Below are 72,089 nucleotides of genomic sequence, written 5' to 3' on the forward strand. Positions count from 1 at the left end.
ATTAGTCTTGAAAATTAGAAAACATTAGAAAAATATTTTAAAAAGTTAAAAAAATAATAGTGTAGAAAATAAAATTTAGAAAAATATTTTCAATATCCATATAAATTTATTAATGTTAATGTACATGTTATTTATCTTTTAATACACCTTAATCTTTTATGTTTATGTATATGTTTTATTCATGTTTCTATATATGTTATTTATCTTAATGCCTTATTTATGTTTTCAATATTCATGTTTATGTATATGTTATTCATCTTTATGCCTTAATCAAAACTGTGTAATTAACTATATTTAAAATGGCATACATCTTAAGGGGAGATCCTAAATTATACATTTAAGAATGTAGATTAAAATATACATATTTTATTTCATAGATATATGTATATATGTTCATGTTAAATATAGATTTATGTATGTTTTCAATATTCATGTTTATGTATGTGTCAAATTCATCTCAATGTCTTAATCTAAGTGTAATTAAATGACATGTCTTAAGGGTCTAGATCCTAAATTATACATATAAGAATGTAGATTAAAATGTATATTTTATTTTGAACATAGATGTATGTATATTTGTTCATGGAACTAAAAGTAGACATGTACATGTTTTCAATAAATTCACATTTTTATGTGTACATATGTTAACTGTTGATCTTAATTTGTCTTAATTAACTATAACTAACTATATTTAATGTCTTAATTAACTATATTTAACGACATGCCTTAAAATTAACTATATTTAATCTAACTATATTTAATGTTTTAATTAACTATAATATTTAATGACATACATCTTAATTAGTTCTATATTTAATCTAACTATAATTAACTATATATTTAACCTACTAGATTGAATTAAGCTCTCACATTGAAATTGAAACCTTCTAAGGATAAAAAGATACAGCTTCAGACATGACCCTACATCTAAGAGGCCTAAGGATCTAGTATCCTCTTGAATCTCACATGCAAAATGCTTACATAAGCAAGTATGTGGACTAAACCAAATAGAGTAGCTTATTGAATTGGACTTACTACCCACAAGATTGGATTCCCATACCCTCATTTTCCTAAAATCAACCTCCACCCAATCATCTTCCACCACATGTACAACCCTCAGTGTCTATAAATGTAAATCATTCAATTTTAAGTGAGATAGGTACCTATAACATCTCCCTCAAGTCATTGTTCTAAATTGTAAACAACTATATGTAAGACCCCACAACTCACCATGAACAAATCAGCTTTCTTCTCTTTAATATAGATATGTTATTATTTTTAATGCCTTAATATAAGTATAATAATACGAAAAAGTTTACATGTATATTTTATTATTTTTAATGTTTTAATCTAGAAGTATATAATTAACTATGTATTCAATGACATGTCTTAAGGGGAGATCCTAAATTATATACATATATAAGAATGTAGATTAATATGCATAGGTAATCTAATATAACATACGAGCTTGGAGAAATTTCAACATGGACACAACTAGGTTGGGTATTGTTAGAGAACTGGTGAACATCTAGGTGTTGGAGGACCTTGACAGCAAAACCCACTATGACAAATTAATTGACCTTCCTATGTTGGTCATCGTCGACAACATGTGGGAAACTAGCTTCAATCTCTTGAATAATGCGAAGAACTGCTTGGTAGATAATTTCTATTCTATCAAATGGTTTTTTCAGGAAATTGAGGCCCTTAAGGAAAAGAACAACCAGGACACCAGTCAGAATAACTGGAGGGTTCAAGAGACCACAGGAAATAATACTGCCCAAGTTGGTAACCAGAACATCCATGGTGACCAGGACACCAAGGACAAACAAGAAGATAGACTCTCCTTGATTGAACAGAAAGTCGAGAAGTTCAAATCCATCCACCAAGTGTTGACTAAAAAAATTGTGGACACCCTGCACACTCTGAATGAGAATATTGTCAACTTGAGTGACTCTTTGATGAGAGTTGACTTAGGTAGGGACACTACACAGAGGATTGGGATGCATTTTTGGAAGGTGGAGTTTTCTTAGACTGAAGCCAGGGACCAAGTGAACAAGGTGGACCAGGTGGAGATCCAGAACAGGAACTAGGAAGGAGTGGATAGTCAGAAGGACAACAAAGCTATAGAAACTCTACAAGACCTAGAGAAGGATAGCCAATAGTTTGCTTCACTTTCGGTTTTGTTCTTTGTTTTGGTTTCTAGCCTTTGCCTCTTGGCCTTGGGCGTTTTGACAGTTTTTGACTTTTAGCAGCAGTCTCTTGTAAGCTGGACTTTTTAATTTTCTTTCTATTATGATGTAAACTTTTGGGTTTCAGGATCCCTGTAAAACCTATTTTACTTAATCAAAAACATACATGTACATAAATAAGTTCACATATAAAGAATGTATGACCTAAAATTCATACATGTTACAACATTTAATTAATAAAAGTTAATTATAAGAACATAACTTGATTATATACAAACATAAAGAATGTACGATTATATACTTGAACATCTAAAGATTTTATATATATATACATAACAACATTAACTTGATCATAAGATTTAACATTTAACAATGTCTACACATAACCCTAAAACTAACTATAACCACATGCTAAAAGATAACTCTAACCATGTAAGGTCTTTTAACCCTAGAACTCAAACTCTAACCCTAATTTCTAATGCTAACCCTAATTTCAAACTCCTACATATTTGTACACTTTCTTAAGACCAATTATATATACATGTCCACACTAGAACTTAGCTCGAAAACAAAGAAAGGTACCTTGATCTACTTCTATTAAATATGTTAACAACTTAGAGAACCTGAAGATATTATACACTTGAAGCTCATGAAAGGTTCACAACATTGTCTATCCAATTTAATTCTTTTTACAATCTACCTAGAACTTAGTCATAATCAGATAATACCCATTGCTCTGAATGATCTAATTGTTTATAATTACTAGCATGTTATGTTGCCTCGAGAAAAATAATAGTCAAAATGGAGTAATGTATGTGCATAAGTTGTATTTGATATACCTGGTCATTCATGCCAAAGACCATAATTCACAATTTCTTACTGTAAACTTTTCTTCAATCCTCAACTAGAGTCTCAATAAGTTCATGCTTTGATACCTTGAATGAGAGAGTTGATCTCTAGTTGCTTAGATTTGAAGCACAAGAAGCAATAATGAAGGTTAGGTTCTAATCTTATGGCTTATTATTCAATTTTCTAAGGTTCAACTATATCATCCTCTCCCACATAGTACAATCTAGATAAATTTCAAAGTCTCTTTATCTTGGGGTATTTACAAATTGGTCTACTGTCATTTATGTTCTCTTATTGCTCAAGGGTTAGAGTGAATCCATTTATCTCTCCAAATCAATGAAGAACAAGGGAAAATATGTGATATTAAATTTTTAGTTTTGAGGATAACATTCAATTTATTTCTATTCTTTGTCATTGGTCACGTTATTGAGTTTTTACTCTAGCCCAATTTAGCTAAGGTTGCAAATGAGAGATCCCATCCCAGGTGAAGATATCATATTAACATGAATATTCCTAATCCACTATCTCAATATCTTGTGAGGGGTACAATTCACATGGGTATACTAGCCCAACTGTAGCATTTGAGTACTAAATCGTAGTTATTAACTCTAACATTGTGTCAACTTGAAGTTTTAAATATGCAAGCACATTGAATTTCTTAGGGCATAAGGACCAAAATCATAAAAACCTAGAGGTTGTTTGAACCTTAGTATAAACATTAATAAAATATCATTTAGCCATCATATTAGACCTTGGACAACCTATCTTGTGATAAAAGATTGAGATTATTGTAGATGATTTAAAAAATAGTTTCCAGATAAAAGATTGAAAATAAGGGATTAAAAAAGGTACATCAAAAGTTGACCTTTTTTCCTCAAGATAACCTAAACTTGAACATCAACGAAAATTTGGAGATATGGTTAAAAAATTAGTATGATAAAAAATTGAGTGCACATGCATTTTTTATTTCACAAATCTAAATTATAATACAAATCTTTAATCAAATGATACTATTTTCACTTATTTGAAAACAACACACATTAAAATACATTAAATTATATATTATGACATTGTATTATTTCTATTTAAGAAAATATAAAATCCTAGCTAGTTTAATACATTTTTAATTAATAATAAGTAAATATATTATCCCTTTCTTATTATATGTTTGAAAGTTTATTTTGAATAAATTATTGTTAAATGAAATATAGAAAATATAAGTTTACATATTATTTAAGTTTATTATTAATTAAAAATGTGTTAAATTAGCTAGATTTTCTATATTTTCCTTATAGAAATAACACAATGTCATAATACATAACAATGTATTTTAAGTGTACTTGGTATACTTAGCTAATTTTTAATTGTTAATAAGTAAATATATATAGCTAATTTAACACATTTTCATGTTTGAACTTTTTTATTTTGAATAAATTAAATTGTTAAATGAAATATAGAAAATCTTTTCAAAACATGTCATAATATTGATAAACTTAGAGGATATTCTTGTGAGAAATGGATTCATGTTAATCACTAGTCTTGAAACATGGGTTAATGAGATTGACTCATAAGTTCTATATGATTAATTCCTTATAGAAATAACACAATGTCATAATATATAATTTCATGTATTTTAATAGAAAACTTTAATTGGTCTCATATATATATTAAAATTTAACTGTACTCCAAATATTTGATGTAGGGGATAAAATAAGATCTAATATCCTTAGATCATGTTCAAGATTATTTTAAATATATATTTTAATTGACGGTTTATGGACCAATGTGTTCAAATTTATAATTAATTACACATGTTTGGACTAAATTTAGAAGGATTCATGACCAACCTTTGTGACACCACATGTGATCTGTCTCCACAAAATGAATTTACTTAGATTATCACATGAAATTGAGCAATATTTTGAATTGTTTAAACTTTTAAATTTTGCATGTATTAGAAAGTTTTGATTACATAATCCCTAAATAACTCTAGAACTCTAACTCTAACTCTCATGTACATGTATATGCATTCAATCATATATTTAAATTTTATAAGATCATATGTGAATGTATGTTACAAATTATCTAGACATGTGTGATGTATGTTTGATTACATGTTAATTTTTAATAAAAAAATTAAAAATATGTGTACAATATACTTAGCTCTTGATACATTTAGATATAGATATGGCTTCACACAATCAACTTGAAGCAGCTCTTGGTGCGAGACCTAATGCAGTTTGTGTTACGGCTCCTACTGCGGCACCTGATGCAGTTCCCGTTGCAGCTCCTAATGCAGTTCCTATTCAGACTCCTCATGTAGCTCATTGTGTTGCTCATGGTGCAGCTTGTGCTACAGATCATGGTGGGGCTTGAGGTGTACCTCGAGGTAGGGCTCATCGTGCAGCTCATATTTCAGTTCCTGGTGCAACTCTAGGTGGTGTAGTTCCTGGCATGGCTCCTAGTGTGGCTCCTATTCTAGGTTAAGCTACACCTACAACTCCTACTAGAGGTCCTATTACACCACCTCCATACATCGATATTAATGCTTTATTTGCATTTTCAGAGTAGGAGGTTGCTAGACTACAACAACCTATATTGACCTTTGATGATGGTCTTTATAGAGACATATGTTCTACTATATGTAGGAGTTTACAGGACCTGACAGCTAGATTTAGAGCTCACCTTTCATTTACTCCTGACATACTAGCTTCCATATCTAGGGAGCTTAGGGTTGAGATTATAGGAGATGCATCTTTTGATGACATCAAGAGGGTGGCCCCCAAAGACATCATCAAAAGAGATCTCTTTCTAAAATATGAGGGAGCACGAGGTAGGGTGAGAGGCTATTGAGTCACACAATGCACAGATCCTATTATTTCTAGCATAATCTATGCTCACTTTTTAGCTACACATGGTTGTTATCCTAATAATGACTAGATACCTCTTTATTTTGCACAACAGTTGTACACTGAGCTTCGTGTGGGGCTCAACGTCAACTACTTGGACACTCTAGATTATTATGGACAAGGGCATGGTCGGATCACAAATCATGACCAATATTGTAGTGCACATCATCTACCACCTCTAGATGTCAAACAGTTTGTTGGACAAAGATTGCCTCCCGTGACTCACACACATGTGCCTATTGTAGATAGATTTGTCATTGCTTCCTAGAGGGGAGCAATTGACACTATTGGACACATTGCATTTGTAGCCACTAGTATCACATCTGATTCTATTGGTCATTATATTCATAGTCAACATCATCGTCCACTTGGTCGACCATCTTTAGAGGCATCTAGTAGCACTTCAAGCACCTTCTCTGATGATGCATATAGAGCTACTAGGCTACCACAACTAGGTGATGTTCATGCTCTTTCAGGACATCAGACACATATGGATTTGGAACTATATTTTTTGGAGGATATGTTGTAGATTATTAGTTACATTTGTGATACATAGGGGATGCCAATTCACTCAATGATGGATCATAGTTCCACAAACATAGGCCACCACACTAGTGACTGACAATACACCAGTGCGTACCATTCGGCACCAAACTCATGACACTCTATAGATGACTTGGGCATATGAGTTGGAGATGTCAAATTACAACTGAGGGTCTTGATGATTTTGGTGAGCAGTTGTGAGGCTTGTCTGAGATTGATACTAGTTCGAGCATGGGTATTTCATTGTACATGAAGATGTTATTCTGACCCGACAGCCATGATTTTACACTATTACCCAGCTGTTTACATAGTCCACTTCACTCATCATTGCTAGTAGTTGGACATGGTGTTGAGGTTGGTTTAGTAGGTGTTAGAGTTTCAGGAGGTGCACTAATAGACAATACGATGGAGTCTGCTGATCATCCTCCACCTCTGGAGACCCAAGTATGTGTATATATATATATATATATATATATATATATATATATATATATATATACATATATATATATATATACATATATATATATATATATACATATATATATATATACATATATATATATATACATATATATATATATATACATATATATATACATATATATAGATACATATATATATACATATATACATACATATATATACATATATATATATATATACATATATATACATATACATATATACATATATACATATACATATATATATACACATATACATACATATACATATATGTATATGAGTATATATATATATATAGACAAGTTGATCAGAGGATCATTCTATTCGTATGCATCTTGAGGGGTCTCTCTAGTAGTATAGTAGATCTTTATATATATATTTTGATGCATTTATATATTGGAGATAGTTTACATACACACACACACACACACACACATGTGTGCGTGTGTATTTTGGTATCTTGACATTTCACATGTATAAATATGTTTCACTATTTATTCGATTATTTAGTACTTCAATAGTTAGATGGTCACATGTATATATGACTTTTTATATTTTGTTGCGTACATGTATTTATTTGAGATTTATAGTTTGCATGTGTGTATGCATTTCAGTTGTAGAGATATATTAGATGTAGATGTTTATTATTGAGATGTGTAGATATATGTGTACATGTGTTTTTTTTTTTTTTTTTGTATTATATAGCTATAGAATGTTCATGTTCTTGAGATGTGTACATGTGTACATATACATGTGTTATTTTTTTTGTATTATAGTAGACTGGATGTATAATTTTTAGATTGTAGCTTTTAAACTTTAGATTTTATTGTCATCATTATATTTAAAATAATCAAATTAGCTTCTCTAAATACCTACTTCAATAGTTAAATAGTCAAAGAAGTTCAAAATTGATCTCTATCAAACCTAATTAAAAAAATTCAAAAATGATGATATTTTATAGGGTGATTGAATTGAGTTAATATAGGTGCTTAAAACTACTAAATTAATCCAAATGATTTAGATTAAATAAATTTAAAACATTATATTTATATGTAATCATTATATGAAATAAGCAAATAGTAGGACTAAAGATATGTTTAAATTTGCTAAATCAATTAATAGGAATAAAGATACATGTATTTCTTAAATTATCAATTACTAACCTACTAAAGATAAATATTAGTTTTATGTGGATAAAAATATGTTAATTAGGTAAGCCAATACATTATTTTAGAAAACTTTTACAAAATATAATTATAATTAAAAACATATTAATTCAAACTAATGATCTAACTAGATGAACTTATTAATCTTACAATTTTAAAAGCACATTTAATTCACTTATGAAATTAATTTATTATTAAATTATATAATTTTTTAATAAACTAATGATAATTAAGAACTTATGATCATACAATTAAAAACACATTTGATTCAAGATGAAATTCAATACTTTGAAAACAAGTTGATATTTAAGAATTCTAACATACTAAATTATCTTTGATACATGTATCTATAGATAATGATTGTGTAAGTGCAAACTAACTTAGCCTATTTATCTATCAAGTTGTTAAATTATTAAATTCATCCATGGTACAATTAATATTATTAATTTATATAGTTTTTTAATAAACAAATGATTACTAAGAGTATGATCGTACAATTAAAAACACATTTAATTCAAGATGAAATTCATTAGTTTGAAAATAAGTTGATATTCAAATTATTATATAAAATAAATCTCAAATGTCAGTTCAACCATGATGTACACTTATAACATGTAATATCTTCTCATGATCTTCACTATCTAGTCTCCACATCTGATGTGCATGCTTAACTTTGACTGGATGTAGACAAAACCTAGTAGCAACGACTAGGGGGCTATATTGTAAAACCTTGTTGTTAGGTTGATAATCAACAAAGTGTATTCCATGTTAGACTATTTTGTCTTGCTTCAAATATGTTCCCTCTATCACAATAGAACCTGCACCACAAATTTAAGTATTTTAAAATTTGATAAATATATAGGTAACCATATATATATATATATATATATATATATATATATATATATATATATATATATATATATATGGTTACCTATGGGGAATAACATTCCATCACTTTCTTCAGGGTCATATAACTTTGTGCTCTCTACGGTACATCACAATAAATAATAATTGACACCTTCATAATTTCTAGCCTCAACAATCACTGCAAAGATATCTCCTACATAACAAGTATATATGTGTATGTGTATAGTACATATATAAGACAGTTCAAATTGATAATTAAATAACAGTTGTTCAAATTAATTTTTATGATACTTACCCACTTTTACCAATCCAAAGATATGATTATAATCATTAGAAATCAATGGAATATCATCAAAATTTTCATCATCTTTATTGAATGTATCAGTAACATCAAGTGGTACTGAAATCCATGCACATGTATATCCACATGCTTGATTGATGCATTCTTCATAATCTTCATCAATGTAACTATCACAAAAACATGAATATTCTCCTGTCTTCAATGTCCAATTGCAATTATCTATACTCATGACTGAATGTGAGGAATGCGTGTTCTCTATCCTCTTGCAACCATGCATGTTTTTTTCTATTAACACCTAAAATTTCATTAAATTGAAAATATGGAAAAATTAAATTTAAACTTCATCTTTGAATTGTAAAATAAAACTTAACAATAAAATTTTATAACTTAATTGCATAAAAATTAAACAGATTTACACATCCATACCTATTATCTCCCAAAAGACTCTATATGTTACCTGTGGACTTGTTGTTGATGATGTCCCAACCTCATCTAATGCAAAATGTGTCTTACACTATTCAACAACATCATGTGCATCATTTATATGAACTCCCTAATAATTCATTTGATACTTTTGAAAAGCATGTTTGATGCAAGCTCTAACACCATCATGTTCACCTTTTCCATGACCACTCTCAAAGAAATTCCAGATGTGTTTTATATTCTGATTGCGATGATATCTACCTAATGCATAAAATGGTCTAGATGATTTGAACTGTGTGGCACATCCATCAAACCAAACATAATGTTTATCAACATTGATGTTTCTTTCTTTCAAATAAGAAAAGAAGATATTGAAGCAATGTTCAACATAGTGAATTTCATGTTCTTTATCATCACTTATATATAAATGATATTCCTTTTTAATTACTCATGCTTGTACTGTACTTTGAAAACCATCCAAATCTGATTGTGCATGTCTATAACAAACATGTACCATAATAGTGACCTGTTTAGAAAAGTAATAATTTGATTGAATTACTTTTTGATGAACAAAGGAATATTTCTCAGGAAAATCAACAACTGATAGAATTGTTCCAAGTGGGAAATTATCTCTCAAAGTTTGAAATTGTTGTGCTTTCCACTTTGCAAAAAATGTGTGACGAATATAAGGTTGATTCAAATTCTTAAATCTATCCATAAATGTTAGAATAGGTAACTCCTCTTCAACATATTTGAACCTTTTTGTCTCTTTTCCCAACTTTGTTTCATTACTTGTAACTTTTGCAATTCAATTTTTTTGTTGCATCATTATTTTCAATTTTCAAAGGAAATAAAGCTAATTCACCACATGTTTCACATAATCCTTTGATGCAATTTATTTTAGCAGTCGGATCATCTATTTTGTCACATAGAACGGATGATATAAACTCACTTCTTTTACTAGGAGGAGTAGCATGAAAACCATATGTGCCTTCTAAAAAATTTTGAAATACCTAATAGTAGAGATCAAACTCAATATGATGACGACAACAACATGTTTCAAACACTTTATTTGACCTCACAAAGTATGGCTTCAATTTTTCAAACAATATTTGCCCAACTTTTACATTAGGATGTTCAATGTAAAAGGACGCATATAACTCATGCTATGTTGTGTCCAACCAATGTTTTGTATGATGTTCATATTGACCAAATGCAATCCTATGCTTGATAACATCTCTACTATTTGATGAAGGACAAGTGTTATCAATCCAAAATGATATGACTAAATTTTTTAATGACTCTTCAATCCTATCAGAACGAGGTGCTCTACACATGATTGCCCAATTGCCCTCCATAGTACTGTCATCCACAATTAATCTTCTCTTAACATATTTTCTCATTATTTTCCTACTAAAACCCATTTCAGACAAAATTGAAGATATTTGTCTATTTTGGGTCATATTCTTATTTACAATTGACATCAACATCACTTTTCTTGCCACAGACTTATCTTTAGTTCAAGAGTAGTTTCCTATGTTTCTCAAACCTTGTTTAACATTTCATTCAAATCAATTTGCATGTTAGAAAATCTTCTCTTCTTTGATGTTGTGTCTACACCTAACAATTTCAATGCCTCTTGCAACTTCTTTTGTGTAAGCAAAAGTGAAAGTAACTAAGCTTGTTCAAGTGTTTCAGTGTTATCAAATTGAGTCATAATTTCTCTTATCTTCTTATTCATTTACCTTTTCTTAGACAAAATTAATTGTTGAATAGTAGCTGCAAGTCTTCTCAATTTATTCACATCCATTTTAAGTAAATGATGTAATTTTTTTGGAGAAATAGCATTCTTTACAGATTGGGAAATATTTAGGAGTTCATCCATACCAATTCCTACGCCTGATCCTGACCATTCTTTGACTTCTGTTACTAGAATTTATATAGGGAGCAATCTTGAGCCTTCTCTAACATTCATTGTTTGAGATTCCACAAGGAAAGATTCTAACCCTTCTCCAACTTCTATTATTTGAACCTCTATAGGGAGCAATCTTGAACCTTCTTCAATATTCATTGTTTGAGATTCTATAGGGAGTGTTCCTGACCTCTCTCCCATCTCCACTTCTTCTACTTCTGTTGAGCCTTCTTCAACATTTCCTTCACCTTTATGATTGGCTTCAAAAAATTTATAAATAAATCAAATTAGATAAAAAAAAAATATTGAAACATAGTTAAATTCAAAATCATAAAAAAGAATTAATATATATAATTACATGCCTTGATAAATTCGATGATAATGTGCCACAATCTTCTGAAGATTTCTTTGTTCTACTTCATCAGATCTCTTCCTTGCATATTTTTTTTTCCTTCCTTCCTTGTTTCCCATTATGAGATCATAAAAAAATTAAAATTTACTCCTTGTCTCAACATAAATTTTGCACAATAACCATATAAAAATGTTGTTGTACAAATTAGCAATACGACTTCACTATTTTTAAGCTGACTTATCGTAAGCTGACGTCGGCATTTTTTCTTTTTTTATGTTTGTGTGAATGCAATTAAATTTACATGTTTGGAAAAACATATCCACTTCAATTTCTGGTTGCCAGAAATTTTTGGGCTAGATGTTCACTGCGAACATATGTTCATAGCGAACATACAAAATTACATTTTTTGGGCCCTTTTTTCTTTTAATTTTTTTTTTTGCTCTTTCACCACCCATAATTGTAGATAAGTGATCTCCTACTATAAGATAAAAAAAATGCCAAAATGTGCTACCCAGAGCAATCTTTCTAATGACTATAATTGTAATACATATTTTAATCATTAAAATTTTTAAATATGAGTTTAACTCATCATAGGTTCATTACTGATTGAACATGAACTAACTTCAACACTTCAGGAAAATTAGTAAATTAGGTCCAAATTTATTTTGAAAAATATCTAAGAAATAGCTTATTGATTAAGCTTTCTATTCAAAAAAAGAAAGAAAAAAGATTTATGATAAATTGACTTCAAGTTATCTGTGTCAAAACGAACATATGTCTAAATTACAATTGGTGTCACTTCAAAACTCCATAAATTATACAATATTCAGCCAAATCAAATCAAACCAAATGCATCCTCTGGATATTGATGTTACAAATCCAACACTGAAAGAATTACCTAATTATCTTTTATAGAAAAAAAGTTGTGTGTGTCAAACAAACTATCACTCTTTAAAAATATTGAATTTTATTATGTACTGCTTTTTGGAGAAGAAAAAATTGACATAAATAAATTTTTTTAGATTAAAAAATATGGTTACAAAGTAGGAACAGAGTATTAAAAATCACTAGTTTATGTCATCTTGAAATTATTTATATTTTTAGAGATATAGTCACTTGAACATGAGGTTTGTTTCAAAAATATTGCTTTCAATGTCAAAATTGGTCAAAAAGTGGAACCCATTATTGTGGGATCACCCACAAGATCACATTTACCATTTATTTCATCAAGACACATTTAATTGTAGAAGGGATGTTTAAAATCACATGTATATATAGAATTTTTATATGTATTGTATTTCACAAATCTATGTTTTGAATATTCTTATATAGGTAGGAGTCCATATTATATTGAACTCTGCTCTCTAGTGGCATATCAAACCCCATGAACATGACTGAGACAAGTTTCAAAGTATAGTATGTTGACATAGACTATTTTTTATAAACTACACCACCTCTATTACTCTTCTTTACTTTCAATACTTTACTACATGGGATGTTCACACTCATCAATGTTTCTTATCTTCTATAGTACTACCTTGTATTTCACATTTTCCTTGTTATGTGCGTATGTAACACTACTGTATGACAAAAAAATATTCTTTAATATGATGTTTCAAATAAAGCATTATTTTAAATTTTAAAATTATAATTTTAATGTACATGGTCTAACTCATTTATCATTTTAGTATAGATACCTTAAATACATCTATAAAAAAAATGAGTAATAATATTAATATAATGTGACTATTTACTTTTAATTACAATCACAACATCTTCATAAATTTAAGAAAAAGGCAAGTGGTCAAGGGAGAAACCAAGAAATTTAATCCTTTGAGAAACCAATTGAGAAGTATTAGAGATATAAACTTTTGATTTATCTAGATTAATACATTGCCCCTAAAATTATGTAAATAAATCAATGCTTTCTTCACATTTTACACTTTTTTATATGAAGATGAACCAAAGCGTGAGATATCATCACCTTTCCACAATACCCTTTTGATTAAAAAAATTAATAAGTTTGTTGAAGGCTTCTGCCATAATGATAAACAAGAATGGAGAGAGAGGAACACCTTGACAAACTCCTTGGTAAGAGGCAAAAAATCCTATTGGTGGTCCGTTAATGAGGACAATAAACATTGCACCTAAAATGCATGGTTTAATCCATTTACATCACCTAGGGGAGAAACCAAATTGATAGGCTAAGAGGAGAAAAGACCAATTCATTTTATCGTATGTCTTCAACATATCTAATTTGGAAACAAAGGCCACAACATTATGTCCTTTGATGGTGTGGAGAGTTTCGTGGGTTATTATGGTTCCCTTAGCAATTTATTGACCAAGAATAAAACCCCTTTGTTTCACTGAAATAATATTTGGGATAATGGTCTTAAGTCACAAATAAATAGCCTTTGCAATAATTTTATAGATGGTATTGCACAACGAAATAGGTTGAAAGCTAGAAAAATAATAAGGGTCATTGACCTTAGGGATGATGGCAATGTTTGTGGTATTGAAGTTCTTCCAGAATGGAAATTTTTTTCTAGATTCCTCAAGCACCTCAAGCAATTCAAAATAAATGACATCCCAATATTTTTGAAAAAATAGAACTATGAACTTGTCAAAAGCTAGTGCCTTATATGGAGGCTTAAAAAAAGCCACAAGGTGTATCTCAAAAATACTGAAAGGGACCATTAGAATAAATTTGTCATGGTGTGTAATCATTGGAGGGATGGAATCCAACAACTCATGCACAAGGTGAGAGGGGGAATGATCCCAAGGTAGAGGGGAAAGGAGATTAGAGAAAAACCTTACAGTCTCATCTTGGATACCCTTACCATCATAAATTAAATTTCCTAGATAGTCGTGAATTGTAAAAATAGTGTTGTTAGCCATTTTCTGTTTGGTAGATGAGTGGAAAAACTTAGTATTCTTATCCCCTTGTTGTTAAACCATAACTCTCTAGACTTTTGTCTCCAATACTCTTCTTCTCACTTACATAATTTAGACCTCTCATCTTGTAATGTATGTTGACTTGTATGTGTATCCACATTTAATATGTAGATTAATCTCGGATAGCTTTCATTCCACTACCGTTTTTTCCTCAATTTGAAAAAAAAACATGTTTACTCTAGATTTTAGTAAGCCATTTCACATACTACATTTTCCTATGAAATTGAAACATTTTAGTTCTAGGTTCTAATGGGGCATCCTTCCACCATTTTTTAAGAAGGCTATCAAAATATAGATGATAGTAATCTTCTTATTGGAAATCTATTATTGGTCTATAAAAAATAGAATTAGTGCATGGAAGGTTTTTTGCTTATCTCTCTCAAGTAGAATTTTTCATATTAAATTTTTTTCTCTTAGTCATTCCAAATTAATATTTCTCCATTTTGTAAGCTCCTGAAGCCATGATCTCTAAAATTGAAACTTTGATCCACTCATTTCTTTGGTTAGAAAATTCTAGTGGATAGGAGGAAATACCCCTTATCTGTATTTTTTCCAATTAGAGGTGCAAGACTTCACAATGTTACTAATAGGAATAAGGCTTTTGGTGCTAAATTAGTTTGGTCTATGTGCAACAAACCTATTTCCAAAAGGTGACAACTTTCAAAAAAGAAATATTTGGATAACATAGAATCCTTCAAGATTTTTACTTCCCTCGATCCACCAAAGGGTTCTTCTATCTAGGATTTCATGATAGCCTTTATGAAAGTTATTAGTCCATTCATATCCTAGGAAATGCATAACAAAGAAAGTTTGAACTTTTGAAATATAGTGATACAAGCTTAGGGAACATCTTTCTCTAATTATGTCTCAGCTATACATAGATTTACAAAATTGGTTATTTGGAAAGATCCATCAACTCTCCCTATATCTCATAATTAGGCTACTTCTTTGGAAAAAAAAATTGTTAAAAGAAAATTATTTATGTCTAATTATCCAAATTGCCTTTTTTGAGCTCCAACCAAAGATGGTAAACACTCTGTTAAGAAAGGATACTTATTGCTTCAAGAAAATTAGTAGACCAAACAACATATCATGCTTTCAAAATTTTAGTTTTCCCAAAAGTAGGATATTTTGTACAGCTTGCAATAAATCATCAGATCTTAACAAGTGATCGTCTTCATAGACTGAACATCTTTTATCTCTTTATTTGTGTACTGTGTCACCAAGATGTAGAAATAATACATCAACTCCTCTTAAATTTCCCTTTTTCCCAAGATTGTTGGCCTTTTATTCTTTGTAAACCTAGCCTTTCTATGCCACTACCTAATTCCTTGTGGGATCTATTTCATGCATGACCAATTCTACACATTGAATCAATGTTTTCATGTCTTTGGAAGTGTATCCCTATATTTATTGTCTAGGCCATTTACTGGGAGAGAAATAAGAGAATATTTAGAAAAATTTCATCTTCACTTTTCCAAGTTCTGAAAGGATTAGAAAGACCAATTATTGAGCTTTTTAATGCTATAGTAAGTAAGTACAAGCATAATCATGGTTTTTCTTCCTAGGACAACTATGTTATTTGATATTGGAAAGGCATGGTCTTTCCTCATCTACCAGCTCCATTATGACCATCCAAGTTACCTTTGGCCTAGGCACAAACTAAGTGGATTTCCCCAAGTAAGGGTTATTATAAACCCAATTTTGATGGGGCTTCTAGGGGGAATCTAGGTAAACCTATCTATAGTATAGTCATTAGAGATTTTAAAGGTCAAGTTATTTTAGCTAAATCTTCTCCTCTCCATCCGAGTACCAATAACATAGCTAAAGCCTTAGCCTTACTCTTTGGTTTGGAACTTGTAAAAGTACTGTCTATATCTAGGTTGCATTTGGAAGGGGACTTGGCCATTATTATTAATGCATGTAGTAGACATATGTATAACTGGTCTATTCTGTATACAATGCATCAAGTTTGGTGCCTTTTTTATTCAATCTCTAAATTTTACATTATACATACTTATAGAGAAGGAAATATTTTAGTTGATTATCTATCCAATTTGGATACTAATGGGGTTATTATTAATTATTTATTTTATCCAATTAATCCTCTTTTCTTCCTTGATCTAGTTAATATTATCACAAAAGAACATAATTAGAACCTTTCTAGCTCAAGTCTTAACTTTGGCTCCTCATTAAGCTCACTTTGGCAATTGCTAGCATCAAATGACTTCACAACATAATTTTTTGGATTTCTCTTTTGTTATGGGCAGTAGTGAGAAGTTGGGTCTCAAAATATTGGAAGTCTACGGATTGAGATCTTACTCCTTTAGAAATGAGCACCCTTTTTTTAAAAATGGGCACTTGTATTCAGCTCAGAAAGCTGATGCAAATTTCAAAAAATGTGCACCCATTTTTTTAAAATGGGGAGTCCATTTTTTATTTTAAAAAAATACATGCCCATTTTTCAAAACAAATTAAAAGAATTTTTTTTTGAAAATGGTTGCCCTTTTTTTCTAAATAAAAAAAGGCACCCAAATTTTGGAAACATGGGTGCCCATGTTTAGAAAAATTCCATCCCATTAAATTTTAAAAATTAAAATGGATTTTTAAACCTTGATTTTATTTTCTAAAAATGGGCACCCAATTTTTGAGTTTCAATTAATGAGCATTTGTTTCTTACTACATGGGATGGGATTTTTTTTCTTCTGCCTTAGTTTTTGGTTTATAATAGGCTTGGTAAGGCCAAGCCTATACCTTAACCTCTCAAAATCTAGCTAAGCCATTGATATGATAAATTTGATCATTTTCGTAAACTTTAGAGGGTCTTACTAATCAAAACAATTTATGAAATAAAAACCAATTTGAGTTCTCATTATCCTAATTTTAGAAATACAAATTTCAAAGAGTTATGATTTCATACTATTTTTGCATTATTTTTTAATCAAAGGTGGTACCTAAATGTAAAATAGTGTGGTATGGTCCTTAAACATGCATTCTAAAAAAGTGTTTTTTAAAGATCCGTATCAAAAAACAAATATGTCATATGGGTGCAAAAATAAATTACATATTCAAAATGTAGAATCTAGGCACTATAATTTTTATTATCAAAGTTTTATATTATTCAATCTCTAAAAACATCAAATTTTGACATCAAATAACAATAAACTCTAAAAATAGAAAAATAAAAATGAAAACACATCCACTTTTTGCCCAAAAGTGTGACCTAGATTCTTGCACTTATGCTTACATATATTTATTATTTTATGGATCTCACCTATTCTTTTGAGATTTCATATACATTTTAGGGACATGGTGGATTTGTATCTACATTCGATGGTCTTCTTTCTATCATTACAATCTCATTGTATTGTAGATGAAGTAAATTGATGATGGTTTTTGAGCTACTTTGTGGCATTATTCTTGCACAAGTTATTGACTAGTTTTCTTCTGTCTTCATATGGGATCTATAATTTTGAGCAATCATAACATAATCATTGTATACTCATTTTAATGTTGTCACTGTTCTATGGGTCAAGTTGTAGGCATGGTTTTGGGAACTTTTATATCACATATCTCCTCTTGGAGCATTGGTGTAAGAGTTTTTGGGATTTAGATTTGGGGCTCATAGCATTTAATTATCTCTAAAAATGCAATATATTTTCTTCTCCATTCCTTTTTTCTATTAGGCAATGAGCAGAGTTTTTCTTCACAGGTTCTTTTCTTGGGCAGGGGGGCGGGGTTTGAATGAGTTTTTATTATACATACATACATACATCAAACAAAAAATTATGGCAAAACTTTATATATATATATATATATAAAGTTTTGCCATAAATTTTTGTTTGATATATTTAAGATATTTAAACTAGTATATAAATTAAGTTAACATGATTAAGCATGATTAGTTTTTTTATAATATTGTTTTATTTATTAATCAAATATTCTAAAGTAGATGTATAGTTTATTCATACAAATTTTATAAAAAAATTATCACACACAAATGAATAGAAATTATAAATGCTAGTTCTTAGTAATGAATTTAGCTTTATTTGGTCTATACGACAATGACAATTTGGCTGAGGTTATGTCAAAAATTTGTATCTCTAAATTAAATAGAGTAAGGAAAGGATTATTATTGTGGAGAATAGGCCTAATCTCATGGATGACTCCTTCAAAATGAGTGGATAAAAAAGTTATAATATTTTAAAGGCCTCGATTGAACATCTTCAAATCCTTATTGCTAAGTTGGATTACTCGGTCACTAAAAGGGACATTATAAAGGTGGACAAAGATAAGGAAAATAGTCCTAAAGAAGCTACTAGTGGTCCTAGAAAAGAATGTCTATTATTAAGAGGAAGATGGAGCATAGTGCAATAAGGAGTTTCTTGATTCAAAGAAGGTTGTTGATGCCATGGGGCAACTCTAGCTTGAAGTTGTAGAGTTAGTCAAGGATTTCACCTAGTCTAGGTCTTCAACTAGCTTTCTCTATTTTTTGCTATCCTTTTGTGATTTTTATTTTCTATTTTTAGTATCTAGTTGTCTATATGTTTCCTTTCTCTTGGGTGCCAACATTTTCTTTATACTCTTTGTTGTTTAGTCTTAGCTATTCATTAATACTTATCCTCTCTATCTCTTATTGTATAGGGTTTCATGCACCCTTTAAAACATTTTTTTCACTTATTCCAAAATGAATTTAACCTTCATGTTAATAAATATGAAATAGATCTAATATTTTAACAAATTAGCTACATGAAAATGATTCCTTAAAATATAATGTATGATTGGTAAAATAAAATGAAAATATTTATATAATACAATTTATATTTTACTCTTTCACCTTGTAAATAATTGTAAAAATCTATTTTGGAGGTATTATAATGTTATTATTTCTAAAATTATTTGATTTTGTATTTTTTATTGAAATACCCATTCTTGTAAATTCCTTGAGCCACCATTGTAGTTATGTCACCCAACATAATTATGTTATGATTTCTAGTATTTTAATAGTCCCTTCTTAATTGAGTCTTGTGATTCAACATTTTATTCTTATTCTTTATTTGTGTTATATTTTTATATTTATTGATACTAGTTGTTTTGAATTTGTATTTCTAAAAATACAATTATTTTGTGGTTAGTTACATTATGTGAGGAATGGGCACAAAATATTACAAATATAACCAAAACTATTTAAACTTAAATATGAACATAACCAATTAAAAAATTAGCACAAAAATTAATCAAAATGGGAGAGAAAGATTTAAAATTAGGTTACAAACTAATTTCAACAAGATATTATTTTTCTTATATACGATACAAACCTAGCTAGGTGAATGATTAATAGTTGAAAATTTCATTTTCATTATACAACTATATAAGGAGATCTATTTTGACAATTAGAACAAAGGTAATTAACTAAGTAAAAAGGTTGGTTAATAGAGATGCATTTTGAGAGAGTCAAATCATTAGAGATGTCAACTTACTAGTAGAAATACTAGAGGAATCCATGAGAACATTGTGAACCACTAAACTAGAAGTAAAAATAATCTACCTAGAAAAATATAGCAGAAGAATAGATGGAATAGCAAGAAGCAATAATAGCTAAATATATAGAATCGTATAGGGGACTAGATGAAATTAAGGCATAAGCATCATGAGAAATAGTCTTCCTTATTGTCATCAAGGTTACCTACTATACCCATGGGCAAAGAAATAATATTTGGAGGTCTAGAGCCTTCATAAAGAACACAATCCTTAAATGAAACATCAATTAAAATAGTCATATGGTCATAAAAAATATTCCTTGACAAGGTATATATATAGATACTCCTTATTATTACTATGAGATAATTGAGAAGCCAAACTTCTAGTATAAAAAGAATTCCTAAAGAAGAAGGGATTCATTCATAGTCCATTACTTAAAAGTAAGATATATCATTAAGGATCATTGAATGCACCCTTAAAAATTCAATTAACATCAGAGTTTGATCTTAATTATATAGTAAATTGGTAAATAATCCCCTTAGAAAATAGAATTTATTCATTTTTTTGGCATGATAGTGAAGCAAAAGATCAAAAGGAATATAAAAAAATCTACTTTGAAAATGATTAGTGAGAGATAGAAGATAATTTGGAATTAGTTTCCCTCAAGAATGAAGTACCTATCCCTAATTATTTAAGAAGAAATGTTTGCCAGCTTACAAATTCCAAAAGGTTGACCCCTTACTCATCTCCACATGGTGATCTTTTGATCATGTTAAATAAATAAATTTCATCTTATATACAAAGTAACGTGTCCTTGATTCTTACACCAAGGGTTGTTACATGTTTCCCATGATCTTCCTTTCATGTTTTCTCTCCTCGATTTAGCTTATGAGATCCCTCCAAGTATATATATATATATATATATAGGTTGCAATGTTCCTTTGACATCTTCTAGCTAACAAAGTGGATGCTCTAATAAATTAATTAAATTACCATAAAGCTAAGAGTATACAGAATTAATTACAAAAAAAATTAATATCCCCTTTGATGAAAATGAGGGAAAATTACTCGTTGCCCCATTGAAAAAGGTAATAAAGGAAATTGATATTATGATCATAAATTTCAAGCGAAGAATTATTTTCTTAAAAATTAATTAAGAGAATTAATCTTAAATTTGGCATCCTTAATATTACTTTCATCCATAATAAGGTAGCCTAAAATATTGTGGAAAATATTTGGGAAACAAAAAATAAGTTATAAAAAAAATCATCCTAAGATGCCTACAGTTATGGATATAAAGACTAGTGGGGTAAAAGATTAGATTTGTATCACCTTTTAGGACTTCTAAACCTATTTTGGTTAAATTTCATTTCTCTAAACTTAAAATTAAAACAAAAAAAACTAAAACTAAAAATACACTTTTATAGATCTTAAAGTCAATATCATCATTATATAATTTTCAGTGTTTTGATTAGTTATAATTTGTTATAATTTAAAAATATTATAGGTAGGATTTTTAACATTCTAGAATATGCTCCATGAGAAAAGGAAAAAAAATAGTAAATCATGTCAAAATTTTTTTTTTATATTTATCCCTAGAGGAGAGAGTCATCTTCAAGAATATGCATTTTTTTTAAAAAGGTGCAGTTTTCATAGGGATGTTTTGACCAGAGGTAAAAATTATTGGTTTCCAATTAGGTGAACCTTGAGTACTTATAACAAAGAAAATATAAATAAGAAACCAATATTTCTTTTTTTTTCCCTAGCTATGTATGTCATTTAAAACACATTTTAAGATTAGAGCAAAAAAAGATGATATTCATATACTTGTTTGATGGGACTACACTTTATATTTCTCATAGTTAAAAAATGAACTTCAAAATTAAAAGTACTGAATAAATTACTAATAAAAAACTAAAACAATTATAGGCATAAAATTAATCCAATTTCACACGTTTTATCAGTTTACATCATCTTCAAACTCTAAACACAAATACTATTTTTATGTCATTAAAGTATGAACAATTTATTTTCTAGATCTTGATTTTTTAATAAAAGGTGACACTGGTTTGTGCTTTTACCCAAGGAGAAATTATCTTTAAAAAATGTTGAATAAAATAAATTCTCCTACTTAGGCAAGAGCCTACAACACAATGGTAAATTGTGAGTCTCTTATTAGAGAGGTCTTGGGTTCAACTCTACACAAGATTAATAAATAATAATAAATTACATAATAATAATGAATATTGGCTTTGGCTTCTTATTGATCAATAAATAAATAAATTCCTCTACCAATTGTACACATTTCATGGGATATTCAAGGTTCGGAGAAGATAACTTGGGACACATCCCAGTTAAAAAATGAGGTAGAAAAGGGTATTAAAAAATATTTCTAGTTGTTTGTTCTCTACCTATCATTTTTTTTTGGTTTCTTGTCACATTTTGGGTTTATTTGATAGTAGAATTTTTATTTGGGATTTTAGGTTCATTTAGAACTAGTTTGATCTATAATTAAAGAAAAACTTATCCAACCACCACAAAAATTTCATAGAGCCATTAATCTCATGCCATTCTTCATAAAGTCTCTTAGAAGAGAGCATAATTTCTCAAAATGAATTTTTTTTGATAGCCAAAACTTGAATAACCACTTGAAAATGCTTTCTTTTCTAAAATTAAACGTGCATAAACACAAGTTATATTAGGAGAACCATATGAGTAATAAAATAAGTTTTGGAACTCATTTGACTAAGATAATATGCACCAAATGTAAGGTTTATTTTGCACAACTTAAAAAGTTATTTTGGTGTCCATAGTATATAGTATACCATTTATAAAAACTACAAATGATGAGTAGTTAATATTACAATTACCCTATTCTCGACATATGTAGATTACTGCTTTAGATATGATGTTTTGCATGAAGAAGAAAGGTACTCTAGTTACTGTGTAATAATTAGAATTATTTCTTTATTACCTATTCTTATCATTTTTTTAGTACTTGATAACTTTTTTTCTTTGAATCCATCTTGTTAGAGCTATTGAAATTCAATCCAAAGCATTGTGTTTTAGTTTTTAATGTTTGGTATGGAGTTCCTAATATTCTATGGTGCTCTATTTTGAAGCCACATATTAGGCAACATAAAATCACATTTTTGTCACTTTAACTCACAAAGAAGCACAAAAACATTGTTTTCTTATTGTGTTATGATTTTAGGTACACATTAGTCAAATATCAGTCCTCTACTATTTAATTGCATTGGATGAGGAAGTGTGCACTTGTTGAATAATTAGTAATAAAAGTGATTGTTTGTTTGAATCCACAAATCTAAATGTTATTTAATCATTTTAATATTCTATTCAATAAAATAAAATATCTTAAATATTAAGCATAAAATAACAATTAATACCAACAAATTGAATTATAGATCATATAAATGTTATTAGAAAACTAACAGTAATAAATATTTGTTAATTATAATCATTAAAAATAGTTTAAACAATTGTCACTTTAATAGAAAAATGAAATTAAAACAATATATTTATTAATTAATTAGTTTGTGATTCTCGACACCGTTGAATAAAAATGATATGATTATAAAAGTTTAACAAAAGAAAATGTGATTTGTTTAATTGTTTAATCAATTTTTTTTTTCATTCACTAAAAATATAATACGTCAACCAAAGTTTTAGTGAATTATATATATTTTATTTTAACTTAACAAAAACATATTTCAGTTATACATTTATTTTATTTTAAAACAAGTTTCTTGACGAAAACAGGTCTTCAGCATGTGGTTTTAATGTTCCTTTCTTCGTAAATTGCTTCGAATATGCATTCTTCTGTACTTATCGCATTACTATGAGAAGTATCTAATGGGGATTTTTTCTTCTGTTCAGTATGCCATCGATAGATTATCCTTGTGTTATGAAACTCATAATTATAAATATTTTCATCCAATGAAAAACAAAGAATAAAATTCCTTTATGAAAAACGAAGAATAATTAAAACGAGTTGCAAATCAATTTAATCAACTAGACGGCAGTCTTGTACGACTTCAAATCCCCACGGTTTTGAATACAATATTTGTTTGACTTTCATTAAAAACGTGAACTTGCCTCACACGGAGCTCTGAAAAGCTATAAATAGAGCAAGGGAGATTAAGAAAATCCCAACATCTGACTGTTTATCAGATTCAAAACAATACAAATCAACGATCGAGTGATCAAAGGATAAAGGAAAGATGGATTCAATAAGGGTATTGGGCAGCAAAAATTTATTACTAGAGAAGAATATTAAAGTAAGTAGCCATAGATTTATTTCTGCCAATTTCGCTATGCCGGTACTAGGGATTGACAGAACAAGGCAGACTGGTTTTTCTTCTCTCCCTTCACTGCGTAGAGGGGTTTCGAGTTCAAGGAAAGTTGCCACAAAACTTATTTCCAAAACAAGAATTGCTGAGCCTGAGAGTGTCACGGAAAAGCCCCTCAAGGAATATGAAATCAATGGTGAAGTAGTACTGCAGAAGGTGGCATTTCTCAACCTCACAGACTACTGTGCAACTGTGGCTGACGAATTTTCTGAATTGATTGGGAGAAAAGTTTCTCTTCAGCTTGTCAGCAGCGACCAAATTGATCCCGGTATCCCATATCTTGCAGAACTGCTTTTCAAATTTCTGATTAAAACTTCTATAGTATACAAATTTCATATTTTGCCTTCTTATATGTTGCCCTAAGGGATCAACATAGATATTCACAAAATGTTATTTTGGGGGCATGAAAACTCAATGTTTATGTTATAAATTTTTAATGTGTGATTTGTTGTGTGTAGAGACTGGATTGGGAAAAACAGTTGGGCAGCCTTCTTATTTAAAGTGGAATCCGTGGGATGGGCCCATTTCAAGTGAGACACGCTGCACAATCAAATTTAAATGGAATTCTGCACTTGGTTTTCCCGGTGCATTTGTCATAAAAAATACGCACCACCGGGAGTTCTTTCTGAAATCGCTCATCATATCCATCCCAGGTCAGGGAGTTGTCCGTTTTCGATGTAATTCATGGATAACCCCATCTTCGCTAAACCCCAATGACCGCGTTTTCTTCACCAATAAGGTGTGTTAATCTTTTTTCTTGATTAATTAGCAAATCCTGCTCAATATTTAGTTTCGGTAATTCATGGGCACAGGAGTAACATAAATGTGTTTTAACAGAGCTTTCTGCCGGAGGAAACGCCGGTGGGTTTGAGGAAATTCAGGGAGTCAGATTTGATATCCCTGCGAGGAGATGGAACCGGAGAAAGGAAAGTTTCCGATCACATATAAGATTATGATGTGTATAATGATATTGGGCAGCCGGGAAATGATCCAAACATACGGAGAGAAGTTTTGGGTGGATCGCAAGAGTTTCCTTATCCTAGAAGATGTAGAACTGGTCGTCCACGTGTAAAAAATGGTACATGTCTTTAATACTTTATTAGTAAAATGTGATTTTTTAATGTATTGACAGTTGCATGGTAACACTATTTCTATGACTTATCTTCGGCAGCACCGCAATTTGAGACCCGAGCAAGCTCGATCTTTATTCCTTCGGACGAAAGGTTTCCATACACAGACTTTTCCGATTTCCAAGCTCACATTATTTCGGCAGTTGCTAACGTCGTAATTCCCACTCTCTCGAATCTCTTCGACTACGCCTTCGAATCCTTTGACGAAGTCAGTGAGCTTTACAGACGGGGATTGAATAGCGCCAATAATTCTCGCAGGAAACTCCGTCAAGTTAATAATCCAGTCCTATTTGTCCAGCGACTCCTCGACGGCTTCGAGGATGATGTTCCCTTTATAAATTTCAATCGTCCACAACTTGTGGAAGGTAAGATTACCGTGCATAAATCAAATTAGGGTGCATAAATTTGTTTAAATAATGGTTAAGCTGTATAGAAATGAAACTGGACTGATGTTGTGTCCTGCAGTTGATGAGCTTGCATGGAGAACAGACGAGGAATTTGCGCGTCAAACACTTCCGGCTTAAACCCAATGGTGATTCAGTGCCTAGAGGTAACACTATTTCTTTATGTCAGAAATTCTTCCCCTTTACAGTATTTCCACGATTTCGTATTTCCACTATTTCTTTATGTCAAAAATTTTTCCCCTTTACCGTATTTCCAATCTGAAATGCCTTCTTTTGCTGTTTTTTGGACAGAACTTTCCTCCTTCCAGTAGCCTAGATGAAAAGTTGTATGGCCCACAGAAGAGTGCCATCACAGAGCAACACATACAAGAGAACCTTGAAGGCATTTCTGTCGATCAGGTAATTTCTCCCCTGAAAAGATTTTGAATTATCTATTTTATAAACAAATTATAATGAAATTCAATTAAAAAATTACAGGCCACTGCATTGAAAAGGCTATTTGTTGTGGACTACTATGATGCTTATATGCCCTACATCGAGCGCATCAATAAACTTTCTGAAGATATCAAAACATATGCAAGCCGCACAGTGTTTTTCCTCACAAAGGAAGGAATCCTAAAGCCAGTGGCCATAGAGTTGTGTTTGCCACCAGGTGATGAGAAAGAGGCTGTAAGAAAGGTTTTTACACCAGGGGAATATGGGACAGAAGAGGGAGCACTGTGGCAGCTTGCCAAAGCCCATGCTAGAGTCAACGATGCAGGTTACCATCAGCTCATCAGCCACTGGTATGTTCTCACCCATGTCCCTTCATTAAAAATCTCAACAGTCTATCTAATTACATTTTGCTAGAATTACCAAAGATTAGAAAAATGGTGTAGACCGCGTCAAGGCAGCATCTGTTTCAGCAACTTACGCAAAATTCTGTTTTGTAATTGACTGCAGGCTCAGAACTCATTGCATCGCAGAGCCTTTCATTATAGCAACACACAGACAACTAAGCAAAATGCACCCAGTGTACAAACTATTGATACCCCATTTCCTCGATACCATGGACATCAATCAAGCTGCCCGCCAGAGCTTGATAAATGCATCGGGAATTATAGAACAAGGCTTTGCCCCTGGCAGATATTGTATGGAACTCTCATCTAAAGCCTACAAACAGTGGAAATTCAATGAGCAAGGATTAGAGACCGACCTTCTTAAAAGGTAAGAAATCCGCCGATTTCGTTGCTCGCTGAATGTTCTAGCTTTTCCCTAATTTAATTTGTAGGCCTAATTAAACTGAGTCTTTTCCATTTACAATGAACCGCGCAGGGGAATGGCAGTCCGGGATTCAAAGGCGCCAAATGGTTTGAAGCTTGTGATCGAGGACTACCCATATGCTGTTGACGGCATTGAAATATGGTTTGCCTTAAAGCAATGGGTTTCAGACTACTTGTCTCTGTTTTACAAGAACAATAGCTCAGTTACAAAGGACAAAGAATTGCAGGCTTGGTGGGATGAAATAGTAAATGTGGGCCATGGAGACCTCAAGGACGATCCGAGCAGATGGTACAAGATGGATTCCTTGAGTGAAGCAGTGGAAATAGTGACAACTATCATCTGGACTGCATCTGCTCACCATGCTGCTGTAAACTTTGGGCAGTACTCGTATGGAGGATACATGCCCAATTTGCCCACCATGAGCAGACGCTTCATTCCAGAGAAGGGAACACCTGAATATGATGAACTACTCAAGAACCCTGATGCATATTTCCTCAAGACTGTGTCTACTCCAACGCAGGCAACCATTATCATGGCCGTTTTGGAGATTTTGTCAAAGCATGCAAGACACGAGGTTTACGTGGGACAGTTGCAAGGGTCTACTATGGATAGAGTAGATGATCCACGAGTGGCAGAAGCATTCGCGAAGTTTTCGGCAAACATGACCAGAATTGAGAAGAACATAATCGAGAGGAACAATAACTGTGAAGTTTATAAGAATAGGACCGGGCCTGCAAAGGTTCCTTATACCTTACTGTACCCTGACACTACAGATTTATCAAAATCGGGTGGCCTGACAGGCCGGGGAGTGCCTAATAGCATCTCTATCTAAAATAATCAAAAAGTTTCAGTTTATCATAACCAATTATTTGATCCTCTACCATTCTCCTTTTCTCTATTTCAGCATTCTTTATCAAATTCTTTATGCTTTGTAATACTATGTGAAATTTTATGCAGTTTCACAAAGTAATTAATAATGAATAGTGTATATTTGACTCAAAGGTCGAACAAGAGATTCATTCTAGAAATTCGTGTTTTCATTCCTTTCCGAAATGATAGACGTTTTAAGTCAGGTTTATTTTGTTTTGTTTAGATAATAAATCTTATCTCTAACATGCAAGGAAGAGGTGTCTATTTAAGTCCACTTCGTCAAATAAAGGGTAGTTTTATCGAATTTTTAGATCTTAGTGTTTTGTGTGAGAGTTGGGTTTTCAATCTTCATGTCATGTAATTCATTATGCTATTTGAGTAAAGAATATATTCACAATATTGTATTTTTTCTTTTTTTTTGTCAATTGTCTTTCAAATTTTTTATATTTGAAATTAGAATTTAGGATCATGGTAAATACTTTGTCTATTTCAAAATTTAATGGGAGAGTTTATAGATATGTACAATAAAAAAACATATTCTTTTAGTATGCAAAGATTTTTGGGATAATGTAAAATTAGGGTATATGGAGTCTGAAAATGTGGATGATATTCGACCTAATGAGAAAAGGATTCAGAAGGAAACTAGGAGAAAGATTGCAACTACCTTATATCAAATTCAGATGGCTCTTGATAGGAGTTTACTTTGTCAAATTCCAAATGCAAAGAGAAGTAAGGAGGCCCAAAAGACTCTAAAAGATACTTACCAAAGTAATAATCAAATCAAGGTTATCGAATGACAAAACTTGAAAAGAGAGTTTGAATTATTAAAAATGTACGAAATTGAGAATGGGGAAGATTATTGTGTAAGGAAAAATGATGTGGTTAAGAAAAAAGACACTCTAGGTGAAAGTATGGACCAAGAAGTTGTGGTAAAAAAGATATTAAGATCTTTAACACCTAGATGAAATAATGTAGTAATCATCATTGAAGACAAAAAATAATTGTCCAGTCTTGAGTATGATCATCTTTTTGGTTCTCTTATGTGACTTTAGAATGGAGTAAGAGATTCCCCTAAAGTTTTTTATTAATGCTAAAATAGGTTATTTTATAGGGAAACCGAATCCCTAAATGTTTTACATAAAGATATAAAGATTAAGTCCCAAAATGAAATAGTGTTTTGACTAGAAGAACCTTGCAAAAATCAACATCACAACTCAAAACACTAAAAAATAATAGCCTAACTAAAGAAAAAAAACAATAAAGAGACATGTGCCACATAGTGACTTAGTACTTGCCTTTAGTTTTAATATAAGTCTAGTTTTAATTTAATAAATTTATTATAGTATAGAAAATATTTTACTTGATAAAATGTTATATAGTTATAATTTTCTATAATGATATTAAATTATATTTTTATTTTATTTATAAATATTATAAATCATAAATATTATATTATATTATAAATAAATCATAATATTAAAATAATAATATTTTATACTAATAATATATAATAAAATTTCTTAAAAGATAATATAATGTAAGTAATATCATTTTAAAAATATTTTTAATTGAATGAAAAAATTATAATAATAAAAAATATAAAATTAAGACCAAAAAATCTAAAGCCTTTAGTTTTCATATAAGTATAGTTTTAATTTAATAAATTTAGTATAGTCTAGAAAATATTTTACTTGATAAGAAAGTTACATAGTTATAGTTTTCTATAATGATATTAATTTATATTTATATTTTATTTATAAATATTATAAATCATAATTATTCTATTATATTATAAATAAATCATAGTACAAAAATAGTAATATTTTATAATAATAATATATAATAAAATTTCTTAAAAGATAATATAATGTAATTAATATCATTTTGAAAATATTTTTAATTGAATGACAAAAATTATATTATAAAAAATATATAAAATTAAGATCAAAAAATCTAAACTAAAGCATTTAAATTAAAAAAATATTAAACATTAATACATTCAGGTTAATAAAAAATAACTCTTAAAAGCATTATTTCTACTATCATCAAATTTGGCCAATATAAGAGCTAAATGAATTCACTCAGTAAAATCTTTAAAAATATTTTCTAAAAATCGTAAAGCTAAAAAATTTGCACCTATGTTATGCACAATTTATTAGTTTCATAAAACAAATTTAAAATAATTAATTCTAAGTTGGAGAAACTAAAAAAATTAATCACTAGTTAAAACCTAAAATTCAAAATGTATCACAATAGTACTTAGCCTACTAGCAAGCACTAATTAGCATACTGGAAAGTACTAATAATAGTAAAGCTGAAGAAACTAGGCTAATAATTCCACCTTATCTTTCAACTTTTGCTCAATTATTTTATATAACCCTTTATTTGATCCTCTACTATTTTCCTTTTCTCTATTTGAACATCCTTTATAAAATTTGAATTTACTTTTATGCTTTGTAATATAGTATGAAATTTTATGAAGTTTAAAGAGTAATTAACTAACATATTTTAAAAATTTAATTTTTTTTTAGAATAAGTGAAGAGACATATAATTTTAAATATCTAAAATTTATAAATACAAATAATTCATTAAATTATGTTTGAGAAAGTAAAAATATTGTAAATAAACAAAAAAATAAAATTACTAATATTATCAATTTCACAAATATATATCTACAATATACATCAAATATTTAATATCTACAAATTTTTTTAATGATGTGAGAACTCCATTTTCTTAATGATATTTTCACTACTGATAAGACAAATCACATTAAATGAAATAGAAACAATCTTAGAAAAATGATAATTAACAAAATTTGAAAATGAATACCCTTAAGAAATAAACCAGTCCTTTTGAAATCTGAAAATAAATACCCTTTAAGAAATAAACCAGCCCTTTTGAAATATGAAACATTTTTAGGCTAGGTATTGGAAATATGGTAGCAACGATTTGTTGGGCATTGTTGGGAATATAGCATTAACTTCTATCCTAGGCTTTGCACATTTTGAAATAGTTTACATAAAAGAATAAGACTTGCATAATAGCCATGAGGGGTCACAAAAAAAATTGTGTTTTTAAACAATGTGAAGTTTGAAGTATATATATTGAAAGATTTCCTTTGGGCTTTTTATCTTATATTCATAGCACTTGTTTTATATCCTTGAGTTAAAGAAGGAAGATGGTATGGTGGCAGTTATTTTTTTCTGTCAGTTATAAGTCCATAAACTAATCTTGTTAATGTAGTTTATTTGTTTAACATTATGTTCATGGTGATTTTATAGAAGGTGATATATTTGTTTATAAAGTTTTGGATTTTATTATTTACTTACATAGGGTAAGAACATGGACTTACCATCTTGGTTAGACAGTTGTACAGTTATTCAGTTTACAATTGGTTTTTTATAGCAATGGACATTTATAGAATAGTTTTTCACCATTCATCAACAAATGAAAATCAAGTGTAAAAGTTTGTTTGATTTAAAAACTATTCATTCGGAACAAGAAGTTTTGTAAAATAGTTATATTTATTGTAATTGATATCAAGCTAGTGATTGAAATTTATTTTGATGTATCCATATTTAAGGGAGTATAGGTGTGTGTGCGCGCGTGTGTGTGTGTAATAGTAAATGTAATAAGGTGTAAAAGAGACACATCTTTTTTTCCTTATAAAGGCAACATATGAATTGGTATATTTTCGATGACCTACAAGTCTTCTTCAATATTTATACACAACAACTCTTCTTCTTTCAACTGTTTATCAATGTATTGATCTAGTTTCAGTATTTTCTTCATCATCTCCACACAACTTATGCTCTTTAATCAAACCCAGTGGTAGTCTTGACACTCTTATTACTCTACAAAACATGGAGGCACTTGCACAAAAGTTCTCTTTCTTTTCACATTTTTGGTACAATATTTTTTTTTGTTTTTAGATACTAGGGTTTTTATTTTTCTACTAATATTCTAAAAAATTCAACCAAACGATGGATAAATGTTTAAGATCTAAGAAGTTTATGCTGATGATTATTAACTATTGTTGATGTCTTCAAGGATTGAAACATATCGTATAGAAGATTATCTTTTAGAGGGTTTAAGATGAAACATTTTATTTTGATTTTCTCTATTCGAATATTTATCAAAATGATCTATGAACTTGTTGAAATATTAAATGCAAATAATCATTTCTCCCTGAAGCCAAACACCCACCTACCACCCTGACCGCTTCAAAAATATTAATGCTTGGTAGGTGAGTTTCAAATTTGGAAGAGAGGGGGAAAACATTTTGATGAGAGACAAAAAGGAATTTTTTCAAATTCATTTGATCGTATTAGAGAGTTGAAAGAATTGCAAAGTAGAGAAGTGCAAGTGCATAGAGCTATGAAGGAAAATGATTAGCAGATCTAGTCATCAGAGTTTAGAAGATAGAAGGAAGTTTGTTCTCATGTCTATAGTTGCAAGTGTTTCCTCTTGTCATTCTATAAGTTCATTGTTTATTGGATTTTTTCTATGAAGCAATGATTACTCTAGGCATTGTTGTAGTCAACCATTAGAGTTGCAAGTTTAAAATTTTAGGTTTCATCAGTTTGAAGAATTTAGGTTTTCCTAGTTGAAGTTAAATTCTTCTAGATTTTGTAATAGTTTATCATATTTGAATAGAAAGCAAGCAAGAAGGTATACATATCTTTTTTATTCTTCTCTTATTCATTATTGCATGTTTTTCATTTGAGTAGTTCTTTTTTGAAATCTTCATAATTTGGTTCTCTAGTTTTAATGGTGGGAAAATCTATGTTGTAAGTTTGGTTTACAGTCCACTCAGTTTGGTCTTTACCAAGTCCTTTTCATATTTTTTCACTATGTTCTCTTTGCAGTTATTACCGAGCTCACTTTGCATCCTCTTCTACTAAGCACCACTTTATAGTGGCTACTGAGCTTACTCGACATTGCTTGCTATCGAGCTCACTTGACATATACTTGTGCCGAGTTGCCCTTTGTTTCTCGAGTTCACTCGACTTTCTCTTGTGTTGAGCTTACCCAGCACCCTCCTGCCACTTGACATCCATTGGTACTAAGAAAAACTATTACTTGACACCTTCATCTGCTGAACAAAACTAGCACTCAACAACAGTTGTTGCTGACTAAAATTTTAGGGTTGTGATTTTATTTTTCACATGGTATCAGAGCTTTGAGGCCCCACATCCATAGTGAGTTAGGGTTTTTTTCTTCTAGAATATTTGACATGGTAGGAGATATAGGAAAGATATGGTAGTAGCCACTATCCTTCAATGGACAAAATTATGATACATGGGCAGAGAAAATAAAAACCATAATGGTTGCAAATGATTTGTGGGAGTTTGTGATTAATAGGTTCAATGATGTGATAGACCCAGCTCAGTATGTTGTTCTTACAAATAATCAAAAGACTCAGTTGAAGGAGTCAAGGAGAAAGGATGCAAAGGCATTAAGTTTGATTGAGGCAACAATGACAAAGATAGTCTTCTCCAAGATTGCAGTAGCAAATTATGCAAAGGAAGTATGGGTCATCCTTGAGACAAACTTTAAAGAAATTGATAAGGTCAGAGTAGTAAAGCTATAGATGATCAAAAGAGATTTTGGGAACCTTCAGATGAGGGACAATGAACTTATTGCAAAGTTCATCTCACAAATCTCCACTTTGATAAACCAGTTCAAATCAAATGGAGAAGACTATGATGAGAAGAGAATTGTAGAGAAAGTATTGAGGAGTTTACCTCATAAATATGACAACCTTGTGATGACCATAGAGGAAGCAAAGGACTTCACCACATTGACCATGGATGAGTTGATGGGAACTCTTCAAACCCATGAGCATGGGATAAACAAGTCAGAAACTACTTCCCAAGAGAAATCTTTCAAGGATCAAGAGAATTCAAGAGGCAGGGGGAGAGGAAGAAATGGCTCTAGTAGAGGCTCAAGAAATAGAGGTTATGGAAGGAATGGTCAAAGGAATGCTAGTGCAAAAAGCTCAAGAAGAGCAAGCAACTAAGAGGGAACAAGCACCTCTCAAAAAAACTCTAGAGCAGGTAAGAAAAATCACAACTCAAATAAGAGTAATGTTAAATGCTACTACTGCCATAACTATGGGCATTATGCAAGTGAATGCTGGAAGGAATAGGGTGATCAATCAAAGAAAAATGCTAATGTGGCTAATGTGAACATGGGAAATTCAAACAATCCCACAACCTTCATCATGTATAACATTGGTGAAGAATGAAGCCTTGAGGTATGGTACCTGGACAACGATTGTAGCAACCACATGAGTAGTAATGAAAGTTTATTCTCTTTCATTGATAAGACTTTTAAGTCTAAAATTAAAATGGGAAATAATGGAACCATTCCCATAGTGAGATAAGGATATATTATGATCTGCACCAAGCAAGGTGAGAAGGAAATACAAAATGTTTATTTTCCCCCCGATATGAAGCATTACTTGATAAGTGTTGGCAAACTCATTCAAAATGGATACAAGGTGTTGATGGAAAATGACAAGTGTGTCATTCATGAGAAGGATGGGAATAATAGATTACTTGCAGTAGTCCAAATGACAAAGAACCAAATGTTCCTATTGAGAATAGATACATATTTCTCTTTTCAAGTTAGTGTTGCACCTTCCAAGCATGCATGTATAGCAGTACACCAACAATTAGCTCTTAGGAGCATGATTGAAGACCCCTCCAAGCTTTAGCATCTTAGGTATGGACATCTTGGCTTTTCTGATTTAAATTTGTTGTCCAAGAAAATAATGGTGGTTGGTTTTTCCAAGCATAGTAGATTCATGACAAGTGTGAGGCTTTCATTTTTGGTAAGCAACATAGGCTTCCCTTCAATTTCAAAAATTCTAGAAAGGCTAGAGCACCATTAGAATTGATGCATTCTGATTTCGTAGGCCCTATGTAAACTACTTTTATTGGGGGGATTACTTATTTTATGACATTCATAGATGATTTCAATCATAGGATATGGGTGTATTTTTTGAAGAACAAATCTGAAGCATTTGATAAATTTGTTGAATTCAAAGACCTCGCTAAAAAAGAATGTGGACACTATATTAAGGTCCTTAGATTAGATAGAGGAGGGGAGTATACTTCCAATATGTTTGTAAATTTTTGTAGAAAAAATGGCATAAGAAAATAGCTTACAGCTAGTTATACTCCACAACAGAATGGAGTGGCTAAGAGAAAGAACAAGACCATTGTTGAAATGGCTAGAAGCATGATGAAAGAAAAAGGCCTCTCAACTAAATATTGGAGAGAGGCTATAACAACAGCAGTATATTTGATCAATAGGTGTCCTACAAAATTAGTTCATGACAAGATACCTTTTAAGGCTTGGTCAAGGGGCAAATGGATAGTTGAGCACTTGAGAGTGTTTGGATGTGTAGCACATGTACATGTGCCTAAAGAACAAAGGAAAAGCTAGATGACAAAGGTATGATGTGAATCTTCATAGGGTATAACTCATAATCAAAAGCCTATAGATTATATGATGCAATTAACAAGAAGATTATCATTTCAAGAGATGTGGAGTTTCTTGAAAATCAGTCATGGGATGGCTCAGTAGATGAATGCTCAAACACTTCAAGTAAAGTGCACACTATTGAAGAGGAAGAAGATGAAATTGGTGATTAGCAAGAAGATGGAGTAGCAAACATAGATTGCAGACAAAGGCAAACAGGGAACAACCCTTAACATGCTGAGCAACAATTCCAAGCACTTCAAGATAGCCCTGAGCTAGTATGCCAAACAATACTAGCAACAATACTGAGAATTTAGATCTCACTCTCGCCTCCCTATTGCCAAGAAAGACTAAAATTCTAAGAGAAATATACCAAGAAGAAACGTATGATGAAGATTATGATGAGAGTGTAAATTTTTCATTATTTTTTCATAGTGATCTAATATATTTTGAGGAAGCTATGAAAGAGGATAAATGATGTTATGCCATGGATGAGGAAATAAATGTTATTGAAAGAAATGAGACATGGGAGTTAACTACATTGCCTCCCAGGAAACAAGTAATTGGAGTGAAATTGGTTTACAAGACCAAGTGTAATGCTGAAAGAAAAGTAGATAGGCATAAGGCACATTTAGTGGTCAAGGGGTACAAGCAGTAGTATGGAAGAGATTATGATGAGACATATGCCCAAGTTGCAAGAATGGAAACTATGCATGTTGTCATAGCAATTGCAGCCTAGCACAAGTAGAAGGTATATCAAATGGATGTGAAGTTCACCTTCCTAAATGGTGTTTTGAAGGAAGAAGTTTATGTGGAGTAGCCACCTAGTTATGAAGTTGTAGGTGAAGAACACAAAGTGTGTAGATTAAAGAGAGCTCTATATGGGCTCAAGCAAACTCCAAGGGCATGGTACAACATGATTGACTCATATTTAATGGGTTGTGGCTTTAACAAAAGCGATGGTGAGCTCACTCTTTATATCAAGGTAGCAAATGGGAATGTGTTGATTGTTTTCTTGTATGTTGATGATTTAATTTTCACTGGAAATAATAATTTCCTAATTGGTGAGTTCAAAGAGGCCATGTCAAATGAATTTGAAATGACAAACCTAGGTCTCTTGAAGTACTTTCTAGGCATAGAAGTAAAACAAATTCATGATGTCATCTTTATCTCTCAAGAAAAATATGCAATACAGATCTTAGAGAGATTCAAAATGTAGAACAATAAGGAAACCCCAACACTAATAATAGTAGGTCTAAATTTGAGCGAGGAAGATTGCAGGAAAAGTGTGAATCCAACACTATAGAAGAGTATGGTTAGAAGTTTGATGTATTTGACTACAACTAAGCCAGACATAATGTATGCAATAAGTTTGATTTCTAGATTTATGGAAACACCAAAGGATTCCTATTGGAAAGCAAGACAGAGGATTCTAAGGCATGTGAATGGTACCAAAGGATTTGGAATTTTGTATACTACAAAAAAATGACTTCAAGTTGGTTAGTTACATGGATAGTGATTAGGCTGGAAGTTGAGATGAGAGGAAGAGCACTTCCAGATACATGTTTCATAAGGGATCGAGTACTATTTTATGGGCATCAAAGAAGCAACCTATTGTTGCTCAATCCACAAAAAAGGTTGAATACATAGTAGCAAATGTAGCAACATGTCAAGCTATTTGGTTAAAAAGGATCTTGACATATTTGAATGAAAGGCAAGGTGATGGAACCATCATTTATTATGACAACATCTCCTCTATTGTATTGTCTAAGAATCCAATCATTCATGATAGAAGAAGCTATATAGAGATTAGATATGACTTCATCAGAGAGTTGGTGGATAATGAGAATATCAAAATGTAATTTTCCAAGTTTGAGCAGTAGCTAGTAGACATATTTACTAAGCCTTTAGGCATTGGAACTTTTGTACACCTAAGAGAGTGTCTTGGTGTAGTTGATTTGGATCAAGAGTGATCTTTGTTTTTTTTTGGCTTAGGACAAAGGCAGAGTGTTGAAATATTAAATGCAAATAATCGTTTGCCTTTAAAGCCAAATACCCACCTACCACCTTGACTGCGTCAAAAATATTAATGCTCAGTAGGTGAGTTTCAAATTTGGAAAAGAAGAGGAAATTTTTTTGATGAGAGACAAAAAGGAATATTTTCAGATTCATTTGATCAAATCAGAGAGTTGAAAGAATTGTAGAGTAAAGAAGTGCAAGTGTACGGAGTTGTGAAGGAAATCGATCAATAGATCTATTCGTTAGAGTTTAGAAGATAGAAGGAAGTTTGTTCTCATATCTATAATTGCACATATTTCTTCTTGTCATTCTATAAGTTCATTATTTATTGGATTTATCCTATGAAGCAGTGATTGCTCTAGGTATTGTTGCATGTAGCCATTAGAGCTGTAAGTATAAAGTTTTAGGTTTTATCAGTTTGAAGATTTTAGGGTTTTTTGGTTGAAGCCAAATGCTCCTAGATTTTGTAATAGTTTTCATACTTGAATAGAAAACAAGAAGGCAAGCATACATGTCTTTGTTGTTCTTCTCTTATTCATTATTGCACATTTTGCATTTGAGAAGTTCTTTGTTGAAATATTCATACTTCATCTCTCTAGTTTTAATGGTGGAAAAATCTATGTTGTAAGTTTGGTTTACAACCCACTCAGTTTTGTCTTTACCAAGTCCTTTTCATTTTCTTTCACTGAGTTCTCTCTGTAGTTATTACCAAGCTCACTCAGCATCATCTTCTATTGAGCACCACTTTGTATTGGCTACCGAGCTCACTTGGCATATTCTTGTGCTAAGATGCCCTTTGTTTTCCAAGTTCACTCAGATTCCTCTTGTACTGAGCTTACTTGGCACCCTCCTACCACTCGGTATCTATTAGTGATGAGAAAAACTATTACTTGGCACCTTCATGTGTCGAGAAAAATTGGCACTCGACAATAGTTGTTGCCAAGAAAATTTTTAGGGTTGTGATTTTATTTTTCATAGAACTATTACGATGCCTTATTTCCACAAATAGGGTTTTCTTCTTTATTAGACTCTAAACTAGGAGGAAACATCAACAAATTCTATCAATGGTGAGTGAATTGTTATAAAAGTTATGTTATTTGTTTAAGAAGATCAATGGAATATTGGTCATTTAATCTAGGTGTAATTCTTCCTATGTTGCACAATGTAGAATCCTTTATCCAACATGTCATAGATGGAAATTTGGGGATTTTGTTCAATGTTCACTCTCCAATTTGTGAAGAAAATAAAATAACAACCCTAAAAATTTGCTTGGCAACAACTAATGTGAAGTGACAATTTTTATTGGCACCAATGGATGTCGAGTGATAGGAGGGTGTTGAGTAAGCTCGACACAAGAGGAAGCCAAGTGAACTCGGCAAACAAAGGGTAACTCGACACAAGTATATGCCAAGTGAGCTTGGAAATAAGTAATTTTGAGTGAGCTTGGTAGCTACTACAAAGTGGTGCTTGGCAGAAGAGGATGCCAAGTTAGCTCAATAATAACTACAAAGATGGAACTTGTTCAAAGACTCGACCGAGTGAGCAGTATAACAGGTTTCCATTAAAACACACAGAGATGAAGGTTGAAGCGTTCAACTATGAACTTATCAAAAAATAAAATATTTTTCAATGAAGAATAGAAGTGGGAAACACCAAATATTTTTATGCCTACTTGGTTGCTTGCTCTCTATTCAAATATGATTAAAAATATTACAAAATCTACAAGAATTCAGCTTCAACTAGAAAACCCTAAAATCTTCAAACTAGTAAAATCTAAAACTTTAAACTTTAAAGTTACAGCTCTGATGGGTGTATACAACAATACCTGGAGAAATCACTACTTCATAGGACAAAAACCAAAACAACTAACTTACAGAATAACAAAAGAAGAAACATGTGCAATTGGAGGCACGAGAGAAACTTCATTCTACCTTCTAAACTTTGACTTGATCTATTGATCAACTTCCTTCATAGGTCTTTGCATTTAAACTTCTTGACTCTGTAAATCTTCCAACTCTCTGATCTCCATGAATGAATCTGATACATGCCTTTTTGTCTCTCTTCAAAAAATTTTCCCTCTCAATTTGAATTCAAACTCACCAACCAGCATTAATGTTTATGACAATTCTATAGGCTATCAGGGTGGTAGGTGGGCATTTGGCTTTAGGGGCAAACACACATTAAATATTTTAACACAATTTGCAAAAGGTTTATAGCAAGTATAATTAGTGAAGATGTGATTTCTCTATCTCACTTTGAGTTCTTTATCCTTGGCAACTTGTGCCAAATTTGACATTAATTATTTATTAATATTTTTTTGAAAATAAGGATAAAAAAATTGGCCAATATAATTTCACCCACTTTTCTTTTCAAAATTAAATGAAATTGAATATTCTAACTTCATAATTCAAACAAATGAATATAGATTCTAAAATGGTCTCTTTCAAATATTGTGCTAGAATTTGTGTTTACTAAGCTTAAGAACCATCCATTTATATTCATTTACATAATCAAAGAGGCAAATTGAGGATACTTGACCACTTAAAAGAAAATTCTAAGGTTTAAAGGGTAACTCACATGAATTTTGGACATAGTTTGAATTTCCTTTGGGATGCTCTTACAAACTAAGAATTCTCAACTCAAAAAAGTCTTCTAGACCAAGGAAAGGGAATCTAACTAACTAAATTAAAACTTGAATTTATAAAGTTAATGATGATTGATTCAAGCCTTGATAGAAATATCAATATTATACTAAGAACACTAATTTAAATTACTTAAATGCATTAAAATTAATTCAACCTCTATCTTCAAAAGGTATTACATTATGAAAACTATGACATGAAATACAAGCACCATATTCTTCATTCGAATCACATTATGTAAGGTTACATGAAAGGGATTTTATCCTACGGATCTAGCTTTGTAATGTAAAACCTATGGTATAAATTGTGGTTTGTTCAAAACTTTTGTTTCTAATTTTATGGTGGGAATCATATATTCTTCAAAACTCGTAGAATGGTGTAAAATTTACATTAGGGGTTACAAAAGCTTGAAATCTTTCAACACTAATATTGGGCTCCTCTAATTCAATCAAAATTCCATACCTAGATTTGTAAAATTACTGAGTTCATTATGTTTTAAAGAAAATGAGGTCAAGGCATAAGTCATTACCTATTATAGGTCACTGGCCCCAATATAGTTTGTCACAGTTCTTATGCATGAACTATACACCATTACTCTTCATTGGCCAACTAATTATAAAATGGCCCAGCTCACAAAAACCATAAGAATTTCTATTTCAAAATTGGTAATTGTCTATAATTACTCTGTGAAACCACCCTCCTCTTTTTTGATTTGTTGGCCCCCATTCAAAACTACCAAACAAAATATTTAATATTTTCAATTTTTCTTTAGAAATAAGATTATGAATTTGATTTTTGGGCAAACAAGACAACAAAGTTGGAGTCAAATCTTTATGATTTAGCAAAAACCCCTGCATATGTATTATCTTTGTGTGGTAAACATTTCTTGCCTAAAATTGTCACAAATGATGTTCTCTGGAGTACTCTTCTGCATAATAATCTTTGGTTAGGAGATGATTTTATGGGTGGTATGTTCGATTGTAGCTAGCTTTTGGGGAAAAAAATGCTTTTTTGATTTTGCATTTGATAATGTAAAATTGGCTTTTGAAACCTTAGACTTCCACTTTGATCAAGATTTCCTTCATTGTATAAGAGGTTTGTTGAGTCATGCATTATATACTTGAGGAGTATCATGAACACAATCACATTCCTAAAATAACTATGAATACCTCTATCTAACTATGTGAATAGATTATTTACATCAATATTTAGATCTACTATAAAAATGATGAATCGTGTGAAAATATTTATAAAATAATTCTTAACATTCTCACATTCCATAAATAATTGATAATATTTATGTCTAGGACTATACAAGATAATTATTTACATCATTACTTTGTTCTATTATGAAAATGATGAATGATATGAAGAGTTCTCTCAAATAATTAATATATAAGACATTCTTATATTTTATGAATGTGTCACCGTGAAAGATTTATTTTTGCGAATGCTCAGTTTTCTTATCAAAATGATAAATAATGGGAATTTCCTACAAATAATTAAACCTAAAGTGCCCTTAAATCTTCTAACAGCAAGTATCCCAAGAATTTTTTACATCAATGCTCTTTTCTATTCATTGAAACTTCAAATAATTATTACAATATGTATTCTTATGTCTTCGATCATAAATGTGCAAAATAAACTATACTTAGAAGTATTCTTAAATCTTTTGACTACATGACCTACATGAAGTGATTCATCAAAAAAAATTGTTCTATTATCAAAATGATGGATAATGTAAATTTATTTCAAATAACTATAACCAAAATCATTCTTAAATATTATGGCAACAAGTCAATACTTTGTTCTTTTCTTTGAAATAATTATAACTCAATGGGACCAGCTCATTACAAACTAGCTAGATGACTACCAGCAGATAACCATCAAAACAAAACTAACCCCTAATGCTTTTTAAAACAAAAATAGAAGTTTATACTATAATTATTATAGTGACTATAGGCTTTAAACAAAATTCCTTTTAACAAGGCATAGAAGTTTATACTATAATTATAAAGATAACTATAGGCTTTAAACAAAATGCTTGTTAACCAACAAAAGACAATTAACAAAAACAAATGTGTAACAGCCTTGAAACTAAAAAATTCTATAAACTAGTGGATTAATAGCATGCAGAAAAAAAGAATGGGGGAATCCCTTAAGATTTATTGTCCTCCTTCTTCCCCAAGAGGACATTCACCCAGTCTTTTTCTAGGAAGTCAAAACACAGCTTGGAGTCCTCCTTGGGTAGGTCCCCTTCGGCATCCTTCAACACGCATAGAGTGGTAGCCGCCAGATGAGTGACTTTAACTATAAACTTGGTTAATAGTCCCATTCTTCCCTCTAGTTCTTGAATTCTCTCCCATGGCTCATTACCATCCTTACCCAAAATTCTTGGATGTTTTTCCCTGCTAGGCTGGGTATCCTACACAACAAGGGGGTTAGTGGCCTTTTTAGAACCTGCTTTAATAGGGGAGGAGATCGTAATGGAGGAAGGCATCATGTCCACTATTTCAGGGAATTGATCCTTTGTTAGGTCCACACACCTGGGCACAACTATCACTAAGACATGCAACACCTCCTTATTCTCCTTGTCATTACCCGAGATTGACCTAGAGGAATTAAAAATCTCCTCTTCAACCTCCTGCATTCCTCCCTCTCCAAAGTTAATAGTTTTCTCCTTCATTCTTCTTTTGTGGTAGCCTGAATCCTCATAATCTAATTCCTCCTCCTGCAAGGCTCCCTCCCTTAACTTTCTCTTAGCCTGAGACTTAGCCCCCCTTCTCATTTTATCTTTCACATCAACAATAGTATCTTCAAGATCATGCAACAAGAAGAAGGGAAGTGAAAGAAAATCATGGTGTCCGAAATGATTAAGAAGAGGAAAGTGGTAGTAGTAGAAAACTCCATACCTTCCTTCTAGGGTAAGATATTTCATTAGAATCAGGCAAACCTCATTCCATATGTCAAGTAGTTTTTCCCTCATGAAACTGCCTCTATGCCAAACTAGTTCCTCACCTTCCTTGAAAAAACATTGCAAACTAGTTTTGCTAGTCATCCATGTCACATTTTTCCATTTTCTTCCCCTCATCACCATGCCCATTTCCATAGCAATCACCTCCTCCAAAATGTGAAATGAGATACCATTAATTGTCACCTTGTGATTCTCCCATGTGTTAACAAACTACATAGAATAATTCTCATTGTGACTATTGAAAGTCTCCATGAATGAGACAAAACCACCCTCTCTTAGAATGTACTAGACCAAGGTCTTCCTCACACTATCATCAATCATAGCTAGTTCAATGCACAATAGATCACCTCCCATCTCTATAATTTTTGCCTATCCTCTCTCTATTCAAATCCCAGTCCCTAAAAAATACTTCACTCTTAGAAAGATAAACCCTTAAACAGGGATGATATTTACAATTAATAGTAATAATGGAACCTACCAAATTGGTGAGAAAGATCACAAGTTGGCTACCATGATCTTTACCCCAATCGTTTCCATCATTCCCAACAGGCCATAAATCTATTAAAAAAAAAATCTTTTTTCTACACAGCATATGATGATCCATAAAGGGAAATGAATAAAAAATCCCCCATTTCAAACTTCCAGTTTTTGGGCCATGAGTTATAATTATTGCCTACACTCAAGCCTTTTCTCCTTACCACATAAGCATCAAGTACATTTCTCCCCGCTAGTTTAAAAAAATTACACAAAGTAACTAGCTAGGATTCAACATTATTTATTTCTTTATTCACTATCTCCCTCACCAAATTTGGAAAAGTGTTCAAATTCCTCCAACCTCTTAGCCCATCCAGTTTTAAGCCAATCACTGCCATACCATCAAATGCACTATTTTCCTCCCAAAAAAAGTGATTCAAATAAAATCTAATGAGGGTGGCTAATAGGTACTTGATATCATCAATAATACTTTTCATAGCCCATCCCTCCCCTATATTACCTTTAACTATCTCAATAATGACTTTAGAATCACCTTCAACTTGCACATCCCACCATCCCATGCTCAAGACAAACTTTAATCCTAGTATAGAGCCATCACTTTTGCAACATTATTTGAAACTTTCCCTAATGGACCAACATAAGCCAACAACATCCTTCCCTTACAGTCCCTAAAAATACCTCCCCTTGCCAATCCCTCCTTTCTCGCAACACCATTAAAATTAAGTCTGACTCAGTTAGCAGGCGGGGGTTTCCATCGAGTTCTCTTTCTAGCCATAAGATTAGAGTTGTCAGTCTCCATAATGCCATCCATCAATGACTAGCACTTCACAATTCTAATCTCCACAGTAGAAGGGGGAACACAAGTTTTCTCCAATTGCTACATCTTATGTTATCAACTATCAATTTGGAGACCATATCAACCATGACCTTCACTTCCCTTTCCTCATTTTTGAACACCCTATTATTTTTCTCCTTCCCAATACCCCAACACACCTGGTGGGAATAATCTTCCACAAATTGATAAGCAAGGGGTGGGTGAAGGGGCCCTATCAATTCACCAAATGCCCCACGTCTACATTGAACACCCAATTCACCTCAAACTTCTAGAGGATTTTCCCCCACACCTTAGAAGAAAAGCTGCAATGTAGGAATAGGTGGTTGATGCTCTCTTCCTCCCTCTTACACATACGACATTGGTTAGGTAATTGGAACCTCCACTTTCTCAAATTGTCAATCATGAGAATTTTCCCATGGATAGTGGTCCACTAGAAAATGTTGATTTTTGGGATTAAATGGTTAAACCAAACATCTCCCTAGTCATTAGGTTCAAGAGATTTATCAAACATTAACTTGTATGTAGATTTAACCGAGAACTCCCCAGCCGAGGTGGCCCTCCAAATGAACTCATCAGTCCTATCTCTTCTCAGGATCTTGTACTCTTCCAACAAAGAATTCAACTCATTAGTCAGGGCCCTTCCTATCAATTCATTTCATTGCAACCTCATCTTCTTCTATTTTCTTCTTGGGCCAATATAATCCACAACCATTCTACCCCCCATGTCTTGGAGGTTATATCGAAGAGACCCAAACTTTGTTCTTGACAAAGGTTTATCTGTAAGCCATGGATACTCCTAGAAATTGATCTAGTTACCATTCCCCACAAGCCACCTTAGTCCCTCCATTAGAAGGGTTCTATTTCTCATGATGTTAACCTAGATATTAGAGCCCATAGGAAGATCATTTCTCAAGGTACAATGAGGGAAATTAATGAATACTTTGTTATACTAATCAATGATGAATGATGCTCACTTCTATTAACAAATTTTGAATGACACTTGCTTTTATCAATAAGTGATGAATGATGTGAAATTTTTTAATCAAAAGAATTCATAAATAGTGAGATATTTTCAATCTAGAGGAACAATAGAGAAATATAGAAAAATATTAGAGAAATTACAATCACCTTGTGATAAGTTTCAACAATGCTCCCTAGAGTGGGTTTCTACCAAAGGATACTCTATTTCAACTCCTCATCCTTTTCTATCTTTTGAGCATGCTCAAAAGAATTTTCAACATTATCTCCATAGTCTCCAAACTATCCTAACCCTTAAACATCATTTTATCAAATTGATCTCTAGTGAGATGGACTTTAAGCCTAAATCATCTATTCTTGATAATATTAATGTTCTCAAATAGATCATACTTCATGACAGAGATATAAAAAGTAGATCTATGCACCAAAATCATACAAAAAGGGATATATATAAGAAAAGGGAGCATAACAAACACATGAAAAAGGACAATATATATCAAAAACCAATACATTACAAATACATGCAAAAAGAGGATGATGCCATATAGAAAGCATGCTAAGGGAGATCTAGGAGACTTAACTAATGAGCAATGTCCTCAAAATTGAGATTAAGTGCAACTTTTTATGCCTTAATGGCTTGAGATATATGTTTAATCATCATTTGACACAAAACTCTTTATCCATACAACACCCAATAAATTATGTATTTATTCTAATGCAGAGTTATTATTTATTTTTTTGGACAATAATTTTATTTTTATTGGAATTCTTTTATCATAAGTTCATTGGAAAACCTTATTTCATAATTGACAGGATACAGCAAGAAAAGCTTCTTATGAAAGTATGATACAAATCTTTTTGCCAATGAAAATTTGGTGTGTATTGGACATATAGGTTTAGAGAATAAACTATAGATGGACACTAAGCCTCCTACTAGAAACTAAGGAATGTAGGAAATAAATACATAAAAAACTTTAGTTATGGGAGAGGACATTCTTGGAGATCGTAGGGCCTACTTTAGATAAACAAGTAAAATTTTCTAGAAGTATAATCCTATTACTCTATTCCAATTCATTGATTTCATTATCTAGCCACATCTCACTTTGTGAATATTTCGATTGATTTGAATACCCTTTTTCATTTTATTTTACCTCCATATGAAAAATTTTGTTGATTCTCAAATATGAGCTTTATATTTAATAGAAAATTGACTATAGTGAATTTCCTCATTCATTTATTTGCATGCTGATGTACAAAATTTGCAACATAAACCAATATGGACTTCTAGTCCCATCTATGATAGTAAGGTCTCTCTCCTTTCCTAATTCAACAACACCTTGTGAAATGTTCCTCCAAATACTCACAACCTAATTCAAATCTTCTTTAAATGATTCAAATACAAAACTTGATCAGAGTCAACCTCTAATTGTCTTAATGGATAATTGGTTACTACATACTGTCCTTTTCATTTGTGTTTCCATATCCTAAAGTCTCATTACTCTCACACAATCCTTCACATAGAAACTTTCTTCACAAGTTCACACCTATCCACTTTCCAAAACTAATTAGGATATCTTTCTAATATTTCCAATTACATATTCTATCCACAAGCTAGACTTTCACCATGCCTAACCACTACTATCAACTCACTTGATAATGTATGACTATCTCCCTCTTACATATTCCAACAACCTAAATGTACACTCTTCTATAGATCAATGACTTGGCTCAAACACTCTACACCTTGACCAAATCACTCGAAATCAAAACTCAAAACTTGACATTTGAACAACATAACAATTTCAAGTTCTCATGATGAGAGTAATCTTGCACACTATCTAGGCAGTCACATCTAATACCCTTACCTTTGTGTCACCTTCATCCAAAATATTGGAAGACTATGTTTACCCTTTCCTCATGCCTTTCCTACACTCAACTCACTTTTCATACCCTACACAATAACAATAAACATAAAATATAGAGAAATTACCAATCTGTTATCATGTCTGATAGCTAACCAACCTTGTCAAATACACTTCCCTGGTATTATCCTAAGGCTTAAAAACCCCTACAAGTACTTCCAATTACTTAAGCCACTTTTCCTTTGATCTTCCTTAGTATTTAAGTCCCACTTCATATATTAACGGTAGACAAATCACTCTATCACCTTGTGAAAACCAAAATGTTTTCTCTTTGTGACTACCACTAAGGACTTCTAGTCCTATATCTAATAGTGATCTCTCTATCACTTCATACTATTCTCTTCATTTTTTGTTGCATCTCCCCAAGTCTGATCAGTAACACAATCCTTCACATAGCAACTTGATCCATAGTTCACACCCTATTCTCTTCATAAAACCAACTAGGACATCTATGTGACCCTTCCAATTACATATTACATCCAAAAGATAGACTTTCTATTGACATTAAGGTCAAATTGTCTATCAATGAATCAACAATTAGTTAAATAGTCAAATGGTTGCAGTGTCTACTAAGCACCTAATTTAGTTTGTAGCGTTTGCCAAGCTACATAGTGTTTACTAAGCTTCATGGAGTATGTATAGTGAAAACTAAGCATAGTAAAGGCTACCAAGCTATTTAGTAGAAGTGAAGAAAATCATAGTGTTAACCAAGCTTTGGTATAATACCAAGTTGTACTATATCTACCAAGCTCATTGTGTTAATGATGTAAATCTAGCATTGACCAAGTCATGTAGTGTCAACCAAGTGATTCAGTAGCTACTAAGTTTATTAGTATTCACTGAGGCACATAGTGTTGACCAAGTTCAAGCTACTTGGAAGTGATTAGTATGGACTGAGCTTCAAGTTCAACCAAGTGCCAAATTTTTTTGAGCATTGACAGTGTTTACCATGTATCAAAACATCACCATGTTTATCTTTAGAACCTAAAAAATAGCAGTTAGGCTAACTTTGTGAATTATGATGAATTTTTTATTGTAGCATACTCCAGTACATTATTCCTTGGATTGGTATATATGTAGTGTATTGTATCATATCCTTGTATATAATTGAAGAATATTATGAAGTATATGAGTGTGAATTAAAGGCTACAAGAAGTAAAAGGGGTAGTAGAGATTTATCTATCACAACCAGGTGATCATTGTAATACAAGGAATCTCATTTAGAAAATCATAGTTGGAGATTAGAGATCAGCCACTCATTCATTCTAACAAGTGCATCAGTCAAATCCTTTAATAGTGTAGACTTAATAGTATTTTGCTAAATCTCCTAATAGAGTACATACTTCATTGCATGTTTGTAAATCCTTTAACAAGGTCAACCTCATAATCTTTATTGGTCCTAAAATGGTAGATCACTAGAATTTGTCAATTTTAAGGCTTAATAGGTTAACTTTATGCTACAATACTAAAGTGTGTAGGTATCATCCCCATCCCAGTTTTACTTTCTATTTGGAAGGTTTCTGGGTCACCATATCTTGTGTCAAATTATTATGAATATTTTATTTATTTCATTCTTTCATAAATGCAATTGGATTAGAATAATAAATGAAGGTTTAATTGGTGAAATAAGGTAAAGTTTTACTAGTTCTTGATTCACCCTTCCCCTCTCAATAACCTAGCCTACCTTATATTTCAAAAAATTAGTATCAAAGCTTTTGGTTCTGACATCAAAAGTTTACCAACTTGAGATAAGATCAGAGGCAATGGAGGTATACAGGCTAGATAAGGCTATTAAGAATAAAATGTTGGATATGGAATTAGCTATTGGACAACTCAAAAAATAATAGGAACAACTTTCTCAATCATTGAAAAGAGGAAAAGATCTTGTAGTAAAAATGGATGAAAATTTGTTCATTGAAGAAAGAATTGAGGACTTATGTGCAGAAACAAATTTAGATGAATCTAATGTAGCAATAAAAGATCTATTAGAAAAGAATTCCAATCTTCAAGAAGAAGTCAAAAAGCCGAAAAGAGAGCAATAAATTCAATCACTTAGATTATGTGAAGTCATGGAAGAAAAAGACAAAGCCAAAGAAGAAATAGAACAAAAGGACAATAATATTCAACAACTATCCCTTTAGCAAAAAGATTTTGTTGATCAACTCACTAGTGCAAATGAAGAGCTTATCAATCCAAGGGTAGAGAATGAAAGACTGCAGGATGATCTTAGCATTGTAAAGAAAACTAGTAAAAGAATGATAAAATCTTAGGAAAGCATTAAATAGGTGAATGAGAAAAATTAGTATAGACATAATGGCAAAGCTGAAAAAGGATATATAAAAGAAGGTGAATCATTTCAGAAAGGAGCTCAAAAGAAAAAAATGCCTACTTACAATCATTGTGGTAAGATAGATCATATGTCAAATAAATATTGGAGCAATGGAAAAGAAAAATTCAATGGAAAGTACTATAGTTGCAACAAGAATGGTCATAGAGCAAGTGAATGTACAAATAAACCTAAGTTTGAAGGAAAGTGTCACAACTCCAAGAAACAAGGACACAAATATTTAGAGTGAAAAACCAAGAAGTGGAACCTAATAGAACAAATTATGAAAGCAATATTTGGATGGGACTACAACATATGGTGTAGATGTCACTACTATGCTGAGTTTGGGCACATTGGAGAAAACTATGTGAAACATCATATGATGAAAAGAGATACTATAAAAAGATGTTTTATTTGTATAGAACTTGGACATCTTGCCAAGAACTATATGAACATATGTAGAATTGAAGATGAAAACAAAGCTAAGGTTGACAACATCAGAAAATAAATGAGGTAGCAATGGGTACCAAAATCTCTAGAGGATGCAAATCAAAGTCCTAAAGTTATTAACACCCAAGTCAATGAGTTGGGTGGCTTAATAATTTCAACTTAGTTTCCTATGGAGACCACTAGAATTTTCATTTAGAAGAATTAATCTAACATTAGTTCTAGCTAGAAAAATGAAAGATCCATATCAACATTTTAGATGCACAAGGATCAACAAGCAATGATGGAAATTCAAGACCTTACCGAGCTAGGTCAGGTCGCAAGACCTTACCAAGTGATGGTGACTCTACCAAGTTGTGAATGTATCCTGAGCATTAAAATAAAAACTAAGTGGAGGATAGTCTATCACCAAGTGACTATGAACTACAATGCATTAAATGGTGATTGAAAAGAAGAATTTCATTAAAAGAAAGAAATGAATTACATTATTTCATCACAAATTTTAATGAGCACAAAGAAAAGAACGAATTCAGAGCCCCTGAGTGATTTGAGTATTTTTTGTTGAAGATTTATCACATTTAAAGAAACCTTGTCAAGCAATGACATCATCAAGTAGAAAAGTAAAGAAATGTTTTGAAATGTTGGTTCATGGAGTCGAATGCAAGGTAGCTAATTTCAAGTTGAGTCCAGAAATTAATAAGTTATGTTTGAATGGTGTATTAAAACTTGAGCATCAACATTTGGAAACAAAGGGACTTTCAAGTCAAATGGATTAGGCTTATCCTAAGTCAAGTTCATAATTGAAAATTATGGTTGAACCAACCTATTTAGATTACAAAGAAAATGATTCACAGAATCACTAGACTACCAATGTTAAACAAACAAAAGATGACCAAAACCATGGGTCGAGTAGAACTAACCAAGAAGACTCTTGTTGAGTGGGATGGAAGAGGCATGAAGTTTAATGGCATGATAAAAATGGAGCTGAAGTTTAGAATACATGTTATTCCTCACAAAATCTATAGCTCTAGTCAGTTAAATAACATCTGATGTAAAGTTGTTGATCTTCCATACAAGGTGGTAAAGAATAATCTATCCTTTGACCTTGCTGAGTTATTGTTGAACCAATTCAACAAGAACATGGAGAGCATTAGAGTGTCAAATAAAACCCATGTAAGTTCTATTTTGACATGTCTATTTTTCTTTGTTCAAACTTTTTTCCCTTCCAAAGGTTCTGTAGTGAGGAGAAAGGATATTCCATTTTTATATTAGATTAATGAGTATATGGGAGAAATGGGTGAAAATTTTGATAGCATCATGGATAATTATTTTGAAACATTTAAAGAAAAGGTGAAAAATAGATCTAGGAACCATAAAAGTCTTTTGGAAGACTATGAACAAGATATCTATTTCATGGTTGACAATGACAACGTTTATATTCAGATAGTCAGACCAAGAGCGGCATGGGTTAAGCCTCTAGAGTATGAAGTTAACATTGATGACATTGAGGATATTATAGAAGCACTATTGAATAAACTTGTGGATACTAAAGCCACCTATTTTGGAACATATGATGAGGCAAAACCAAGAATTGAGCTTGAGATCAAGCTACCTCAAGCAATAAACAAAGGGAGAAAAATGATAGAAAAGTTACTGAAGAACACCAAGAAAGCAAGTTATCCTCTCATGCTAATAGAAGAAAAAGGAGATGATGATGATGAAGAGGATAAAATAGAGGAATCTGAATATAAGAAGCAAGAGCTCCCAAAAAAAAGGGGAAGGTCATTATAACTAGACCTGCCAAATCCTCCCCCATTGCATTTATAAGAAGGGAAACCATATCCAAGAAGAAGTTGAAGATAGGTGAAGATGAAGCTAAACAAATTATCTTTAGAATATTTGCACCTACACTTCAAGAAAAATTGAAAATGATAGAAGAAGGATTTGGCATGAAAAACTTTAAGTCTCTTAAGTATGAGACCATAGATGTAGAAAAGAAAAAAAATATGGATGATATGCTTATGAAAAAGTTGGGAAAATTGAAGTATTCATCAAATAAGCTTGCAGAAAAATTTCATTATGAACTTTTATAGGTGATTAAACCTAGATAGGAAAGGGAAATGAAGCCTGTCAAGGACATCTTTGAACAATCTTTGAAGCAACTCTAGTCGAGTCTCAATGAAAAGGATGTAAAGGAATCCTTGAAGCAAAATGGGAAGAATTTCACTCTCAAATTCAATATGTGTATGATATTGCTTGAGGATATTGAATTTGTGGTAACATCAACTACTACCATATGGAAGAACATCTATGGGTTGCACAAACCCAGTGACTTTGTGGTACATGTTCATGACAAGGATGATTAAGATGAGGAAGAATAAGTGGAAATAAAGATGATAAGTTAGATGATGTCAACCTTGATGATGAGGAGGAAGAACATGAAACTACTAGAGGAAGCCTTCTAGAGATGCAAAACATTGAGGAAATAGATGCAATGAAAATTGCAGTAGTAGTCATGGCTTCATTTCCTTACTCTCCAAGAAAAGCATTAGTGCAATCAAGCTAAAAGAAAGCTTCTACCAAGTTTGTTGTGGATACTACTATGACACCAAGCACCCAACCAAGATTTGGATCTATTCTGCCAAGTATTACACTTACTGAAGTGCCCAACACTTCATCTACCATGCAACAAGTTCCTCCATCATCATGATTAAACAAACTATAGCAAGGTATTATTGTTCTCAGTGCCATCTCTACATTTATTGCTATCCTTCTATTTCAACAATTGTTTCTATTCTGAGCATTACCATAGCTAGTGCAATGATAGTTGAGAACCATTCTAAATCGAGCACTGAAGTCTTAGACAAGCGTAAACAAATTATTTCTACCATTCAGTCGAGCACTAAAGTCTTAGATAAGTGTAGAAAAATTATTTCTACCATTCTAAAGGTTGAGGGAAAAGAAGAAGCAAAAGAAATTGATCTAGATGAGGATATAGTTATTTCAAATTGGGATATCTCTACCCTCACCCCTAATCAAATGGATACTCTAGTTGAACTATTGAAGAAGAAAGCTAAGAAAAAAAAGCTTAGAGAAGAAAAGAAGAAGAAAAATCAAGTCCTTGAGGACATAAAGAGCATATTTGTTGATGCTTTAAGTATTTAGGTTGATAGTGCACAACCTATTCTTGATCACCGAACTAAAATTGTCCACAAATTCAATAAGGATCTGAATGGACAAGAAAATATACTACAAAGAGCTAAAAGAAAGTTTGACAACAGAGTGTTAGAGAAAGTTGCACAAAAAATAGCAATAAATCAAGTAGAGTTATCTACTATTCTTATTTCACTGGAAACATCTATTAATAATGTTATCTCATTGGTTATCAAACTAAGTGACACATCTATCTTCACAAAGGAAATCAAGGATAAATTGTCCAAGATAGATGAATATATGAAGGAAAGTGCACACCAACTCTCACTTGACCCAAGTTATAGTTTTACATATTTCACAAAGATCATATATCTGACAAATCTATAGGCAGAATTATTGAAGGAAGAAGCCAAAATTAGGGCCACTCCTACAAAAATTAAAGGCATGATTCTTCAAAACATGGATGCATTTGCAAAAGCACATTGAACATGCAATATATCTCATCCATGATAACAACTTCTCCATAGATGACCACATGATGGAATTTTTAGCACAAGTTTAGATAGCCTTGCATACAAGGTATTACAAGATAATTGGGACAAGGCTATGGTACTAATTTTGAAGATACATTCTAATTTCTTATGACATTTTGGTATTAATATATAGATATTATTCACCTTTGGCATTTATGTCAAAAAGGGGGAGAAGTAAAAGACATTGTATATTGTATAAAGAGGGTAAAGATATTGAGAAAAGGAGGAGAAGCATACTATACTCTAGATATATGTATATAGAAGAGATATATATATGTATGGGGGACTAGTATAGTAATATGTAGATACATATACAAATAAGTAGATAATATCTCTACAAAACCAATTTTGAAAAATTAGAAAAATAAAGAATTCTACTTAGCAATAGCAGTAGGAAGTCAAAACCATGTTGAAGACTCAAAATAATGATAAAGGAAGGTTTTGACTTATAGTTTTGAATGTTCAAATTTTTGGTTTGATACATGTTTTGGTCACTAATGCCAAAGAGGGACATTGTTGACATTAAGGTCAATTTTTCTATCAGTAACTCAACACTTAGTCAAATGGTTGTAGTGCCTACCAAGCACCTCAACCAATTTGTAGTGTTTTCCAAGCTATAAAATGTTTATCAAGCTTCAGAGACCATGTATAGTGAAAATTGAGTGTAGCAGAGGCTACCAAGCCACTTAGTAGAAGTGAAGAAGATCATAGTGTTAACTAAGCTCTGGTATGTTAACCAATTTCTATTATATCTACCGAGATCATAGTGTTAACAATGTGAATCTAGTATTGATCGAGTCATGCAATGTCAATTGAGTGATTTTGCAACTATCAAATTTTTTAGTATTCACTAAGTCGCACAATGTTGACCAAGTTTGAGCTACTTGGAAGTGATTAGTATGAATGAGCTTCAAGTTCAACTGAGTGCCAGATTTTTTTGAGTGTTGATAATTTTTTATGTGTATTAGAATATCACCAAGTTTGTCTTCAAAATTGAAGTTACAACAGTTGGGCCAACTTTGTGAATTATAATAAAATTTGTATTGTAGCTAACTCTAGTAAATTGTTATTTGTATTGGTACATATGTCATGTAATGTATCATATCCATGTATGTAATTGAAGAAGATGAGGAAGTATTTGAGTGTGAATTAAAGGCTACAAGTAGTAAAAGGGGTAGCAAAGATTTATCTATCATAGCCAGGTGATCATTGTAATACAAGAAATCTCATTTAGAAAATCAAAGTTGTAGATTAGAGATCAGCCACTAGTTCATCCTAATAGATGCATCAGTCAAATCCTTTAATAGGATAGACTTAATAATCATTTGATAAATCTTTTAATAGAGTGTATAATTCATTGTATGTTTTGTAAATCCTTTAACAAGGTGGACCTCATAGTCCTTATTACTCCTAAAAAGGAAAATCACCAAAAGTGGTCAATTGTAAGCCTGGACAAGTTAACTTTATATTGCAATACTAAATCTTGAGGGTATCATCCCCACCATAGTTTTATTTTCTATTTGGAAAGTTTCTAGGTTACCATATCTTGTGTCAAAGTTTTATGAATGTTTTATTGCTTTCATACATGCAATTAGATCAGAATAATATATGGAGGTTTAATTGGTGAAATAAGATAAAGTTTTATTAGTTCCTAATTCACCCCTCCCCTCTTATTAACCTAGCCTATCTTATATTTCCAACACTTTCACCATACCTTACCACTATTATCAACTCATTTGATAGCTTGTGGTTGTCTCTCTCTTACATATTCCAACACCCCCAATGCACTCTTCTATAGATCATTGATTTGTCTCTACCAGCATACACCTTGACCAAACCACTAAAATGGAAACTCCTAACTTGATTTTTGAACAATGGAATAATCAATTATTATCATGATGATAGTAGCCTTGCACATTATCTAGAGAGTCACATCTAACACCCTTATCTTTGTGTCACCTTCATCCTAAGTATTGGAATGCTATGTTTACATTTTCCTCATGTCTTTCCCACACTCTACTCACTTTATATACCCTACACTATATTATTACACATAAAATAGAAACAACTCTTCAATATGTTGCTATATTTGATAGTCAACTAACATTATCAAATAAAATTTCCTAACATTAAATCAAAAGGCTTACAAACCTATCCAAGTACTTTCAATCACAAAAGACACTTCTCCTTTAATCTTCCTTGGTATCCAAGTCCCACCTCATCTATTAATAGTGGGAAACACCCTCTATCTCCTTGTGACAACAACAATCCTTCCTCTTGGTGACTTTCATAGTCAATGGTTCACCATTTTTCATTATGTGAAAAAATTGCATGGTTATCCATGTCAAATAAAGGAAAACTAAAATATTTTAGACCTCTAGTTACCCTAGTTAAGGGATTTACTAGTTTTCAAAACAATTAATAGATCTATAAATATAAGATGCCAAATGAGATGGTCCAATACCCAAAATGATCTTAAAACATCCATGTATCTTTCACACATGACAATCCTTCATAGCATTAATGTTTTTATAGTAGAAATGTGAAAATAAGTCAAGTATTATAGAGTGGAAGATATAAAATGCATGAAGAATAATATTTTATTCAATTCCAACTTTCCTTACATCAACCATAGTTTATGCAACCAACTTGTTATTGACCTACACACTAGTCCAAATAATTTCTTTTCAATCATTTCATTTTCCTTTGCAAACCTAGCACGAATATTGAAGAGGCTAATGTAATACGTAAGGAGATTTTGAAAAGTTTCCTTTATGAGTTGAAGCTTCCCATATTGGCTAAGAAGGGACACTTTCCAACAAGAAAGTATTATGTTAAATTTGTTAACTAGAGAGAAGTGGAAGGTCTCAGGGGGTTTCATACCAAGAGGAAGACCAGCATAGGAAGTTGGAAGACTATTAATAATACACCCCAAGATTCTCATTTGATATTTAGTTATATTCCTAGAAGACTTTTGATATATTATACAGATATTTTCTCCTAGTTGACTATCTTCCTAGTAGAAGAAGTATAGAACTTGATAGAATCTTTAGAAACCTATTTAACCTAGATTGATGGGAGGCCCATGACTATTGTTTCATCAAAAAATTTATTTTCATAACGCACTATGTTCATAGAGGATAGCCTCAAACCCAATAATGAACTATCCATTAGTTTATACATAATAAACCTCCCTAGAGTTTTAGCCGTTATGGTGAAAAGAATAGGGGAAAGGAGATGTCCTTAACAAAGGCCTCTAGATAATATTAAAAAAATAGAAGAAGAACCGTTAACAATAACTAAAGTAGAAGTACTAATGAGATATCTTATGAACTAGATGAATCCATCACATAATCCAAAATCTCTATGAATTTTTTATTCAAAACCCCAGTGAACCTAATCATAAGATTTAAAAAAAAACCATCTTGAGAAGAAACCCATCATTAGTGGAATTCTAAGGTGAATGGATCACTTCATGCAATTTAATGATAGAATTCATAACTCTTATACCAAGTAAAAAGCTATTATTCCAAGGGGAAATAATCAAGGGGATAGTAGCAAGAAATCACAAAGTAAGAACTTTAGAGAGGATTTTATAGATAGAGTTGCATAAGTTGATGGGCCTAGAAGAATCCATGGTGTCAACCCCAAAATTTTGGTGAATTAGAATAATATGAGTTGCATTTGTCTCTTTAAATAAATTTCTTGATCTAAATAATTCCTTAACATCATCACAAACATTAAGACTGACCACTCCCAGATAGACCTAAAATAAGAACATAGGGAAGTCATTATAGCAAGGGTATTTGTCACATTCAAAATAGAATACTACTTTCTTTATTTCCTTGAAAATAAGAATAGACTCCAAAGAATTATTACCCCTTTCATCCAAAAAAGGGGGACTACATCGATGATCTTATGTTGAAAAACTCATTAAGATTCCTATCCTTGGTTAGTAGTAAGGAGAAAAGATCAACAAGTGCTTCCCATATATCATTATCATCCTTTAGTCCATTATCCCTAAAAACAATACTAGAAATCCTATTGGCATCATTCTACTTTGTAGTAGTTATATGAAAAATATAGTATTCCTATATCTAGACTTGAACCATAAATTCCTCAATCTTTGTCTCCAATACAATTCCTCTTTGGCCATAATATCATGATATTTGGCCATAATATCATGATATTTGGCCATAATATCATGATATTTGACTATAATATCCTTTTCTTTTTCTCTATTATCCTAAATGACCCCATCACTTTCAATAGACATTTGGATAATATGAAGCTATACCTAAATAGATAACTTATATTGAAATATGTTACCAAAAACCTCTTGGTTGCATACTTTCATTATTTCCTTCACAAAATGAAGTTTCTTAGTCACCCCAAACATTGTCAAACCATTAATATTTAGTACCCACAACTCTTTAATTTAAATCACAATATAAGAGTGTTGCATCCACATTCTCTAAAATCTAAAAGGGAGTTAGCCACAAAGAAAATGGGAAAATGATTAAACCAATCTTATAAATACAAGATAAGAAACAACAAAACTTTTTAATTCATTCACATGAGATTAGCCCTTTATGCAATCTAAATGGAATGAGCTCCTAGCCAATTTGATGGTTTTACCAAGTGAAGTTATCCCCCTTAACATGCATATCCATCAAAGATTTTTTGTTAATAAAATGCATCAAATCTAATCTACCATTCAAGTGTGACTGGAAATCAATCCATCCAAACTTATCACTATCTTTAAGAACAAAATTTAAATCTCCCATTATCATTCAAGGCTTGCTCAAAAATTAAAATCTATATCTCTCCAATATTTGCAAATACTTGAATCTTTTAGCTTTATAATTGGGAGCATAAATATTTGAAAGGACCAAAAAAGAATTTATCCCAAATATAATTTAATATAATATAGAAAAGATTAACATAAGAGATAAAAAAATCACCTTGCACAAAACTCTCATTCCAAACAAACTATTGCACCTCCAAAAGCACATCCTGGACAATAACCCACAACTTTTCCATTTTGAACATGTGAGATTTGTCTCAACTTTTTCTTTCAAAATTTGGGTTTCTTGAATCAAAATTGCACCAGGTCTATGATCCTGAATAACATTCCTAATAATATCATATTTGTAAGATACATTTTGTTTCCTAATATTGCAAGAGATAATCTTCATTTATTACCTTGAGAACAAACATCCTTGATGGTGAGTTACTCTCCTTATGTAATTTTTTGTCTACTAACATAATTTCTAACATCCTTTTTGGACTTTCTCCTAGGTCTACACTTTTTTCCACTAGCATCCACATTTAGGGTATTACATACAACCATATTTTTGAATGTTGGTATGGGGGATTTATTTTTCATTGTCCTACTCACTGAATACCACTAGAGAGCCTTACCTTGATCAAAGAGGAATTCATCAACATACCTATTGGCCTCATTTACTTCCATAGATCTAGAAAAATGTATTTCTAGAAAAGAAGCTATATCATCATTACGATAATAAGGGGAAGACATAGGGAACCAAAAGGAACCCTCTAAAATGATGTAATGTTAAGCATCTTCAACAAGATTGTCAACCCTTAACCTTGTTAGAATAACTTGGGCAATCCTTTTTGGACTATGAGATGTAAGGGCTAAAATAGGGCCTAAGGAGCTAGTTAGTACCAACAACATGTTTCCTTTATTTTCTAAACCTCTCCTCTTATACTTTTCAAATGTAGCAACATCCCCTTCCTCTAGATTATTATCAAGCACCTTTTGATCTTTACTAAAGGAAAAGATCTTGCAATAGTAAAAATCAAGTTTTTTCAAGGAATCAAAAGATCAACAAAAAAAAATATAAGTCCTCCCAAGAATGAACACTCTCAACCTTAATCTAGTCACGATCCAAGCTAGTTTGAGAAGGAAGAGAGGAACACCCACTCTAAGGTTCCAAATATTTTCCCTACAGACCCATAGGAGATGTTCCCACATGCCTGCCAAAACTTTTTTGGGTGCTATTATCGTGACTATTCCATTTTTCCTACACTTCTTGGTGGGTAAAGACTTCATTTTCCTTTTACATATTTATCTTCATATAAATCTTAGAATTTAGCTTCTTCACCTAGGGTTATTTCTTTTAAGGATTAGAATATATTGTTATAGAAGACTTAGCCATAGAAGACTTTACTTTAGCCTTCCTTATTTGTTTTGGAAGTTATTAGCCATGTGTCTTTTCTTGTTGTATATAAAGAAAGAAAATGGGGTAATTCAAATTAATATCTTGCATAAACTTCCCCACATAAGAGTTGATTTTTATAGTAAATGGGACATTCTCAAATTTACAAATTTTAACAAAAATACTAGTAAAAAAAACTTTAAACTTGGCCACCATCATATGGTCAATAGAAAGGACATCCCCATAAAATGAATCCAATGATCCCTTAATTACTTATCATTCTATAACTCTAGAGGAATGCTAGAGAGATGCACCCAAACAAGGTCCAAACAAAATAAATTATATATACTTTGGTGACCTTTTTTTGAAGTCTAGGTCCATTTTTCAAAAAACCCATAGGATTCCATAAAGAAAATAATCACAATCCTTCTTGGTAGAGAAAAAAAATGGACAGGAAACAATTTGGGAGAGGAGAAATCTCAATATTATCTTTCAAATGCCATATTTTCTTCATAAAGGACTTAATATCCTCAATATTATTTCTAGCTCCCAATAATTTACATATTATAATGAATTCCATGGAAACAATTGCATGACCGATTGGGGGCTAGTGAAAAGAATAGAATACTTGGCATTTAGATATCCAAAACTAACCATAATGTCTTGAAAAGGAGAATTCCTATGTATTTCAATGCCAAATAGCATTGACAATTTCTTAGATTCCTCCCCTTCCTTCTTGAATTTAGATTTCTATTTTAGGTCACATAGTATAGGAACTTCCTATGACTATGAGACAAAAGAAGGGCACCCACTTAAAGCATCCCCAATTCTCTTACTACCTTTTGGGGCATTTGTATTCACAGAATATACCCCTATCCCTAGATCTAACCTAGCAACATACATGTTGGATGCAAAATTTCAGCCATCATTATTCTTCTAATTCAAAATCCCCATTTAAATTCAAATTGTAGGTCAATATGTTGTCACTAGGATGGATAGAAAAAAAAAATTCATAAGATCTCATATATTAAATATCAAGAAATTCCTATATCCAGAGGTAACTCTATTTGTTAAGAATTAGGTTTAAGTTTATAAGGATTTAAAAGGGTCCTGTCATTTTAATTTGAAGCTTCATATGATACCCCTTTAATAGTATATCCCTTTTTATATGTTACTATACAAAATCCACTACTTGATATTACATATTCCTCCTCTTATTATCTATATAATCCTTTTATTTGATGCCTGTTTGTTGAAGTATCTCCTTCAACCTCGATAATGCACCTCCTTGATGGTTATTGTGAAACTTTCCCCTAAAGAAAATATCTTTAGTTCTTGAGAAAATTCTATAAGTTACAAAAATCCCCTTTAATTCATTCTATAGATTATTAAGAAATGGACTCTTAATCCTTATAGGAAAATTATTCCTATGGAATAATTTTATCCCAAGTGATTATATTTCTTTTTCAAATATCCTAGTTGGCTCTTGAATGAATTTTTTTCCACTTCAGCTCAACCACCTATTTGAGGATAGTAGAAAGAACTAAAAGAAAAATCAATTCCCAATTTCCTCTGCAATGCTTTCCAAAATTGACCTAGAAACTTCACATCCATATTTGAGATTATAGTAGAAAGAAGTCCATGAATCCTTATCACCCATCTATTTGAGGATAGTAGGAAGAACTAAAAGAAAAATTAATCCCCAATTTCCTCCACAATAATTTCCAAAACTGACCTATAAACTTCACATCCATATCTAAAAATATATTACAAGTAAGTCCACAAATCCTTACCATTTCTCTATAAAATATGTCTACTATTTGAGATGCATCATTAGAACACATTATCATATCATCAAATGAGTTAGTTTACTAAATATATCCACCATAATAAAGACACTATCAGAACCCTTTTGTTTTATTAGAAGTGCCATTACAAAGTCTATACTTACATTATGTCATGGTCTAGTAGGAATAGTCAATGGTTGACACAACCCTATATTAGTGGTTATCGTATTTTCCCTTGACCAACCATATATGTCTCCACATATTTCCTAGCATAATTCTTTATCTTGGGCCAAAAGTTTTACCTTCTTACATTTTCAAGTGTATTGTCCAACCAAAAGTGACCACCTAGACTCCCAAAATGCTTCTCCTTAGTGATGTTCTCCCTCATTGAACATCGTGCATCACACAAGTAAATATCTTTAAATAGAAGACCCTCAAAATTGAGCAATATAAAAAGTCCACATTACATGCATTATAGAATTTATTATATACCTTATAAATTATATCATTGAAGTTCCCATCCCTTCATACATAGAATTCAAGGATTTTGTCGTTACACTCTATAATTGAATCTCTTAGATAATAATCACCCTCCTACTCAAGGAACATACTAATTTTTCACTTACTCCCATTTTTATTTGATGGTGAAGTTATAGGCTTGGATAGACTCCACCTACTTCATATACCTAATGATTAGCTTCTCCTAACTTTTTAGGAAACTTAAGGTTTAATTGTGAGGGTAAAAAATAAATTCCTTAGGAAAGATATAATGTCTCCACTTCTTACGGGCATCAACTGAAGCATACAACTAAAAGCCATGGCATGATTACTTTTTCTTAGCCTCATTTAATCTCTCATTTAAGAATTCTACTAGATCACCTTTATATCTCAATACCACCCTTATTCTCACATTACTAGCATCACGCTCAATTGTAAAAGAATTATTAAAATTGGGGGAAATAAGCATACATTATTGAGAAACTATAAGCCTTGAGGTTTGTAAAGCAATCATATGTTATAATGTGAAACTAACTAGTTTAGACAAATTTATAATTTAATACACCCCAAAACTATGAAATATAGTGTAAATTCCTTCCATGAGTGGTGCTCACTATGAATTATGTAGATCTCCTAGTATACATAAAATAATTTATTAACTTTTTCAAGTCAATATTCGCTATCACAATCTTATCCTTATTAACTAAAATTAATGTCTAGGATTGAAATTTTTAAATATATAGTTATAGTCATTATATCTGTTAAAGGATTTAATTAGTAATTGAAAAATAAATATTATTCACTCAAATTTCTTAGGTTAAAGACAATAAAAAACTTCATTGTGACTAACCCAATGATTAATGAGAAAACAAAACCAATTTTATAAAATATTAAGTAGTCCTATTAGATGGCATGATGAGAATTAATATAAGAAGATTATTAATTCTTATGACAATGGATCCAATAGGGTAACCCATTAAAAATTATAACTAATCATGTGACAGAATTAATCATAATGAATAATGGGGTTTAAATAACCAACTAAGAAAGAGTAATATTAATTTTATTATTACTCCTCACTCCTTGTTTGTGAAATTGAATTTTGATGGGGGTTCATGTGGAAACCTTGTGTTCTTTGGTCTTAGTTTTGTATTATGATATCATACTATAAGAAAATTACTATTGGGGCCTTTATTCCTATTACTGCCTTCTACAAACAACCAGGAAGAAGCCATTACACTGCTCTCGAGTCTCAAAGACTCCATTTGACAAATTTTCTTATTTGATCTTTGAAGGTGATTCTTTGATTATTATTCATGCTACCATTACCAAGGTCTCTTCAAATAGGAAGATACAATATATTCTATAACAACTATAGTCCATGTTGTGTAGCTTGGAAGATCTACTCATCTATCACATGTATTATGTGGGCCATGTCCTCGTTGACGTGTTTTCCAACTTGGCATGTGATGGTCATAATCTTTGGCTTTTTGAGGGCTCAAAAAATTTAGAGGACTTTTAGGCTATTTTGAACACACTTTGGCAAGATAAATTTAAATTCTTTAAATTTTCACTAGGTGTTGTTTGATAATGTTGCTAGTAGTATATCATACTTTCCCTTTTCCATTATTTTTGTTACACCTACAGGGATTTGTGCAAGGGAATTCAACGGTGTGTAAATCTTGCTAGCATTGTGGTGGCTTTTACTTTTCTCTTCATCTATGAATGTCTAATCATGGTCTACCTTCACAAAGCTTTCCTTCATAAGGCTTTGTTCATATTAATACTATATTGTCATATTTGGCTCTATGTCATTGGTTTAGGATTTTTTTCCTAGTTGATGAAGTCACATTATGTCTTTGAACAACTTTTGACTATTGTATTTGACTCTACATTTTATATCTAGCATATAGGATATATGCCTTTTGTTTTGAGAAAAAGTTACTTTTGTTATCTTAGGTGATGTTAGTTAGGCTTGAGTAGGAACAATGAGTTGCTAGCCTTGCGCACCTTGGTATCCCATTCTGTAAGGATACAATGGATAATATTAAGTTGTTAAACACATTAAACGCCTCATCTCAATAAGAGTATTTCTCAACACTATGTCATATAGATGGGCATGCAATAATACATTACTATCCTTATGGTAGCAAGTAAATGTGAGCTTTCATGTGATATACAACTTCCTTTGCTTGCAACTCACCTAGTTGTGTGTGTCTATAGTATTTGAAGGTCAATTTAGATGTCATTTGATGATTTCATTAAGATTGTATACCCTTTAGTGTGTATACATTTGTGTCAACCTCTCTAGTGTTGTGTAGCACACATTGTTATCTTTGTGAGTACAAAGAGAGGGATCGAGGGTGGTTGGGTTGTACGACCAACTACCATTTTGGTCTGGTTATAGGTATCATAAGTGTTAATCTCAATTTGGTTTTGACATATAAGTGACAATATACTTAAGTTTTTTACTTAGTTCATGTCGAACAAGCAATACATACTGAGCATAAGTTGTCAAATAGTATATGTTGAGCAATAGATATTTAGTATAACCTGAGTAACTAGTAAGTGTTGAATCACTCAAGTGTTGAGCTAATGATATGTGTTGAGCTATTTAGATGCCAAGTAACCAGCTATAGCATTCAAGTTGTAGTTCATGTCGAGCATTAGGGACTTCAAGTACTGAGTTACATAGTTTTAACATAGTATTTTGTAATGGCACAAAATTCTAAGTAAACTATTTTTGTGTTGAGTTAAGGATTGATTTACAATCTTTGTTGATAAGGACAAATCTTAATTATGAATCCCTATGCATTACATGCATCCAATCAGAAAAAAGGAAGGTTTAAGCAACAATATGGGTGAATCACTACTGTTGATTAATACCTAAGCCTATTTCACCTAGGTCTTCTTAAGGAAGACAAACTCTAAAATATATAAAAAAATGCTAAGGAGAATTAAAGAGAGTTTGCATGCACGAATAGAGCATTCATGGTGATTAAGGTGTTATGAATTGAGTTACATTGCAAAATCTATTAAAGGAGAACAAAGGAAAGGAATCAAAGGACAACAAAGATACATCTAATCAGAAAGGATCAAGTACACATTAGTATAAAGGTGATCTAACATCAACCAGCATAGTGCTAACCATAGGGTCATTTCTAAGACATTCTAATAGGTGAATCGATTAAATCTCCTAACAAAGTAGTCTTAACAAGCTATTGTAAATCCTTTAACAAGGTGCTTACTTCATTGTAAGTTAAAGTCATTTTACCAGGCACACTTTTAGCAGGGTGTTTAAATCATTTAATAGGGTAAGATCTAACAATCTTGTAAGCCTTTAATAGGGCAGACCTTTCATAGGGTAGATCATGTTTCATGGTCAAACATCGTAACCTTAATTAGAAACACTTTATTAGTGCAGTAGTGAAGAATTGTGGGTGTCATCCGCACCCCAATTTTACCTTCTCATTGGAGGGTTTCCAAGTAACCAAATATCTTGTGTCATACATGTGTTGAACATTTTAATTTCATGCTATGAATATATATGTTTAATTTGGTATTTCATCTTATATGCATAGATTGTGAGATGGATGTGTGGTGAATAGTTTTAGAAGTTGAAATTTTTAAGTGCTAATTCACCCCACACACCCCCTCCCCCCGCCAACCCTAGAGTTTACTTCCCTATTATATTTCCAGTAGTATGGTCCATATTAATAGTGAATAACATTTTAGAGTCAATATTTGTGGTATTGCATACATAATTCATCTCTTGTGTTGTATCATTTCATTGAAAACTTTTGGGTGTGTTTCCTCTTATTTTTAATATAAATTTATTCTGTAAGTAATTTTGATGCTAGTTTAGTGTGTATGATGGTATTCATAGCCCTTTATTTCATATCTTGTAGTTTTAGTACAATGGTATTTAATATGGTTATTTATATTGCATATTCATTTTATGATAGTAAAAGTCATAAATTAGAATGCATGCAGACATGTTTTGATGGTAAATATAAAGGCATTTGATGGCTTTTAATGTATTCATGCCTTTTTTGACATAGTTGAAGTGTTTAATACATCCTCACCTTTCCCTGATGCCCTATGAGGACTAATTTGACCCTATTATAACCTTAACTAAGTGTTTTGACCTTGAAGACACCTTTTATTCCAGTACATTTGCTAAATCTATTTGTACACATGTTAAATAATATTGTATATTCATGGTTAAAGTAAAATGGCACATATAAACTAGAACTTTTGTGACAAAAAGATGTTCCTCTAGGTCTGAGCATAAATGAATCATAGATTTGGACATTATTTACCCTTGCAAAAATTTTTATCCTATCACTACTTGATGATAGTCCTATATGATGTAGTCTTGCATACGGTACATGATAGTGAATCCCACACCCTTTGATTTTTATCTTTGATAGAAACTCTAACGCAAGATTGAAGGATTAAAAAAGGTTTGTCTCAGCACTCTTGTGTCCATATGAAAGTGGTCTTATCTTCATAGTCATGAGAGCCTTCAAAAAATACAGATCAAACCTTGTTTGTAAAATGCCAATTATGTTATACTTCTACATTGGTGGGTTAGTTATTATCAATACATCTCAAGTGCACAATCTATGGTTGCATTCACATTACTAATGCAATTAAATATACTAATGAAACAAAATAAAAAATAAAAAAATTGTGTTTATATGGTACATTGTTTCTACAAGGTTTCTTAGATGAGACATGACAATATCCATATTGGAAACAATAATTAACAAAATAGTATCAAAATTTATGCATAAATAATATTAGGATCCGTAAGGGAACATATACTACTAACATAATTATGTATTTTTTGATTTTTCTAACCCCTCATATCTTATAATTGTTAAATAAAACTACATATCAATTTCAATTAATTCTTCTTCTTTTGTGATTTTGAAGGAATGTATTTATTTCATCACCTTATTGATTTAATGTTTCTCAATAGTTATTAAGTCTACAAGTAGTGTAGATAGTGAGCAGAATAATAAATTATGATATTTTAACTTAAAGATAGAGGCTATTGAATTCATATTTAGACATTGTGATTGAAGTATAACAAATTTAAAATTTAAATAAACTTGTATATTCAAACATTTTTCTAATCTCTTGCACTCTCATTCATCATGACTCTGGATCACTATGTGTGATTCAAAAAGTTGTTGATAAAAAATTCTACACAATCAATTACTAGAATATTTTTTCATAACCATCGTAGGTCAATATATAGGTTAAAATTTATATATAATTTCTCAATTAAAAATAATAATTAGTGTTAAGACATAACATATAGGCATGTTGTTATCTAAATTGAGTTCTAGGTACTCAAACTTTAGGGATAGGCAATGGAAGACTTCTTAAGTAATTTTCTTCTATCTTTATTTAGTAATGATTGGAAGAAATTACAAAATATATGTTGTATAATTATTAAAATTGACTAAGGGATTTTTACCTAAATGATTATAAATTATGAACCATTAACATTATTGTCATTAAGATCCATTAAATACAATGTGTATTCATTATAATTAAAAGCACACTAGAACATGTTTAATTGAGCTAGGGCTTAATCATATGAGGATTTCACTTATATATTTTATTTTTAAAAAATGTAATATTTTCGATAACAATTATAATGTTTTGCAAGATTATGATAATATGTTAATAATTTTCTTTAAAAATTTAAGATTTTTCTACAGTTTTTTTTAATATTTTTTCCAAGTTTTGTAAAATATAATATTTTTTTTTGTATAATAATATAGGTATTTAAAAATATAAACATCACATATACACACTTTCATAAATATGTTTGATAAACTTGACACTGAATAATAAAAATAATAAAACATACAACATATAAACCAAAACGAACCAACACAAGGAGAATCAAGTGCACCAAATATAGTGGCATCAAATTTTTGGGTAATAAAGAATTCTTAGTAGCAAAAACAAAAATCCTTTTCAACTAAGGGAGTGCACTAGAAACTATTGTCATGGAGCATGGAGAAATAATAGCGATTGATGATTTAACTATTTCCTTGGGTTTTAAAACCATATGGATAAACTAGTTCAATTCAAAGGTTTCACTTAAAATATATTTAGATTGAAACTCTATTTGTCATTAGTTTCTATAAAACAATGTATGGTGTCATATGTTTGACAAAACCCTATGATATGCATGATTTTGATCAAACACCTAGAGAATGTTTTGCTAAAACTCTCTATTTTGTCAAACACATTTTTCATCTCTTTTTTATCTCCCATGTATTATTCCCTTTGTGGGTGAAAGTGTAAGCCACTATTGTGCGATCACCCTAAACCAAAAGGGATCATGTTCTAGGTGACACATTGAAGTGACCACCTTTTGACCTTTTGATACTTAAAAATCTCTACAGGAAGCTTGATTAGTACAAATAGTCAAATCACTAAATGCTCACTTGTTGAGTTACCAACTTGTATATGAATACAATAAGGAAACCCATTAAAATTCAATGTATATTATTTGCTCTGTAGTTGCACAACCTAGCATTATAGCTATTGTTACACTTCCATTAATTTGAAGCATCAAATGCTTTTTTGGGATTAATGGGATAAAATGTGCTTCAATAGGGTAGGGATGATGATAGAGTTGAGAAAAGAGGTCAAGCATTATCATGGAGGATTGGTGGTGAAATAACATATTTTATGATGCACCTCCTAACACAACCCTTTGTATTGTGCAAGGTGTTTCTAAACCTACATCTCAAAATCTCCCTATCTTAAAGAAAGTTTCCCTTCTATGAATTGATATTTTAACTACACATTGGTGTACTCCAATCCATAGTTTCTCCATCTACCATTTGTCATTTTCCCTAATCATCAAGAGTCATGAATGCATGTCACAAAATATTGTGAAAGTTACTACATGTTTAGAAACAAAGTATATGAAATACATAGATGATATGATATAGTGGAAAGCAACTAGTAGTTGAACACCCTAATTTCACACTTCTCAAAATCCTAGATGGAAAGTAAATCACTCCCAATTTTCTAACCAATGGTTATGTCAAATGGATTCTTATACATGTACAATTGATGTGGCATCACATAATTGATTATTTTTACAACTAAATTTACATTTCATTTAATTATAGATAGTCATGTAACAATAATAATTTAAAGTCTAATTTTTTATACAATGTTGTCAAAACAATTGAACATTAAATCAACTAAAATAAATATTAATTCAACATATATATATATATATATATATATATATATATATATATATATATATATATATATATATGTATGTCAAGGCAAAGTTTCAAAGAATAATAGCTTTAGGAGATAATTGGAAGAGAAATGTTAAATATACAATTGTTATTATTTTTTTTGACAATAATTAGGCTAGTCTTTTCATCTATGTGACCTCTTTTCTAATTAATGAATTTTTTTTGCCCTGATATGATGGTGATATTTATTACTTTTAGGGCGTGGTTATCCTCTCTACAAATTGCACCATTGACTAAATTTCTAAAAAAAGAAAACACAATAATTCTTTTCAAAATTTTCAACATTTGATCTTCATGATTTATATATTTTGTAATAAAAAACAACAAAAATTTTGTAAAAATTTCGCCAAAGAATCATATTTGACCCTTTTTTTTTTTGTCTTTAATTCATTTTGTATGAAAATTAGCGAGTGCCCTACTTTTATGCTTTAAATTTACCTTTTTTATTTCTGAAGTTGCAGAATAGTACTTGTTAATAGTACTATCACAGGAAAAACACTATAACATATAAACCATGGGTCGGGGTCCCCTCGGAGTGTACATTAATGATAATGCTGTGAAAAGAGAGGAAAACACAGTAAGTACTGAAAATGCAAAGATAAAGATAATGAGTAAGTGGTCTACCTATGTCGTTATGATAACATGAAGGGACATTATAAAGGACTGGACCCAACGTTTAAAAACTTGTTAATAAAAATACAGTACTATCTAGTTGTGTTCTCTATGACACGGAGCAGGCTAGCTCTGCATAAAAATAAACAGTGCATAGTTGTGTACCAGCTCCACTGGTTTATACGCCACTCAAATGTGTAAAATAGAGTCCAGATGTCTCCCCGACGGTCAACTATGCTTCATACATCAGGAGGTTTAAGTAAATACACAATATTGTCGAGCAGCGGTTGCGGAGCTTATCCCATAACGCCATGTTCTTGTTTGTACTAAAAATTAATAATAACTCTTACCAGATTTGGATACCCTTGCGTTATAGAAACCTAGCAAATACAGCGAGTAAAAAATTTAGAGTGTTGGCATCTGTTTTGGAGGATCAAGTGAATAGCTGGAAAGGTTAAGAGGCCACGATTTCCCACGAGAAAAAGATTGATCTACTCAATAAATCTGGAAACAATGTCATGGCAACGTCTTTCCAGCAAACGGCGAAGGGGCAATGTCTAAATAACAAATTCAGACATATATCTTAAAAAGAAATTGTAGATCAAGTTAATGATGTGGTGATATAGTGATTCATGGCCTTATGGATTGCTTTGTTCAATATTAATAAAAAAACTTACATCTATTCTTTTCCAAATTTATCTTAAATATTTTAATTTTTAATTTACTCTACAATGCAAGAGGCACATCGAACTTGATTAGACCATTTATTTTAAATTTGTTAAATAAACTGAAAATTTGAAAAAAATATAAATATAAATTTAATTTATTAATAAATGAAAGTAAATTATCTAATCATAATTTGTCTATTACATAGATATTTTGTATATAGTTTACTTCCAAATTTATATGTCTTGTCCAATTTTGATTTAAATAATGAATAATAAGGTTATTAACTTGTGGGAATCTATAGTTTGTCATGTTGGAGAAATTTTCTTTGGAAGAATACAAATACGAGTTAAAGAAAATAGATCAAGGAAGTGTACTAGTAGCCCTTATAGTTAGTTTCTTACATCTACAAATTCTAAAAGCTACTTTAGATTTTGATTTGTTAACTTATTCTCTCCATCTACAACTTAACTTAAACTATTGTTCTAGCTCTTTGATGGTAATAATGCACAATGTGGGATTTGTTATGTAGACAAAGTTAAAAAAAGTGATTATTTTAGAGTGTTGTTCCATACCTACTTAAGGATGTGTGAATAATCGTTAACTACAATCACATCAAAAATTGCTAAAGTTATGCACAAATATCTCAATACTTGTTCAAAGAAACTAACTTCTAGAAATTAACTACTGGTGTTAGCATGTACATATATTTAGTAATGAGCTTTTTGTTGTCATTTTTTATAAAGTTGGTAAT

General features: G+C 31.3%; 1 pseudogene across 1 annotated transcript; it reads left to right on the forward strand.

Annotated features, from left to right (window-relative positions):
• Window positions 1-24,610: 24,610 nt before the first annotated feature.
• LOC149576880 (linoleate 9S-lipoxygenase-like) lies at window positions 24,611-28,613 on the forward strand (annotated as a pseudogene). Its single transcript, XR_016362393.1, has 9 exons — window positions 24,611-25,056; window positions 25,247-25,527; window positions 25,626-25,866; window positions 25,960-26,283; window positions 26,384-26,468; window positions 26,614-26,721; window positions 26,800-27,107; window positions 27,265-27,528; window positions 27,637-28,613. The product of XR_016362393.1 is annotated as a linoleate 9S-lipoxygenase-like (transcript).
• The last annotated feature ends 43,476 nt before the right edge of the window (window positions 28,614-72,089 follow it).

This window comes from Cupressus sempervirens, chromosome 1 (assembly GCF_028749045.1).
Source record: "Cupressus sempervirens isolate cs-2001-9-10 chromosome 1, ASM2874904v1, whole genome shotgun sequence".
Lineage (NCBI taxonomy): Eukaryota > Viridiplantae > Streptophyta > Pinopsida > Cupressales > Cupressaceae > Cupressus > Cupressus sempervirens.